This window comes from Bos javanicus, chromosome 16, assembly GCF_032452875.1.
Source record: "Bos javanicus breed banteng chromosome 16, ARS-OSU_banteng_1.0, whole genome shotgun sequence".
Classification (NCBI taxonomy): Eukaryota; Metazoa; Chordata; class Mammalia; order Artiodactyla; family Bovidae; genus Bos; species Bos javanicus.
Window position 1 is genome coordinate 36,902,270 of NC_083883.1, and position 72,089 is coordinate 36,974,358.

Consider the following 72,089-nt stretch of genomic DNA (forward strand, 5'->3'; position numbering starts at 1 on the left):
GGTGAGTTGCTGAATCTCCTGACACCTCAGTTTCTTCATCTGGAAAAAGAGGACAATAGTACCCACCCCAATGGCTTGCTGCAGTGATTAAATATGATCCTATATGCATAGAGTTTAAAAGAGTGGCTAATAAAGAGTAACTGTTTTATAATAATGATGATCACAACAATAATTTTATCACAAGGTTGCTGTGAGGTATAAATTTGACAACATACACAAGAGTACCTAGAAAATAAACCTGAATACATGTAATTGTCTCCTTCCTTTACTTATGATAAGTTAGGAAACAACAGAAGAGCCCTTCTGTACTGACACTCTGAACTGCTGAATTAAGTCTGGTATAGGGAGATAATTTTTTCTTCTTTCACTGCTATTGCTTTCCTTTTAAGAAAATGGAAACTAAAGTTGATAGAGGGAGTGATTATTAATATGATATGATAGCTCTTAACATTAAATACAGGAGTTATGCTAAAGTACAATTTTCAAAAGGTTAAAATCATGATTCATATGCAAATACGTAATGAATAAATTTCAAACATTTTATTTAACCCATCTACTAATTAGGGAATGAGTAAGATGCTAAAATCTATTCAAAGGAGAATTTGAAGAACACACACATGGAATCAGGAATGCTGAAATGAATTTGCTAATAGATATAAAACTGTTTAATAGCCTGTGGTGCCATGAAGTATGGGCTTTCCAGGTTCTAGTGGTAAAGAATCCGCCTGCCAGTGCAGGTGACATAATAGATGTGAGTTTGATCCCTGGGTCTGGGAGATCCCCTGGAGGAGAGCATGGAAATCTACCCCAGTATTCTAGGAGAATCCCATGGGCAGAGGAGCCTGGTGGGCTACAGTCCATGTGGTCACAAAGAGTCAGACATGACTGAGCACACAAGCACAAATTCTGAGCCTGGCCTGAGAGCCCTTAAATTACAATCGCCCAAACTTCTGGGCATTAAGTATTTTAAACAATCAATGGGCCAGACTCTGTCTCATCTCCTTTTTCAGGAAGTGAGTCCAGCCAGTTTCTCAGAGACACAAGTGGGAGGAAGGAAGCTCAGAGAGAAACGGTCTAGAGTAGATGGCTCTCGGTCTGTGCTCCTTGGTGATATGGTACATCTACTCCAGAGGTCCTCTAACTCATGTGATTGGGGAGCCAGGAAGCAGTGAGAGAAAACATAGTGGAATCAACTAAATCATATTTATTCATTGGAAGACAAGGAGATGTTTTTTCTCTTTTCTTTACTCAGGCCACATCATTAATTCTAATTAATGGAAAATGTAGAGGTTGTTCAGAATGAATTTTTAGTTGTCATTAGCCAAAGACAGCAATCAACAGGCAGATGAGAGTTATCTCTATCTTATCATAGGAGAGGAATATGTGTTCTTGTTAATAAAGGAAAAACAGCAAGTGGATATTTACTGTGGCTTCTCCACCCACTGGTAGCCGATAGGGTGAGGGGGACCACGCAGTGTATGCAGAGCCAGGAGAACATTTTGTGTGCTGAACTGATGCCACCCTGTATCGACTGCTGCTTTCTGCCAGGAGGGGCTAAGTGCTGCACTGATGTTCTCTTCTCACTCTACTGGAAGAGAGGTGAGGACCAAGGATCTTACTTCTTTGCCTTCACCCTAGCCTGAACAAAGATGAGCAGCTAAGTGGCTTTTCCCGAAGTACGCCAGGCCACTGGGATTTTTAACCAGAACAGACACTTCAGGGCATTGCAATTTGGCAGCATGAGAGATCCACTCTCATTCTGACCTTCACTCTACATAATTAGTGCCCTTCCATCTAACTAAACAGAGAAGATCTGGGGCAGCAGAGGACAGAATTAGCAATAACCCACCAGGAGATGGGAACTCAGCTTGAGGAGGAGAACACCTGACTGCAACCTACATGGAAGAAAACAAATCAGATGGAGGCAGAGGGAAGCCTCCTTGATCTGCACTTGTCCTTGTGTTCCTAAAAAATCGAAAAATGACCCTTGGCAGACTCCCGTAACAAACAAATAAACCAGGGATGATATTTCCAGAGCTCCTCCTTCCCTGACAGGAATAATAAAGTAATTGTAGGCTGCAGCAGCTGCTGGGGCACTACTCAGAGCTGTTTATAGCCATTCTTGCAGGGGGGTCAGGGGGAAGCCCCCAAAACCCCTCCTCCCCGCTCCAAGCCAGCTCTGCTAAATTTAGCTCTCCCAGCATGTGCAGGGGTCTATATTTAGTACCTGAAAGTCAGAGTTCAGCATTCAATTCATCAAGCCATCAGTCATCCCTTCATCCAAGGAACACACGGAGAAAAATCTTTCCAAAAGAAGCACTTGCTCTCTACTAGGGGTGGAAGCCATTCTCAGACTGAGGGATTCACTGAGCCAAGGGGGTTTCTCCTTACCCAGATGGTGTGAGGTGCCCTTGAGAGTGCTAGGCATGGAGTAAGGATGTGGAGTGTGGCTGCAGAGGGCCAGGAGCAGTGGAAGAAGAGAGAAGGAAGGATGGCGTGGGCAGCAGCCCTCTGCTCTCATTCTGTGCTTGTTGACATTCGCAGGCAGCTGGGTGCAGACATTAAGACCCTACTTAGATGTCACCTCTTAGCAAGAGCTTGCCTTGAGACCCCTCAAAGTGGATTAGGAGCCCCTCCTCTGCACACAGTATTTCATCTGTCACACTTTACAGCAGCCACACCCCTCAAATAAATCATCTGGGATGTTGTTCAAGGACAGGTTTCCAGTATCATGCATCGAATCTGGACTGGCGATTCGTTTCATATGTGATATTATACATGTTTCAATGCCATTCTCCCAAATCATCCCACCCTCTCCCTCTCTCACAGAGTCCAAGAGGGATGGTACGGGAGGGAAGAGTGAGGGGGGTTCAGGATGGGGAACACGTGTATACCTGTGGCGGATTCATGTTGATGTATGGCAAAAGCAATACAATATTGTAAATTAATTAACCTCCAATTAAAATAAATTTATATTAAAAAAAAGACAGGTTTCCATCTGGTGTATCTGGGGCCTGAGATCTTGTGTTTTTAATGAGCTTGCCCCCACTACTCTGGGGGCAAAGGTGATATCAGGCTAACTAGCTGGTAGCAAACCTAGATATTGCCTCGGGGCTGAGCTTGTATTCATGGATGAAGGCATTATAGGCGGGGCATCAGGAAGGAAGGAAAGTGGTAGGTCTTCATTTATCCAATCCCTCTGGACCACCATGCTTACAGGTCAGTGGTATTGCATCAAAGTGAGGGAGGGTTCCTAGTATTAATATGTGGAAGAGAAGGCCTGTGCCCATGGGTCTCAGTTCAGGCTCTGAGTTGCTCCTGTTCTTCTACCTGGAGACCTCTAATCAGAACAAGCAGTGTTGCAGGGGTACCTCAATGGGGGGCATCAAAACACATTTAGGGCTGGTATGCAGGGATCTGAGTCTTCCTGCTCCCGATGGGCCCAAGAGATGGATAGTTAACTGCCCTCACGTGCTGTGCTGTGCTAGTTGTTTCAGTCATGTCCGACTCTTGGTGACCCTGTGGACTGTAGCCCACCAGGCTCCTCTGTCCATGGGATTCTCCAGGTAAGAATACTGCAGTGGGTTGCTCCTTCCTACTGCAGGGGATCTAACCCTTGTCTCCTGCACCACTAGTGCCCCTTAGGATGCCCCACTGCCTCATAGTGTAATCCAACTAGGAATTGGGGTAGGCTTCAGGATACTAATAAACTAACAACAAAGAGTGGTGAAAGACAAAACACACCAGACAATGAAGGAGATGATTTAATTCGGGCTATTGCAACACAACGGACACTCATTAATAAGGAATGTCTCACCAAAGGTTTGATGAAGAGATCTTAAATAATAGCACCAAAAGTGTAGGTTCTGAAAGAAGAAAGGGATAAATTGGACTTCAAAATTAAAAGTCTTTGTTAAGGGACTTCCCTGGTGGTCCAGTGGTTAAGAATCTGCCTTCCAATGGAGGGGACTAGGGTTCAATCCCTCGTCAGGGAACTAAGATTTTACATGCATTAACTAAGCCCATATCCTACAGCTAGAAAGAAGCCCAAAGAAGCCTGAATACCACAAGTGGAGAAGCCTGCATGTGGCAACAAAGAGCTTGAGTGCCACGAGGAAGGTCCCGTGTGCCAACTAAGACTGGAGGCAGCCAAATAAATACATTTTAAAAAGTCTTTGTTAAGACTTTTTCAAAAGACCCTATGAAATGGATGAAAAGATAAGCTACAGACCATGGGAAAATATTTGCCAATCACATAACCAACAAAGGACAATGATCTAAAACATATAAAGAGCTCTCAAAATTCAACGGTGAAAAAATAAGCAATCTGATTAGAGAACAGGTAGACGACATTAAGAAACATTTCACCAAAGATGAGGTACAAATGGCAAATAAGCACTAAAAAAATGTTCAACATCTTTATCCATCAGGCAAATGCTAATGAAGACTATGATGGACTATTACTATATACCAAAAAGAGTGGCTAAAATAAAATAATGACAATACCAAATCCTGACAAGGATGCAGAAAGTCTGGCTCTCTCATATTTTGTTGGTGGGAAGATACACCCACTCTGGAAAACAGCTTGGTAGTTTTTTTTTTTTTTTAAGTGATTATTCTATGACCTGTCAATTGCACTCTGGGGTATAAACACTCTGGGATAAAAAGAATTGTGTTCACACACACACACACCCCCCACACATAATGTCTCAAAGAAAAGGAAGGAAGGAGACTTGGCATTGTAGAGACAGATGAATGAGAATCTCAAGGAAGGGTCTAATTTCAGAATATTAACAATATTGGAGGACCATGTGGTTATCTACTTTAGAACCCAAAAGTTCGGAGGAACAAAAGAATGGAGGAATTTATTAACTTTTAGTGTTTTATAGGAGCACAAAATTCAGGTAAGTTTTAACTGTGTCAGAGTACAAGGTGATCATCGGTAAGTGTGGTGTGGAGATTACTGTGGGATGGCATAGGCTATGAATGCATCAGAGCTCAGACAAGCACTGTGGACCAGTGTTGCCTGGAAACAGCGCTACTGTGGAGCTGACTTGAATTTGCTCTCATGAGTTAACTTAAATATATGTCAATATTGCAAACTGACTGTTAAACCATTGGTAGTTTGAAAGTGGCCATAGTAAGAGTATTTACAGCTTGAAAATTGGCAAATACTATAAATCAGCTTTCTTTCTCTGTCCACTCATCTAGAAAGCTGGTCACTGCACATTTGTCAGCATCTTACTTTCCAGAAAGCCTTGTGGAGGAGACAGAATTTGAAATATACATTAAAAATTGGGAAAAGAAGTATCTTATATTTCTCCTTCGTGATTCAGTGCCAGAAAAGAAAGTTAAGACTTGTACCCCCTAAACTCCTAAACTAAGTACCCAGAGTTGAAATAGAAATAAATTATGCATTAAATAAGGGCATATGATCTGAATAGGAATTTTTATTTTCATTTAAATGGAACAGACTTGTCCCAGGAAATTTGAGACATATAGTACTTAGGTGCCATTCTATTATCTAGAGAATTCTGTCCAATCAGATATTTTTGAGCATCTATAATCTAGTGAATTATATCATGAGATTTCTAGTACCTTCTGAATCGCCAAAGCAAGATTACTTTTGTTTCTTACTGTTTAACTCTTGTATATTTTGTGTTTCTATAACTATCTTTTAAAAAGTATGTACAATTACATCTACCTCTTTTTAAAGAAGAAGGTTGATATGCTGCATTATTAACACATTGCCAACAACATATTTCAGTATAGGCATGAAGAAAAATCCATGTTATGTCACATCAGAATAGAGTATTCAATACTTCTGGTGCATTTCTCTTTTGAAGGTGGATATGCCACTAGTCTTTTCCTTTTCAGTTCAGTTGCTCAGTTGTGTCCAACTCTTTGTGACCCCATGAACTGCAGCACACTTGGCTTCCTTGTCCATCACCAACTCCCAGAGCTTGCTCAAACTCATGTCCATTGAGTCGGTGATGCCATCCAACCATTTCATCCTCTGTTGTCCCCTTCTCCTCCTGCCTTCAATCTTTCCCAGCATCAGGGTCTTTTCAAATGAGTCAATTCTTCACATCAGGTGGCCAAATTATTGGAGCTTCAGCTTCAGCATCAGACCTTCCAAGGAATATTCAGAACTGATTTCCCTTAGGATGGACTGGTTGGATCTCCTTGCAGTCCAAGGGACTCTCAAGAGTCTTCTCCAACACCACGGTTCAAAAGCATCAATTCTTTGGTGCTCAGCTTTCTTTATAGTCCAACTTTGACATCCATACGTGACCACTGGAAAAACCATAGGTTTGACTAGATGGATCTTTGTTGGCAAAGTACTGTCTCTGCTATATGCTGTCTAGTTTGGTCATAGTTTTTCTTCCAAGGAGCAAGTGTCTTTTAATTTCATGGCTGCAGTCACCATCTGCAGTGATTTTTTTTTTTTTTTTGCAGTGATTTTTGAGCCCAAAGAAATAAAGTCTGTCACTCTTTCCACTGTTTCTCTATCTATTTCCCATGAAGTGATGGGACCCAATGCCATGATCTTAGTTTTCTGAATGTTGAGCTTTAAGCCAACTTTTTCACTCTCCACTTTCACTTTCATCAAGAGGCTTTTTAGTTCCTCTTCACTTTCTGCCATAAGGGTGGTGTCATCTGCATATCTGAGGTTATTGATATTTCTCCCGGCAATCTTGATTCCAGCTTGTGCTTCTTCCAGCCCAGCATTTTGCATGATGTACTCTGCATGTAAGTTAAATAAGCAGGGTGACTGTATACAACCTTGACGTACTCCCTTTCCCGACTTGGAAACAGTCTGTTCCATGTCCAGTTCTAACTGTTTCTTCCTGACCTGCATATAGGTTTCTCAAGAGGCAGGTCACGTGGTCTGGTATTCCCATCTTTCTAAGAATTTTCCACAGTTTGCTGTGATCCACACAATGAAAGGCTTTGGCATAGTCAAAAAAGCAGAAGTAGATGTTTTTCTGGAACTCTCTTGCTTTTTCGATGATCCAGCAGATGTCAGCGATTTGATCTCTGGTTCCTCTGCCTTTTCTAACCCAGCTTGAACATTCGGAAGTTCATGTGTTTTTGAAGCCTTGCTTGAAGAATTTTGAGCATTACTTTGCTAGCATGTGAGATGAGTGCAATTGTGTGGTAGTTTGAATATTCTTTGGCATTGCCTTTCTTTGGGTTTGGAATGAAAACTGACCTTTTCCAGTCCTGTGGCCATTGCTGAGTTTTCCAAATTTGCTGGCATATTGAGTGCAGCACCTTAACAGCATCATCTTTTAGAATTTGAAATAGCTCAACTGAAATTCCATCACCTCCACTAGCTTTGTTTGTAGTGATGCTTCCTAAGGCCCACTTGGCATTCTAGGATGTCTGGCTGTAGGTGAGTGATCACACCATTGTGGTTATCTGGGTCATTAATATCTTTTTTTGTATAGTTCTTCTTTGTATTCTTGCCAATTCTTCTTAATATCTTCTGCTTGTTAGGTCCATACCATTTCTGTCCTTTATTATGCCTATCTTTGCATGAAATGTTCCCTAGATATCTCTAATTTTCTTGAAGAGATCTCTAGTCTTTCCCATTCTATTGTTGTCCTCTATTTCTTCACATTGATCACTGAGGAAAGCTTTCTTATTTCTCTTTGCTATTCTTTGGAATATCATCCTTTTATCCTGACCAATTCTTTGCATTATAGTTCTCTCTCATAAGAAGCATTCAGTTGTTTTTCCAATTTCTAGAAATATACACTGTTGAATCAAGGGTGATCAGAAGGAAGGCTAGGGTTATATTAGGACAAACCTATTCCTCCTACAAAAACAAAACCCTTAAAGTATATATCAAATTCAGAACTCTGCTTTGAAGAAAAAATAGGAGTTAGCTAGTCATTGGAGATGGGAGGAATTCCAGTTAAGGGGGTAGCATTTGGTCATGCTGTTGTATTGTAAGGCACTCATTGTTGTCTTTATTGAAACATATATAGGTTTGACATAAGATGAGAGGCAGGATAAAGTCAGGAGGAATAAGATCAGAATCAGGTAGTAGTCACACCATTCAGGGCCTTGTAGTTTAATCTTACTTAGGAGTTTGAGCTTTGCCCTGAAAGCTGTAGGAAACTCTCAAAGGTTTGGAATTGGAGTAGTAGAAGCAGTATGGCTATAGCTTGGAGGGAAATTACACAGGAAGCAGGATATTGGGGAAAATGTTAGTTATCTTGTCAAGTGATGAGAGCTTGCACTGAGGCTTGTAGGAGGGTTAGAGATTTTATTCAAGAGATGTTAAAGAGGAAGCATCTTCAGTCTTGGTGATGTAATTGATTGATTGTGTATAGGGGTTGAGAGAGAAAAAAGAATAGAAAGATTCAATGTTTCAGTGTCCAAAGACTGAACGTATAGTGCAGTGTTTGCCAAGATAGGGAACCAGTGAATCAGTGAAGTTGCTCAATCATGTCTAACTCTGCAATCCCATGAACTGTAGCCTACCAGGCTCCTCCATCCATGGAATTTTCCAGGCAAGAGTACTGGAGTGGGGTGCCATTTCCTTCTCCAGGGGATCATCCTGACCCAGGGATCAAACCCAGGTCTCCCGCATTGCAGGCAGATGCTTTAGTATCTGAGCCACCAGGGAAGCCCAAGATAGGGAAAGCAAGAGGATTTGGAACAAATACATTTAACATGTGTCTGCTGAAGAGCGTCTTGGGGAAAGTTTACAAGCTTCTTATAATTCTTATGCTCTCTAATAACCTAGTATATTTCAACAGTAACATGACTTAAGCTGCCTTCATGTGAACATTGGTTAATCATGGGTATACATTCATTATGTGTATACACCAAATAATACATGATTAGGAAAGAACACATGTGAATCTGCATACTAGTAAAAACATGCACAGTAGTTAACCTTGCTTATCTGAGTGATAAACTGACTTACTGAGTTATCAGCAAGCTCACTGGAGTTCCCTGACTGCCATATAATATGTTTTAGTATGACCTGGGCATTTTTAAGCTTCTATTTTGTGATGAAAAACTTTAAATAACGAGTTTATTGATTGATGCTTTAAAATAACAATGGAAACCTGACATTGTTGTTTTAATAAAATAGATTTATTGGAATCTACTTTTGAATCTTTGGTTTTGGCACACCACCAGTTTGGAAACATTGATATTCTACATTGTGATAGAGACTTGATATCAAATTAGAATATGTGCTCCAGAACTTTAATATTAAAAACTATTTTTTTAAAGAAGGAAAATTCATCCAGAATTGACCTCTGCTTTAATTTACTAGTATATGTTTGCTACAAATTTGGTACTGATTTTTAAAATACTTTAGCTTCTTCCATGAGTGTGATCAGTATTACTGAAACTTTGAAATCACATTGATCACTTTATTACCTTTCATTTCTACCCCTGTCACCAACAAGCTTACCTGTATTGAACCAATCTTTTCCTTGATTTCTGCCTCATTACAGTATATGTTCTGCCTCTTGTCAGAAGCTGCTTCTTTCAACTGAACCTCCAGGTTTTCTTCCCTTTCTGCTTCCTCTGGGGCTATAACACTGTCTCTTTTTAGTAACTACCTCTTCCTTTCCCATAACTACCCTTAACATAAAAATACATCCACATCTATTCTATCTATACCCACTTACGCCTAAGCTACCTGCATCTACTCTCTTGTTTTATTTTCCTTCTATTTACTGGAAATGGGCTTCCCTTGTGGCTCAGATGGTAAAAAATCTGCCTGCAATATGGGAGACCCAAGTTCGATCCCTGGGTCAGGAAGATCCCCTGGAGAAGAGAATGGCTACCCATTCCAGTATTTTTCCCTGGAGGATTCCATGGACATTGGAGTTTGGCAGGCTACAGACCATGGGGTCACAAAGGGTCAGACATGACTGAGTGACTTTCACTGTTTTTGAAACAGTAGCTTATTCTGGCTGCTTCTATTTTATCATCTCTAATTAACTTTTCAGCTCATAAGGTTTCTGTTTCCATTACTCCCTCGAAACTCCTTGCTAGGTTTATTTCTGTATCACTAAGTTTTCAGGCCAGTTTACCTATAGTAAAGAGCTTAGTTTTTCCTATTCCCCCCTCTGAAGCTGGAAGCCACTGGAGAGTTATAAGCAGAAAAATGACACAATATAACTTATAGTGTATCAAGGTCACTCTGAAAGATGCAAGTGTGAAGACAGGGACACCAATTAAGATGCTACTAAAATAGTATTTGGGTGTTTCCCAGGTGGCTCAGTGGTAAAGAATCTGCCTTCCAGTGCAGAAGACGCAGGTTCAATCTCTGGGTCACAAAGATCCCCAGGAGAAGGAAATGGCAACCCACTCCAGGATTCTTGCCTGGGAAATTCCATGGATCAGGAGCCTGGCAGGCTGGGGTTGCAAAAGAGTCAGACACAACTTAGCGACTGAACAGCAACAGCAAATAAAACAGGGAATCCTCACCACAGATATGGCATTTAATTCTGTGAGACTGGAGGAGATCACCAAGGGAGTGAGTACAGGTGCTGAAGCTATCTGAAGGCCAAGCTCTGGTCCTTTGTACACTGGGATGCCATGGATATAAGCAAGAACTAACAGAGGAGATTCAGAAGGAGTCAATGAAGTAGATAGGAAACCAGGAATAATATTCAAGGAAAAAAAAATTCAGAAAGGAAAGCATGATCCTTAGGGTCAAATGCTGCTGTTAGGTCAAGTAGGATGAACTGTGAGAATTAACTCAATCACCTCTGAGGGTGTTTGTGTGTGTGTGAAAGGGATTGAACATATGGACAAGAGCAGTTTTTAAGGCATGCTGAGAAAAGTCTGACTGGAATGAATTCAAGACAGAATGAGAATAGTGGCAAGGAAAACAACATATTTAGACAACTTCTGATGACCATTGCTATAAAGGGGAGCAGGGAACCAGGGCAGTAATTGAAGGCAGAAGTGAGATTGACAGATGGGCTTAAAGTGAGCTAAACAACAATGTGTTTGTATACAGATAGGAAAATGTATTATGTGAGAAAGAGATGAAACACTGGAGGAAGTAAAATCCTTGAGAAGGTGCCAGGGGATGGGACCCACAACACAATACAGGTGTTGACTTCAGCCAGGACCATGGATAGTTCATGCGTTGACACTGGACCTGAGATAGCTCATAGGCAGAGCTTCTGTGAGATTGTTGGGCAGAAGCATGTGGAAGCTCTTTTCTAGTTGTTTCTAATTCTTACAGGAAATAAGAGGCAACGTCATCCGTTGAGAATTAGGGGAGTTGTTGGAAGTTTAAAATAGGAGGAAAAGGTATGAAATTCTTGTCAAGGAGAGAAGGGGACTGAATGAACTAGGGATAAGAGGATGGGAAGGGTCCCAGGGAGCCTCAGGTAGGTCAGTGACCATTCATTGACAGTGACACCAGTTAGCACGGGTGTGTGTTTTCTCTGGTCAGGCTGAAGGCTCAGGGAGGAAAGGGTTCACCCTCAGCTCCCTTCATTTTCTCATCTCTTTATTGCAGCACACACACATACAAAAAACTTTTGAAGCTCTTGGCTGTTTGTTGCAAACTCTGAGGTGAATTCCGGATGAGAACTGCAGGTTAAAGAGAGATGGAGCTTTCTCTGGAATGTCTGTGCTTCCTGCCAGTCAGCATTCATTTGGCAGGCCAGCCTTTGACTGAACTGGTATTTTAAGCATCCAAATGTATTCCAAGCCAAGCTGGCAGCCATTCTATGCAATCCACGTCACTGCCCTTTATACCAGAGGAGACTTGGGGACCTTTGGAATCCTCAGTCAGCAGAGCCTGCTCTGCATTGCAGTGGAATCCATTTGCTCAGGGACACTAATAGACTGGATTCAGAAGTGGGCCCTGAATTTCCGTGAAAGGGATGAGGGGCACTAGGGAAGGAGGCAGCTGGGAAGGACTGAAGTTTAGATAGAATTTAAATAAAATAGACTTCAAAGAAAATGTTCTTCCTCTGACCTCCACCTCTGCTAAAAGCTGCACAAAGTAAATGAGATAAGAGGTGAGCCTGTAACCTAGATTTGTGGATATGTATTGACGCCCTTCTCTGTAGGCTGTGAGTGATGATTTCATTAATATCTGTAAGGTACTCAGAACAGTATCTGGCAGATACTAAAACTCAATACATATGAGAAAACATAATAATAATACTGTTATAATACTATTATTTTTTATTATGCCTTGACTAGGGTTGAGCAATTTATTTCTGCATCTTTTTCTAGACAACAAAGAAAATCTTATTTAAATGAGCAAAAAAACCCTCATAGATTGATTAATGTGGTTCTTATACAAGGATGACATCCCCATCTCTGAAACACAACACAAATATGATGTGAAGGCAATACTGAGAAGAGGGAAGATGTGGGATATTGAGCCAGAGATGCCTTAGCTAGCTTGCACTTAGCCAAGCCACTTAAATTTCCAAGAACATTACTTTTCTGACATGTAAAATGGAGACAGTAATAACTCATCCTTGATATTACTATTGGGATTTAATAATCAATAGATATAATTGTATTATGAATAATGGTGGGTATATAGTTTATATCCAACAATGATATCTGTGATTATTAGTAATTTTGGTGGATTCCTTAAGTGGAAAATATCTTTCCTCTTCTCCATGTACAGAAATCTTTTTTACCTTTCCAGGACCAATTTGATGCCAGCCTCCACAGAAATTCTAGTCCAGATTCTCCTAATCAGACAATCTTGTTTCCTCTGGGTTCCTACTATATTTTATATTAGTTCCCCTCCCTTGCCCCAGTTCATCTTGAAAGTCTTTTTCCTTGCATATTTGTCTCTTAAGCTAGATTAAAATTTTATATATATATATATATATATATATATATATCTGAATCTCCATCCCATTTAGCAGAAAGGCTAGAATGTAGTAGGCATGTAACAAATGTTTGTAGAATTCATTGGGAGTTCTCTCTAATCTTCAAAGCTGAAAAACTGACCTACAATTAGAAGAGGCTTCTTTCTCTCTTTTCCCAAATTTCCCATATGAGAATTTGGGAAACAATATAGAGTAGTGAGGAAATGTGGTGTCTGAAGTCAGTAGACCACTTATGGAATCTCATTTCAGCAATCATATAGTGTATTTCCTGGTATATCATGAGCATCAAATAGTATGTTATCTATGATTATTATTGTCATTGTAGGTATCATCACCATAATCAACATAGAGGCAGTGTCTGTCCTGCTTACAATCTAGGTAGGGAAGGAGGACACAGATGAAATGCCACCAGAGCACAGCACCAGACCGATATTTACCAGCCCTCACTTGATCTTGGAGCATTAGGACAGCACAGCTGACTCCAGTCAAGAAGAGATCACTCTCCAGGCATGACAGAAAGGAAACAAACTGTTCTTAGGTGGCTTACGCTGCTTCCTGCACTAGCTGATCCAAGTAATTAGAGCAGATAAGTGACCAGTAAGGGCAAGCCAGAAATGGATCCTACTTCCATGCCACGGATAACAGAGCAAGTTATAAAAATGTACCCTTAAAACTCTGAGGACAAATTAGCCATCCGATTTCCAGCGACTGAAAGAGTCTGAGATTCATTGTAGGCAAGTAACTGTGAAAGGGAAGGTCAGCCAGAGGTGGACCTCCAAGTCACTTAAGCTGCTCAGGGGCTCTTCTTGGCCATATTTTGAGGTTCATTTTATTAGCATCCTGGAAGAGAGGGACTGAAGCTGTAGCAGATGTGGCAGCATGGTGTCATAGAAAGAAAAGGAGATTCAGTCCTGGATTTATTACTTACTAGCTCAGTGGTTTTTGTAAATTACTTAATCTCAGTGATTTTCAGGTTCCTGAGGATTTAATCCTGGGAAGATTAAAGGTGATGTAACATACCCATGCTCACTAACTGGGAATGTTATCATTGAGGACTTCATCATTGGGAAGCACCCGATCTCTTTCATATTAGAGAATAATAATCAAAACTAACCATAAGCAAAAAAATAAAATAAAATCAGTTAAAATATTTTGACTATTTCTAGTTTGGGACATGGGCCTCCTAAGACTATTCCAGCCCTAGATCAAAACCTTGGGAGACAGTAAATTGGCTTTGTTCTATTCTGGGTCCAGCTTCTATACCCCCAAATTCTTAAAATTATTCTTAGGGGCAGTGAGCTGGGGCGTGGGAAGACATCAATGCCCACTGTTCCTACTATAGAGAAAATTGCTCAAGGGCACATGGCCCACTGATGGTGGGTTAGTGATGTCATCTTCCCACACAAAGGACATTATTAATATCACAGTGACTCATACTGTGTGACTGTTCAGGCACTTGCCGGAGGGGAGGGGTGGAGATAGATCTACCAAAAAAAAAGGAGGAATGAGGAGATGGACTGAGATTTAGTTGAAATATTTTAAGCGGGGAAGTTGCACCCTCTTTAGCTTTGAGATGCAAGAAACATGGAAGTCACATGAATGGGAGGAAAGAGGGAAGCTGGAGAGGGAGTTAGAAAAGGCAAAGGGGAGAGACCAATAAAGAAAGAGGGAAGAGAAAAGAGGAAGGCAAAGGTGGGCTGAGGACGAGGTAGAAAGCAAGTGTTATTATATAACTAGGATTGAAAGGACCAAGCTATGGAGATGATCAATAAAAGAAGATTAAATTTGTAAGATACATCCAGAGGTTTAAAGAGATCCCAAGATGGAGTTAGGAACATCTAAGTCAGTGGTTTTTGAGAATGTGATGAAATCCATGGAAAGAAACAAAGCATATATGTTCCAAGTGTTGTATATAGTTTCATGGAGTTCATAGATTCCCTAAAGCCAATCCATGAATTCTCCTCCTAGGAGAGTGCCTTCAACATTCACATATATTAATTTGAGACAATGATAGGTTTGGAGCTTCCTCAGACAAGTCTGAAAGTCAAACATAGAGTTTATGAATATTACCATTTTAGTTTCTTTTCAACTGCATGAATGTTATTTGTTCAAATCTAGCTATGATCATATTTATTTGTTTATTCAATATACTAATTTTTTTTTTAAACAGGACATTTTGCTAGATCTTTTTAAATGATCACCAGTAAATAATCCAAGGGTTTGGGGGCAAACAAAAGAGAAGAAAATGGCCTTAAATAATAAAGTTTACCGTTTGAACGTTAGGCTCCTTCATGCTGGAAGAATGAAGTCCATTGGTCTTTCTTCAGGTAACAAGATTTAAGTGTACACAGGGAAATAAGGAAAATAGGAGTCACATTGCATGGGCCTCATGAAGGAAAGGAAGCATTAGAATGCCAGACCACACAGAGACTGTTGTTCAGGAGCTGGGTCACTTAAGGTTTGGTGTAACTTGAGCAATCTGGTCTCCTTATCCACTCAGCAGCGCATCTGTTAATTTCTGTCCCAGTGTTTCTCTGTGCTGCTGGCTCTGCTACCCTTTGCCACCTTCTTTCTCCTTAACAGATTCTGCCTGTTCAGTCCTTTGCCTTGCTGTTCCCTTTGCCCATGTTTTCGTTTGTTTGTCTGTTTCCTTCCTCCCATTTTTAAGTGCTAACTTTTTTGAATGTGCCCCGAGTCCCCCAGAAGAGTCACTAGTGGATTCATAGTCACCTTCGCCCCTGAAAGATCTTTCATGGGCACGTTACCTGGCTTCTTCTGAGACATGGGTCCACCCAGTTCAGTCTCTGTGCCGGGATGTCATCATCATGTAGTCAGGAACATTCGGAGTAGAGCACTTTCTTCTTTGGTACAATACCTATTGGACTTTACCTACTGGACTTTGTAGGTTTGCAAAGCTGTACTCTCACATCCATCACATAGTTTGACCCCCGTAATAACCTTGTGAGTAATTATTATTAGTGTGGCCATTTTACACATGAGGAAACAGAGAGTCAAAGAAATTAAGGGGAAAACTCCAGGTCATTCACCCAACAAATGGTAGGCCACACTTAATTCCAGGTTTTCTGACCCCAAAGTCTTTCCAGACACCAGTCAAGAGGAGAGAAACTGGGGGAAAGGCAGGAGGAACAAGGTAAGAACTAATGTGGGAATGAAATAACTGTTTTAGAGGGTGAAAACATTAGTTGGGTGTGGGGGAAGTAATTGCAAAGATTAAAAACTGGTGGTTTAGTCACTAAGTCGTGTCTGACTCTTGTGACCCCACGAACTGTAGCCTGCCAGGCTCCTCTGTCCATGGGATTCTCCAGGCAAGAATGCTGGAGTGGGTTGCCATTTCCTTCCTTCTCAGGGCGTCTTCCCTACCCAGGAACTGAACCCAGGTCTTCTGCACTGCAGGCAGATTCTTTACCAACTGAGCTACGAGGGAAGTTCAAGCTTAAATACCTAAATTAGACCTGGACTATATCTATGAAGTGCCAGGAGATGGTTGGGTCCAGTTTTTGCCTTTTCTCACCCCTTTTCCTGAAAAGGGTTAGTATACTCCACCTTGTATAATTATGACTTGAAGAGGAGTGTGGGGAGGAAGACCTCCTGGAGCCCCAATTTCCCTTTCCAGCCTGTACATTTCAGGGGCCAAAATACCTTAATAAACAGTGCTGTGATGAACATTGGGGTACACGTGTCTCTTTCCCTTCTGGTTTCCTCAGTGTGTATGCCCAGCAGTGGGATTGCTGGATCATAAGGCAGTTCTATTTCCAGTTTTTTAAGGAATCTCCACACTGTTCTCCATAGTGGCTGTACTGTTTGCATTCCCACCAACAGTGTAAGAGGGTTCCCTTTTCTCCACACCCTCTCCAGCATTTATTATTTGTAGACTTTTGGATCGCAGCCATTCTGACTGGTGTGAAATGGTACCTCATAGTGGTTTTGATTTGCATTTCTCTGATAATGAGTGATGTTGAGCATCTTTTCATGTGTTTGTTAGCCATCTGTATGTCTTCTTTGGAGAAATGTCTATTTAGATCTTTGGCCCATTTTTTGATTGGGTCATTTATTTTTCTGGAGTTGAGCTGTAGGAGTTGCTTGTATATTTTTGAGATTAGTTGTTTGTCGGTTGCTTCATTTGCTATTATTTTCTCCCATTCTGAAGGCTGTCTTTTCACCTTGCTAATAGTTTCCTTTGATGTGCAGAAGCTTTTAAGGTTAATTAGGTCCCATTTGTTTATTTTTGCTTTTATTTCCAATATTCTGGGAGGTGGGTCATAGAGGATCCTGCTGTGATGTATGTCAGAGAGTGTTTTGCCTATGTTCTCCTCTAGGAGTTTTATAGTTTCTGGTCTTACGTTGAGATCTTTAATCCATTTTGAGTTTATTTTTGTGTATGGTATTAGAAAGTGTTCTAGTTTCATTCTTTTACCAGTGGTTGACCAGATTTCCCAGCACCACTTGTTAAAGAGATTGTCTTTAATCCATTGTATATTCTTGCCTCCTTTGTCAAAGATAAGGTGTCCATATGTGCGTGGATTTATCTCTGGGCTTTCAATTTTGTTCCATTGATCTATATTTCTGTCTTTGTGCCAGTACCATACTGTCTTGATAACTGTGGCTTTGTAGTAGAGCCTGAAGTCAGGTAGGTTGATTCCTCCAGTTCCATTCTTCTTTCTCAAGATCGCTTTGGCTATTCGAGGTTTTTTGTATTTCCATACAAATTGTGAAATTCATCGCAGCACTGTTTATAATAGCCAGGACATGGAAGCAACCTAGATGTCCATCAGCAGATGAATGGATAAGAAAGCTATGGTACATATACACAATGGAGTATTACTCAGCCATTAAAAAGAATACATTTGAATCAATTCTAATGAGGTGGATGAAACTGGAGCCTATTATACAGAGTGAAGTAAGCCAGAAGGAAAAACACCAATACAGTATACTAACGCATATATATGGAATTTAGAAAGATGGTAACAATAACCCGGTGTACGAGACAACAAAAGAGACACTGATGTATAGAACAGTCTTATGGACTCTGTTGCAGAGGGAGAGGGTGGGAAGATTTGGGAGAATGGCATTGAAACATGTAAAATATCACGTATGAAATGAGATGCCAGTCCAGGTTCGATGCATGATACTGGATGCTTGGGGCTAGTGCACTGGGACGACCCAGAGGGATGGTATGGGGAGGGAGGAGGGAGGAGGGTTCAGGATGGGGAACACATGTATACCTGTGGCGGATTCATTTTGATATTTGGCAAAACTAATACAATCATGTAAAGTTTAAAAATAAAATAAAATTTAAAAAAAAGTAAATAAAAAAAATCTCAAAAAAAACCCCCAAAAAACAAAATACCTTAATAGCTATTTAATCTCTTTGAAATATGATGAGAAGTCAGCACATCAAAAAAATCCCTAATATCTAATGTGAAATAATTTATCAAGTTACCTTTCCTCTTAGAGAAACTATAACAGCTGTAAAGAGAAGCAAAAAATCCTGAAAGATAAGTAGGTTAAAGCAACATTTGCAGAAAGCCTCATTGGGCAATGGCAAGGAGGACAGAGGTGGGAGTGGGCAGGGTAAAGTGAGGGGAAGCAGGGACAAGATCTTCAAGCAGTGTCCACAGGCACTGGGACATGTATTCTTTCATTGATTTAAAAATAAAATTTTATCCACGACAGTGTTCCATCACTTGGCATCACATAAAATGTTATTAATGCAAACCTCTGAGAAGCAATTAAACTGAATTAAAAAGTTAACATTAGAGTCCCTTACATTGGAAAGGGTTTGCTGAACATCTACTGACAGGAAGTTGTGTTGAGATGCATTAGTCTTTTAATTCCCTTCTTATTAAGTGCATTTACAAAGAAGCAGGATGCTTACTGCTCTAAATGTCAGCAGCACCTGCTGCACCTCAATTTTCTCAATTAGAAAATTTAGGATCCGACCCACTGTAACCAGCTGATTCAGTGATGTTTTTGTTGGTTCCAGGGTTATCCTATGAAACAATGCCTGGGAAATGGGAGTTTCTTAAGACTTCTTTAGATTTTAACCTTTCAAATAAAAATAAGTGATTCAGAAGAATCAAATGATCCCTTTTGTCCTAAGCTTCTTGTCTTGATAGCTGACCATGCTTGATGAAATTGTCTATTAAATGAGAATCATTCTAATTAATAGGAGAAGATTTTCTCTTAGACTAGAAAATTAACACCAAAAGGGCAGAACAAATGTTTGTGAACTTCAGTTCTGCACTAAGTAATTTATGTATCATCTGACTTGTCAAGTTTTGGTTAAAGAACAAACTGTTCAAGGATCCAAACTCTTCTTTTCAAAATTGAGACTTCCCCTTTTCTTATCTTTCCCTAAGATGTATCTTATAGCTCATGTTTCCCTGGTGGTTCATTGGTAAAGAATTCCCCTGCCAATGCAGGAGACATGGGTTCAATCCCTGATCCAGGAAGATCCCCTGGAGAATGGAATGGCAACCTACTCCAGTATTCTTGCCTGGGAAATCCCATGGAGAGAGGAGCCTGGTGGGCTACAGTCCATGGGGTCGCAAGAATCAGACATGACTTAGTGACTAAACAACAACAACAATAACAAATCTTATAGCTCATCTTCCCCTTGAAGCTTTTTTGACATCCTCCATACCTTAGGGTTTTGTTCTAGTTCTAACAAATAAAATTTTGAGACCATTCTCTTATTCTTATCCAACCTCTTCTCCCCCCTCCTCCAATTGCTGGCTTTTTTGATGGGGTGTCTATTAGATATCCTTGTGGAGATGCAGAGTGGACAGGTCAATGTTCTGAGTTCAGGTGAGAGGTCTGTGCTGGCAACATCCATTCCAAAGAGAGGAAGTGGATGCCTAAATAGATGGGGCATGATTGCCACTCACTCCTTCAAGTGTTGTTATTTGGCTTTTGTGATGTCATTCTAGCATCCTCTCTTGGCTCGTCCCAGTTTTCCTGGAAGACTTCGCTTCCAGGAAGCACCCAGATGGGTGCATCATCTCCTTTAGTGGTATTCCACAAGGTCTTCTCTTCTGTATTTATCACACTTCTAATGTCCTTAACCACCATTCTGCTCCATCGCATAATACTCTGACACTCTATTTATCTGTCTCTATCAGCTGAGCTCCTTAATGGTGAGAACTGTCTCTATAAGCACCGAGCAGAGCATCTGACTATGGTGGGCATTTAACAAATGCTTGAGGAATGAATGAAAGAATTTATTAATTTAGTCTCTTGTCCTACAAAAACAAGTAAAACCCAATCATGTTTGCCATTTCAGGAAAGGGTCATGGTGAATAAGAACAGGAGGGTATCTTCCCGTGAGATATTATTATAAAAATGATAAGGTACTCAGGCTAGTTCCCAGGATCTTTTTTACTCAAAGTAGGACAATAATTATACCATTTCATCTATATCTCATGCAGTGCATATCATGGTTACTATGAGAAAATGTACTTAGAATTCTAAGCCACCAACTAGGAAACGTTTGCTATATAATTTCCCCCTAATTAGTAGTCTCTCCACTGTTGGTTCTGTTCTTAGTGTTTTATTTTGTTTTAACTACATAGCTATTTCTTTGATTCAGGCCTTTATCCCTAATGCACATAAAGTCATGGATCAAATGTTGAAGACAATCAGATAAAAGACAGTAGCACAAAAGGCACAGGGCTTAATGCTCAAATGCCCTAGAGAAACCTGAACAGACCCACTGAGGAGGAGAAAATACAGGAGATGGAAGGCAGTAGATGAGTAGGTGTTTGCTGAAAATAGACCTTTATCTAGATCCTCTCTAAACCTAGAGAAAGAGCAGAGATGGCCAAAGTGGGTGTTGGAGACCTAGTTGACAAATGATGGATGATAAGTGAGCGTGTGTGGGGGCTTCAGCATGTCTCTCACGGGATAGAATCAGCTATTTTGAGGTGTTTTAGAACTCCTTGCAGAAAGCCGCCTAGAGGTCATTTAACATTATTTAGCTCCTTAGCTAAATTAACTGTACTTTCTTCTCAGCTATACTTGAAAGCTGTGTCAAGGTAGAAGCCTACTCTCTCTGGGGGAAATCCCACTTACTTTGCTGTGAAGCAATGAGAAGTTCTCAGATTAACTGTTCCCTCTCGGTGTCAGGTGTCTTCTAGAAAAACAGGTTGTTTTTCAGAGTGCTTCCTGGCCCAGCTCCTGGGTGACCTCGGATACACAGTAAGCATATTGATTCTTCTACAGAGTATTAGTATAGCACTGTGTTTGTGTGTATGTGTGTGTGTGTGTGTGTGTGTGTCTTTGTGCACACAGTGGGTGGTGGGTGGAGTACTCCCTTGTCCCCATCGTCAAAAATAAGAGGGACAGGAAAAATCTGCTTCTAAATTTGAAAAAGTGAGTATTAACTTTATTCCAGTGCCTGTCTACAATAACCTAAGGCAGCTTCTTCCTGGATTCTATCTGTACAATACAACATGTGCGCATGCGCAGTTGTGTCCAGCTCTTTGTGACCCCATGGACTGTAGCTCACCAGGCTCCTCTGTCCATGGGATTTCCCAGGCAAGAATACTGGAGTGGGTTTCCATTCCTTTCAGGGATCTTCCTGATCCGGGAATTGAACCCACGTCTCCTATGTCTCCTAAATTGGCAGGCAGATTCTCTACCACTGGGCCACCTGGGAAGCCTGTACCATACCACAGAGAAGGTCAAACTACTTCTCTCTGATTTCTCCATCAATAGGCAATCTTATACCGGGCTCAGAAATTACACTGTTTGACACAGGGGTTTCCTTTCCCCCAGTTCTCAGAAGGGAGTTCAGACTTGTTGCCTGTCAGATGCAAGAAGGAGGGTGGTCCCTTCCTACCTCAGGCTGATGCCCAGGAGCTGAAATGACCGGGAAAAAAACAAGCAGTTAAGATGCTGAGAACTGACTGAAGGGAGAAGATACACAGATTGGCTGAGGATGCACTCAGGTTGCCTAGTAGTCATATCCAGATATTTGAAGAGTCATTGGATCATATAGAAGAGCAAGAGTAGAGTTATTATTGCTCCAAAAGCTGAGCAGAGGGACCGTTGCCACAGCTGTGGCAGTTGCAGGGGACAGATGGTGCCGTATGAGAAATCACTCTGTCAGGACTGCTGCTGCCATTCTAGCGGGCTTTCTGTGTTTAACCAGAGATGGGACGAGCACCAGCAGGGTGGTTGGTGGGACCATCCTGGAAAAGGAGGACCTCAGGGCTTCTAGGCTCCTTCCCCTTGTCTTGTTTTCCTTACCTTTTCCTCTGGGTACCTTGGAGATAGTTGCTGTCTTCTACCTTGTGGGAACTAGAGTGGAGCATCCTACATGCTCTGAACTCTGATGGTTTGAGCTTTACAAGCACAGAGTGCTACAGCTAGGCAATGCTTCTGGGGGCTTTATTATCTTTAGTTTTGAACAGTTCGATTTTTGGAGCATTGTGTACAGTCCTCCGAGGACATGGTCCTTCCTAGGTGTCCTGAAGGTGACCTGTGGTGACAGGGTGCTGTCAGTTGCTCCTGCCTCCTCTCACCTGGGTTCCGCCTTCTTGTGTGTCCAGCACCTGGCTGAGGAAATGAGCAGGAGAATGTATTAAACAGGTGTTTGGCAAATGCGAGGCAAGGAAGCAGGGCCAGCCCTTCCCTGTCCAAAAAAAATATGTTTTTCTAGTCTGTCTGGATTTTCATGTGTAATCCACTGTGGAGGAAACTGAGACCATTCTTAGCAGCGTTCTGCATCCCCTGTGTGCTCAATGAGGGTGGTGAACCATGAACTATGCCCCTGCCCTGTGGTGCTCAGGGTTCTTCCTGGAAGCCTGTGCCTGGGGAATTTTGGGCAGCTACTTGTGTGCCAATGACCAGATCCACCTCTCCCGTACACTGATTATACTCCTCTGGTTCAAGTTATCCAGCCCCAGGACATTTATCAGTGTTTAGCAGTGAGAGTCCCGGTTCCTTTGAAAAGTGCCAAAGCTTTGTCATAACAGGGCTTTGTGCCCACTTTCTCCTCTCTCCTTCCCTGGGAAGTATGGAGATCCCATCTCCTATCTGGACCCTTCCAATAGTGAGAGTCAAGTTAGGTCATTCAACCTGGGAGACATAGTCTCTGTTCCCACATTCCTTGAATGCCTTTCAGTAGAGGCCAGCCCAGCTGGGCTGCTTCTACACCTTTTACACCTAACTGAGGCCAGTGCTTCAGCCAAACGATGGGCAGAGTTGGCTAGTCGTCATGTCTACACCAACCTAACTGCAATGCAGAGCGTCTACTACTTCAGGTTCCAACAATATTCTAGAAGACAGAAGAAGATTCAAGTTCCTGGTGTAGCCCTTAAGAAAGAGATGTGCAAGTGCAAATTTGATGCATGAAACGGGGTACTCAAAGCCCTGTGCACTGGGACAACTCAGAGGGATGGGATGGGAAGGGAGGTAGGAGGAGGGTTCAGGATGGGGGGACACGTGCACCCGTGGCTGATTCATGTTCATATATGGCAAAAACCAGCACAATACTGTAAATTAATTAGCCTCCAATTAAAATAAACAAATAATTTTTTTTTTTTTTTAAAGAGATGGTTCAGGTATTCTCTCTCTCACACACACACAGAGACACCTGAACAAATACACTCTCGCATATAGCGGGCTAAACTCTCACTGTCTCCCAGCTTTCTTTCCTTCTTGCCCATTCTTCTCTTGTTTCTAGCAAATAATGACATTAGCAAGTACTAGTAGTAGGTGTTTAGATGCTAAGTCGTGTCTGACTCTTTGAGACCCCATGGTAGCTCACCAGACTCTTCTGTCCATGGGATTTTCCAGGCAAGAATACTGGAATCTGTAGCCATTCCCTTTTCCAGGGGATCTTCTTGATCCAGGGTTTGAACCTGTGTCTCCCACATTACACGTGGATTCTTTACTGCTGAGCCACCAGGGAAGTGACATTAACAAGGAAGGCCACCAACTTCGTGTAGCCTGATTTTAAAGAACTAAGGCTTACATGCCTGAATGGACTGCTGATTTGATATATCTCTTTGACATTTAGGGAACCAAGTCCTGCAGTGAAAAGCAGTTTGGGTAAAATGCAGAAGACATTTGGGAATGAAAGCGTCTGTTGGTGAAGATCTGAATCTTACTTTATGGAAAGGAGGTTTGTGGTTGAGGAATGACTTTTCTAACAAGGGGTGAGAGAGCTAAGTTTCTTCTCATACTGGAAGTGGTACAAGTCATACCAGGGCAGTCAGGCCCAGAGTTACTAATAATTCCCTAACCCTTACTTCTGAAAAGTTTGTTATTTGTTTTGTTTCTCTTTGTTTTTTCCTTAGCTTTCAATGTTTCCTGAAAGTGAAGTGAAAGTGAAAGTCTTTCGGCCATATCCGACTCCTCGCGACCCCATGGACAGTATGGTCTATGAAATTCTCCAGGCCAGAATACTGGAGTGGGTAGCCTTTCCCTTCTCCAAGGGATCTTCCCAACTCAGGGATCAAACCTAGGTTTCCCACATTGTAGGCGGATTCTTTACCAGCTGAGCCACAAGGAAAGCCCAAGAATACTGGAGTGGGTAGCCTATGCCTTCTCCAGTGGATCTTCCCAACCCAGGAATTGAACCAAGGTCTCCGGCATTGCAGGCAGATTCTTTACCAACTGAGCTATGTGGGAAGCCCTAAGGTTTCCTGAAACAACCCTAAAGAAACTTCCAAAAGTTATAATCATTTACACAATGATAACAATAATGATTGTTGATCACTTGCTATATGACAGGCAGTGCATCAAAGACTACATTGTTATCTCATTGAATTTCCACAATGCATGTGGGGTAGATACAACTGATATCCCCAAATTACAGATTGAAAAAAAAAAGGGTCTGAAGAGGTTAAGTGACATTCCTGAGGTCACGCTCCTAGTTAGTGGCAGAGCAGAATCAGACATTTTGATCTTCCAAATTTCAGACCAATGTTCCTTCTATCTATTACATTTTGGCTACTGTCAGTCTAGGTATGGAGGAGATGGTGGTAGCCTTGAAAAATTTTCTAATTCAAGAAGACACTATGGAAAGGTGCTCTAGCTCTGACTTCTTCAATGGCAAGGAACGTATTTCAAAACAATAGGGGTTTTCATAAGATAAATGACTTCTAAGACTAGTGAACTCATTTATTCAACAAATATTATTGAAAACCTATTATGCAAAAGGTATTATTTGAGGAGCTGAAGATAATAGTGGAGAAAAAGTAGATAATTCCCTTACTTTATAAAGTTTGTATTTTACTGGGAAAAAATAGAATGATAAGTATTTTTTTAAAAATTATACAAGAATTAAAATAAGTCAGTGGGTCAGTGGCGTACAAAGGGACTAGGAGACAGCAATTTTTCTTTTTTTTTAGAAATTGATATGTTAATTTATATGGAAAAACAAAGGATTCATAATAGTCAAAGCCATTTTTGAAGAAGGATAAAGTTTAAGGCTTTTAACATTGCTAGATTTTAAGACTTGCCATATGAAGTTGCAGTAATCAAGACAACATGCTGCTACTGCTGCTGCTGCTAAGTCGCTTCAGTCGTGTCCGACTCTGTGCAACCCCAGAGACGGCAGCCCACCAGGCTACCCCATCCCTGGGATTCTCCAGGCAAGAACACTAGAGTGGGTTGCCATTTCCTTCTCCAATGCATGAAAGTGAAAAGTGAAAGTGAAGTCGCTCAGTCCATTCCGACTCTTAGCGACCCCATGGACTGCAGCCTACCAGGCTCCTCCGTCCATGGGATTTTCCACGCGAGAGTATTGGAGTGGGGTGCCATTGCCTTCTCCACAAGACAACATAGATTCTATATATTTCGGAGAGTGCAGTGGCACCCCCCTCCAGTACTCTTGCCTGGAAAATCCCATGGACGGAGGAGCCTGTAGGCTTCAGTCCAGGGGGTCGCTGGTAGCTCAGTGGTAAAGAATCTGCTTGCCACTGCAGGAGATGTGGGTTTGATTCCTGAGTCAGAAAGATCCCCTGGAGAAGGAAATGGAAACTCACTGCAATATTCTTGCCCTGGAAATCCCATGGGCAGAGGAGCCTGGTGGACTACAGTCCACAGGGTCACAAAAGAGTCGGACATGACTTAGCGACTAAACAACAACACCTAAATACATAATGATGTAGATCAATGAGAATAGACTAGTGTCCAGGAATAGAACTCGCATATATATGGTCAATTCATTTTTGATAAAGGAGGCAAAGCAAGTCAGTGGGGAAAGGATAATCTTTATAACAAATGGTATGAGAACAATGAATATTTATATGTCCCCCAAATCCTCAAATCTTACCTCATATTAAATATAAATATAAACTTGATATGGATCATCAGAGGCCTTAAATGTAAGTGCTAAACCTGTATAACTTTTAGGTAAAAAGCTAGCATACCATAGTGACCTTAGGTTAGACCAAAGAGGCTGGATCCCAGTATATGAAGTGCAGTGAAGAATTGGATATGAGTGGAGAAGTGGTCAGGGCTAATAATGTTTAATTTATTTGTCAAGAATATTTCATAAGGTCATTGAATCCTTCCACAGAGAGGTATGAAATGTTTAGTTCTCTCTTGGTTTATTTTTTAAAAAGGTCGTTCTGACTCTTGTTTGGAGAAGGCTTTTTAGTAAGGTCAGTGTGTGAACAGGAGTTCAGAAATGAGGCTCGTATAGTAGCCTTGCATGGAAAGTGGATGTGTTTCTGAACACAGGATGTATTCAGAGAGGAGAGGTGAATGGACTTACTGATGGTTGGAGGTAGTTGGCGATGGGGAGAGAGATAGGAATCAGAGAAGCTGCTGGATTTTGGCTTCAGCCATTGCTGCTTGGGGGTGGATTGATCACTGAGAAGGGCAAAAGACTTTCAGATATGTTGTTCTCTTTCTTTTTTATGACAATTCTTGAGAGGCAGTAAAAATATAATTTCTGTTTTACAAATAAGGTAGTCAAGTCTCCAGGAGTGTAGACGTGTTTCTATCCACACAGCTAATGAAAGGAAAGGCCGTGCGGAAACCTCGGGCTTGCAGATGCAGTGGGTCTGTTGCTTATTTCCCTACCAAATTGTCCCCCTGAAGTCAGAAGGAATCTTGTACACAAGCACTCTCCCCATTGCTGAGTACAGTGACACATCCTAAGTCTTCTCTGCTTCTATTTCAGGTTAATTTTCCTCATACTTACAACTTTGACACTTACACATCTTTCAGCTATTTCAGACATCTATTCCTGTTAAAGGATGCACTGGCCCTATTTTTGGAAGCCGGATGACGCAGACGAAAGGTAATGCAGTAGGGAACCTTTGGCCCCTCTTAAATCACTGACTCAAATCATCACCAGATTACCAGCAATCCAAATAAGTACAGTCTAATGATGCCCACAAACATACCAGTAGGCAATTATACTCTTTTTTGATGTTTCAATAGTGTTTACGTAGTCGTAAACACTGTTTTTCCAGAAACATAGTTTTAGATATTTTTACAGACATTATCTCCACTGCTTTTTGCAATAATGCTGAACAGTTCAGGTAAGTTAATTTCCCAAACATCTAGAAAGTGCCTGTTTAAATATTTGAATCCGAGTCTGTAAGCCAAAAGCTGTAATCTTTCCACCATAACACTGTTTATTGGAGGGAAGATATCCAATTCTGGTGTTCTTGTCCCTTTGACATTTAGTGCCCCCTTTTCCCTCCCCTGCACTAGCCAGGAATAGTGATGGAAAGCAGGCATAACCCTCCACAACTGGTTACTTTAGTAAAGAATTTATTATGTGGAAGCATCATAAAATTTTGTTCTTAGACTTTTTTTCTAGATCATGCCTTCAGCAAGGATCTTTGATCTTCTACAAGCGTGGCACCCATTCATTATTTTATTTATATGACTTCCTTCTCAACATTCCTCTTCACAATACTCTGTGAACAACTCTGTTATTCCATGTAAGTGAATTAAAATACAATTTTACCAAGTGTCCTCATTAGGGATTTTTATAAATGTCCTGGGGATTTGCAAAATCAGTGATCTAGTGACTTTAGATTTAAGTCTGCAACACTGTCTCCTGACAGCCTTTCCAAAGAGGGCAGGAGGTAATCGATGCAAACTCTGTGGAAATTTGGTTAACAAAACTAACCCAGAGCAGCGTTTAACCCATGTTCAACAAGGAAGATCTAAGCCTTTGTATTTTTACTGGAAAACTAGTTTGGAATGTAGCCAACAAAATTTAAATATGGATTATTAAACATAAACCTGCTTTGGGATTTTGCTTGGCTTCATCCTCACTTAATGGCAATCAGCTGAGTTACACTGTATAGTTGCTGTTGTTTAGTGGCTAAGTTGTGTCCAGCTTTTTCAGGATCCCATGGACTGTAGCCCACTAAGCTACTCTATCCATGGGATTTCCCCAGGCAAGACTATTGGAGTAGGTTACTATTTCCTTCTCCAGAGGATCCTCCCAAGCCAGGGAATGAACCCAGGTCTCCTGCATCGGCAGGTAGATTCTTTACCACTGAACAACCAGGGAAGCCCTTGCGTTATTGGGTAATGACTAACCCTAAACACTCAACCAGGCTGGGAGTAGGACATCAGGCTCTGGTAGTGAAAGCTAGATGGCGCTATAGTGTAATTGTCAGTTGCCCAGTTGCTATTTGGTCAAATAGTAGCAGTTCAGTTTAGTTCAGTCAGATCAGTGGTGTCCAGCTCTTTGAGATCCCATGGACTGCAGCACGCCAGGCTTCCCTGTCCATAACCAACTCCTGGAGCTTACTCAAACTCATGTCCATCGAGTCAGTGATGCTATCCAACCATCTCATCCTCTGTTGTCCCCTTCTCTTCTCACCTTCAATCTTTCAATCTTTTCTGGCATCAGGATCTTTTCAAAAGAGTCAGTTCTTCTCATCAGGTGGTCACAATACTGGAGCTTCAGCTTCAGCATCAGTCCTTCCAATGAATATTCAGGACTGATTTCCTTTAGGATAGACTGGTTGGATCTCCTTGCAGTCCAAGGGACTCAAGAATCTTCTCCAATACCACAGTTCAAAAACATCAATTCTTCGGGGATCAGCTTTCTTTATAGCCAACTCTCACATCTATGCATGACTACTGGAAAAACCATATCTTGACTAGATGGACCTTTGGTGGTAAAGTAATGTCTCTGCTTTTTAATATGCTGTCTAGGTTGGTCACAGTTTTCTTCCAAGGAGCAAACGTCTTTGAATTTCATGGTTGCAGTCACCATCTGCAGTGATCTTGGAGCCCAAGAAAATAAAGTCTCTCACTGTTTCCATTGTTTCCCCATCTATTTGTCACAAAGTGATGGGACTGGATGCCATGATCTTAGTTTTCTGAATGTTGAGTTTTAAGCCAACTTTTTCACTCTCCTCTTTCACTTTCATCAAGAGGCTCTAGTTCTTCCCTTCCTGCCATAAGGGTGGTGTCATTTGCATATAAACAAAAGATCATTTGAATGTTGAGCAAATAGTATCAGCTGCCCAAAACAGAGTATGTTGAGCAAATAGAATCAGCTGCCCAAAACAGAGTTTGCCTGATAGAAAGGGTTCTGGAATAGAAGGTTTAACTCTGTGTTGCTTACATTTTCTCTAACTGCAGTATAATACAGCATAAAATGGAGAGCTTTTCTCTCTCACTTTCTTTTTGATACAGCCACGTGTAAGTGGGCACATACACAAATAAAACCTTGTTGAAATTCTTCTTAGAATAAACAGTTGGGAATCACTAGTCCTGGGCTGTCTGAAGGTTTCCAGAATGACATACACATCTATCCCATGTCCAAGATTCAGCTGTTGTTTTCTGTGTAATGACAGAGTGCTGAGGTTTTTATGGGTCAAATGTGAGATAATGTCAGGGCCTGCTATTTGAATGGCTTGTAATCTGGCAGGAAGGACAGTGGTAATTAGAAGGAGACATGGGAAGTTTTTCAGTTCAACATCTTACTTGGGAATGTTCGGAGTCCATTTAAAAAAAAAAAATTTTACTCCCACGTATTTGAGTCTACTTGCAAAAGTTAAGGAAAACCAGGAAAAAGTATCTGGGGTACGAAAGCTGGAGTTGTTGCCCATGATTGCATGTCCTTAAATAACAGTGAAAGATGGATTGAAACTGAAGGACTAGGAGACTGCCAAAATGGCACGTTTGAAGTGTGTACTTTCATATCACATGGTACCCTCTCAGGGGAGCTAAGCCATTTCACAGCCTTAGCTGTAGCCCTGGAGATAATGTGACTTTTTGCTTCCCACAACCCCACTTTCTTTATCCCTTTCTTCACAGCTTTCCAGCTGTCATAAATGTCATAAATACCTCACCTACATGGGCTACAAGAAGAACAGACTATATAAAGCATAGTGAAGTTTCAATTTCAGTGCTTGTGATTGGGCTGTTCATATTTTCTGTTTCTGATTTAGTCTTGGAAGATTGCACCCTTCTAAGAATGTGTCCATTTCTTCCACGTTGTCCATTTTATTGGTATACAGTTGTTCATAGTAGTCTCTCATGAGTCTTTATATTTCTGTGGCGTCAGATGTAACCTCTCCTTTTCCATTTCTAATTATACTGATTTGACTCCTCCCCGCCCCCTTTTTTTTGATTGAGTCTGGCTTAAGGTTTATCAGTTTTGTTTATCTTTTCAAATAACCAGCTTTTAGTTTCATTGATCATTGCACTTGGTTTCTTTGCTTCTACTTCGTTTATTTCTGCCCTGCTCTTTATGATTTGTTTCCTCTGTTAACTTTAGGTTTTAGTTGTTCTTCTTTGTCTAGTTGTTTTAGGTGTAAGATTAGGTTGTTTGAGCTTTTTCTTGTTTCTTGAGGTAAGATTTTATTGCTCTAAACTTCCCCCTTATTAATAGAACTGCTTTTGCTGTATCTCATACATTTTGGACTGTTGCGCTTTCGTTTTCTTTTCTCTCTAGGTATTTTTTATTTCCTCTTTGATCATAAAAATACATTTTAATAGATACTTCTATGATTTTCGACAAATGCATTAGAATTGTTACCTGCTATGCATTGTTAAAGTATCTTTATTCATTAATTAATTCACTTTATTCAGAAAATATTTATTGTGCATTAATCATACCAACCAGGTTCTGAGAAGAATACATGGCATGGCCCTTGGTCTGAAGAAAATTCTCATTTATTTCATATGAAATATTCAAATGAAGGATGATTCTATGGCAGCATTACTTTGAAACACAAACCTGCCAGAAACTTTCGTTTCAGTCATTCATTCAGTTCACTCCTTCAGTAAACATTTGTTGAATGTCTATCACATCTCTGTTCTTATAAATATATAGACAATAAAACATACCCCCCCAAAGGGAATCAGAAATGTAAATTAAAACTTAAAATATGAAATGTCTCCTACTCAGTCTTCTAAAAACTTTTTATGAAAATTATGTATAGCACATATAGATTTCTGCTTTTACCTTTAATCAGTCTGTGCAGACCTTTTCTGTTTTTCTTGTTTATAGATCCTTGATGGAGTTAATAATCCTTGTCTGATGTATCCTATATTTCTAGAATAACTAGAATGTTATCCTGCCTATATTAATTGTTCAAAATAAGCATTTGCTCTCATTCTCATCCCCACTTAGCTAAGAGTTTTTGTTTATATACCCTTTTTCTTTGGAAGGAATGATGCTAAAGCTGAAACTGCAGTACTTTGGCCACCTCATGTGAAGAGTTGACTCACTGGAAAAGACTCTGATGCTGGAAGGGATTGGGGGCAGGAGGAAAAGGGGACGCCAGAGGATGAGATGGCTGGATGGCATCACCAACTCGATGGAAGTGAGTTTAAGTGAACTCCGGGAGATGGTGATGGACAGGGAGGCCTGGCGTGCTGCGATTCATGAGGTCACAAAGAGTAAGACATGACTGAGCAACTGAACTGAACTGAACTGAACCTTAAATTCCATCTTTGACCTATTTAGTCTTTATATTTTTATCAATTTTTTTCCCTACAGATTGAGGGAAAAAAAATAATTTTGTAGTTAGGCCACTGAACCTGCAAGGGAAGAGTCACAGAGATCTGCGGCTGCTGCTAAGTCGCTTCAGTCGTGTCCGACTCTGTGCGACCCCATAGACGGCAGCCACCAGGCTCCCCCGTCCCTGGGATTCTCCAGGCAAGAACACTGGAGTGGGTGGCCATTTCCTTCTCCAATGCAGGAAAGTGAAAAGTGAGAGTGAAGTCTCTCAGTCGTGTCCGACTCTTAGCGAACCCATGGACCGCAGCCTACCAGGCTCTTCCACCCATGGGATTTTCCAGGCAAGAGTACTGGAGTGGGGTGCCATTGCCTTCTCCCACAGGAGAGCAGCAGAACTCAAAGTGAAATGGAAAAGGATTGAGTAGAATTAGAAATGAAGGAAATTAGTGATAAGAATCTGGGATGAAAGAAGAGATAGAGGAAGGTCACTTAAGTAATTTAGTAGGATGTTTTAGATCAAAGTTCAGTGACATAGAGAATTCTTAAACATATCTGCAAGGGTGAGGTAAAGAATCCAGAGAAAGGAGATTGGCCTCCTAACTGAGGAAGTCAGATTGGCAGAAGGGATTAGCTTTGGAAAATGGAACTCCTTTATCTTTGGTTTAGGTGGGAATGAAGGAATGATGGACACAGGAATAGCATAACCACTGATCATCTGGCCCTCTCAAGGTCGCACACCTTGTCTGTTCTTCCTTTATAGTATAGGTGACCAGACACTGAGTGAGCCCTTCTGTAGTCCTAAAGTGGGACTAAAGCCCAGAGATAAAGAAAAAGGCTCTAAAGGCCCAACATTCTAGATTCAAGGATCTGCCAGATCCTTTCCTAGGCACCAGTTCAGATACCAGCTCTCCTATTACTTGTCTCCCCCTTTGCCAGTAGAAGATCAGAGGACTGCAAGCGGAGGAGGGCCACTCAAGATGACAGCGCACAGGGAGAGGTTCTGTCCTTTCCACCCACCCACCACGGAGGTGCTGCCCGCTCTGACGCAGAGGTAAACAAAGGCCAGGTTGTCTGCTAATGGGCTAAACAAGCATCTGACTCCAGCATTCATTGAGGGCCTCTTTCCTAGGAGTTTGAGGGATGTGCCCTGAAGCACATTCTTCCAGAAACTAATGCTAAGATGACCTCTTGATCCTAGTTCCTGAGAGGAATTGAAAACTAAGGAGCTAAGAAGGCATAACTGTGCAGGGAGAGAGAACAGGGATCTAGCTCCTGAATAAAGCAAAGCCAAATTTTCTTCATTAAAGACTCAGTGAGGGGCTTCCCCAGTGGTTCAGTGGTTGTGAATCTGCCTGCAAATGTAGAAGACACAAGTTCAATCCTTGATCTGGGAAGACTCCACAGGCAACGTAGCGACTAAGCCCGTGTGCCGCGACTACTGAGCCTGTGCTCCAGAGCCAGCGAGCTGCAACTCCTGAGCCTGTGTGCCCTAGAGCCTGTGCTCCTTACAAGAGAAGCCGCTGCAATGAGAAGCCTGAGCACCACAGCGGGAGGGTAGCACCTGCTTACTGCAACTGGAGAAAAGCCCACGCAGCACCAAAGACCCAGCACAGCCAAAAGTAGACATAAAAAAAAAAAAAAAAAAAGACTCAATGAGCAGGAGGGAGAACAGGATGAAAGGGAAATCAATATAAAGGTGCTAGAGGCATTGCCTCCCTGTCAGACACTCCAAATTCATCCATCACAGTCATGCCTTGTGGAGTCAGGCTGTTGAGTATGCTGTCTTCAGAACACATGGCTGATTTCTGCGCCAAGCTGAGAATCGAATTTACCCGTTAGAAATACTTTGATTAAGGAAGCATTAAGGAAAATGTGGTCTTACTGTAAAATAAAATAAAAGTTCATTGAAATCTTTAAAAACACCACTTGCAAGACTGAAATTAAAGCTTGTGAGTTCAGCCTGTGTAGGACCCTGCATTGCTCCCATGGCTGCAGTGACTGAGGGTGCTGTGTTTTTAGGCTCTCTTGCCTTTCCTTTGTGTTTATCCCACAGGAAGGCACTGGCTCTGGAGTCAGACAGATCTGCAGGCAAATCTTGGGGAGTCCTTGACCACCCTGCACCTCAGTGTCTTTGTAAGAAGAGATAATGAGGTGAGATAATCTGCTAGCCCAGCTCATAGGGCTGCTGCTGCTGCTAAGTCGCTTCAGTCGTGTCCGACTCTGTGCGACCCCATAGACGGTGGCCCACCAGGCTCCCCCGTCCCTGAGATTCTCCAGGCAAGAACACTGGAGTGGGTTGCCATTTCCTTCTCCAATGCATGAAAGGGAAAAGTGAAAGTGAAGTCACTCAGTCGTGTCTGACTCTTCACGACCCCATGGTCTGCAGCCTACCAGGCTCCTCCGTCCATGGGATTTTCTAGGCAAGAGTACTGAGGTGGGGTGCCATTGCCTTCTCCAGCTCATAGGAAGACTTATCTAGTTAATGCCTGTACTTAGTATCTGGCAATCAAATCTCAAACATGAACTCTATGACTACAGGCATTTTTGTGCATTTTTGTTCCTAGAACAGTGCCAGGTACAAAGTAAGTTTCCAATAAATATCTGCAAGTGGACAAATGTCACATGGTTCTCAATAAGTGTTGTCTATAGCTGTATCTGCTACACATGTTAACATGTATAGTTATATTCACTCTTAAGCATTTGGGGCTTCCCTGGTGGCTCATATGGTAAAACGTCTGCCTGCAATGCGGGAGACCCGGGTTCGATTCCTGGGTCGGGAAGATCCCTGGAGAAGGAAATGGCAATCCACTCCAGCACTCTTGCCTGGAAAATCCTATGGACGGAGGAGCCTGATAGGCTACAGTCCATGGGGTCGCTGAGGGTCGGACACGACTGAGCAACTTCACTTCACTTTAGCATTTAAGTCCTTTGAAAAGAAAAACATCTTTTCTTCTACTTGTGACTTTGTAAAATGTCTCAGGTGGATCTGGGCTCCTTGTATCCACCTTGCCCTCCTCCAAGCATAAATCTGGTCTTTCCTAAACCCTTTTTTGGATGTTTCCCCAGTTCTTACGTGAAGTCCAATATCCTTAAGGTGGCTTACAGGCACATGATTTGGCCCTTGTCTAGCTTTCATTCATCTTCTTTGGCCCTCTGTTATGTAATTATCTCCTTCCTCAAACCTGCCTGTAGTAGAACAGTTCTGTGCTGGAGTTCTGTTGGACTCTATGGTTCCTCCAATGAGCCATATCATTTTGCTTCCAGGCCTTCAAATGTGCTATTACTTCTGCTCCCAATACTCTTTTCTTCTCCTCCATCTGGCTGTCTCCTACTCATTTTTCAAGCTTCAGATTAAATGTTGCTTTCACTGTGCAGTTTCACTGACTCTCTAAACTAGGTTAGATAGCCGTGTTATAAGTCTTCATAACATTCTGTATGCCCCTTTTCTATCATTTAGCATTCAAGAACATTTGTCACAGTGGTATTCCTATCTGATAGAAGAGTCTCCGAGGGCCAGGATTTTGCGTATCTTGTTCAGCACAATGTCCTTGAAGCCTAGACAAATGTGCAACACTCTTCAGGTGCTTACAGATATATTTGTAAAGAAATGTCAAATGAAGGACACATAAAGAATAAAGGCTCTGGAGTCAGGCATACTAGGTTCTGATTCTACCTTCAGCATCTGCCAGTCCTCTGATCTTGGCCAAGATATATGCGTGTGTGTGTGTGTGTGTGTGTGCTAGTCGCCCAGTCACATCTGACTCTTCGTGACCCTGTGGACTCTAGCTCGCCAGGCTCCTCTGTCTATGGAATTTTCTAGGCAAGAAAACTGGAGTGAGTTGCTATTTCCTACTCCAGGTGATCTTCCTAACCCAGGTCTTCCGCATTGCAGGCAGATTCTTTACCATCTGAGCCACCAGGGAAGCCCCTGGGCCAAGATACTTACTTTATAAAGCCTTAAATTTAACCTATATAAAATAGAGATAGTACAGCCAGTCTTACAGGTTGTTATAAAGGTTAAATGAATGCTGTGTATAAAATATCTCAACCAGTAGCTGGCTCATAATAAATGCTTAACAAAATTAATTTAACTGTTATGATTATCATTAATAATGTAAGCTGGCCTTGAAGATAAGCTACTTAATCTACCCATTCAAAACAAATAATAGTCAACAGATAATTAAGAATACCTCCTTCCTTTATTGGACTCCTTAATTATTCTCTGACATCAAGGTAAGCTAAAAAATATTTTTGGCTTAAGGATGGAAAAATCAACTGATAGTAGTTATTCCATTTACCAACACAAGTGATCACTTTGGAGCTTGGTGGTTCTCTTCTTGTATCTGGTTTACCATTTTTTATCATTAATGTAAGATTCAGATGAGTAGAAGAAAATAGAGTATATATGGGCTATGCATTGTATTAGACCCTTCATACATTATCTAATGTACTAATTACTAGCAAATAAATTAAAAAGCCATGTGGTAGTTAAGAACATGGTCTTTACAGTCAAAGAAATCCACATTGAAATCCCACCTCCATCATTAACCAACTGGGCCACCACAGACAAACTTGAAGGATAGGGCGGGCACGTAGTGTCCTATAAATGGTTATTATGATTATATTGTAAATTTATAATTGAAAAAAAAATACTTTGTAAAATTTGGTAGACATTTGCAAGGCTAATATATATATATATATATATATATTTTTTTTTTTTTTCCAGAAGAATTGCCTGAGTCTTCACAGAAAGATCTGGAGTTAAGCAGAGATGGCAAACTGTTCCAGGAAAGTTCTCATCACTTTGTCTCTGGAATATTGATTCCCCCTTGTTACTTGCTAAAGAGCCAGGTTTCTTGAGAGAATCTGAGCAGGCAACTGCAGTTAGAAATTAGTGCAGATATCATTTTAAGGTAATTTGAATATCCTTGTAAAGGAGAAGTTGTCCAGGTAGATCACTGTCTTGGGAGAAGGAAAATAAAATGATAGTCACGTGGGAAAGAGGCAGGAAATAGACAATAATTCAGTAGAATTCTTTAAATGTGATTCTGGTTGTTGTATTGCTGGAAAACGGCAACTCAGCAATGACTTAAAAGAGTCAGTACTTTGGAAACTTGATTGTATTGATTGCACTTTCTTTGATTGTATCCTCTAGTAATTTAACCAAGAGATGCTCCACTGGCTCACTGTGTGAAGACAAAGTACCAGAGATGAAAACCAAATGATATGATTATCACAAGAAGCAAGGGATCAGGGCAGTGGTCCAAGAAGAAGGTATAATCTTGCCAGGTATATAAAGAGGTTTTCTAGGCTCTTGGGTTGAGAGGTCTTCTCAGTTCATTTCTTTTGCTGTATTCTGTTAAAAAAGGAATTGACTGATTTTTTTTTTTCATCTGTATTTAAGAGGAAATGAAAAGAGAAAAGAGAAAAAAATCAGGGGAAAATTATGTAGAGAAATGGTAGTGGGAGGCAGGAAAAATGTTCCATGGTTGTTTGTAGCCACTCTTCAGTGGGTTTGCAGAAAGAAAGCATTAGAAAGACCTATAGCTCTGTCTTCCTTGCTAACCTCCCTTTTCCTTAAGTATAGATAGTTCTGAACTATCCTTGTTATATTCTTTCAGAAAGGGGCCTTGGTCTTTGCCTAGTGCTATTTTCATGCTGGGTGTCTGGTATAAGGTAGATCAATAAATGCAAGAGTGTGTCTGGCACACCTGTGATCAGGGTGCATCTTGACATCGGCTGTGATCACACATCACAACCCCAAATCTATTTTTATAGATCAGCTTTTTAGAAAGCACAAAAGATGAGTAAACACTCTAAATTAGATTATGAGCACTCAATATTTAATCAGCTTTTGTTTAAAATTACCAACATCCTGACATGTATCTGAATAATTCTTCTTTTTTTTTTAGGAAACATAATTCAAAAAATGTTCCCTTTATGAATGAAGATGAGTAAATGAATCTTGCTGAAAATTCTCAACAGTTAGTGAGAGTGAGTTCTCTGCTGTCCTCATATATGCTGGTGGTCACTGTAGTTTTAAATTACTAAGATTTTTAAATCCCATTTTAAATGTGTATTCAGTTCAGTTCAGTCACTCAGTCATATCTGACTCTCTGTGACCCCATGGACTGCGGCACACCAGGCTTCCCTGTCCATCACCAACTTCCAGAGCTTACTCAAACTCATGTCCATTGAGTCGGTGATGCCATCCTACCGTCTCATCCTCTGTCGTCCCCTTCTCCTCCTGCCTTCAATCTTTCCCAGCATCAGGGCATTTTCCAATGAGTCAGTTCTTTGCATCAAGTGGCCAAAGTATTGGAGTTTCAGCTTCAACACCAGTCCTTTCAATGAATATTCAGGACTGATTTCCTTTAGGATGGACTGGTTGGATCTCCTTGCAGTCCAAGGGACTCTCAAGAATCTTCTCCAACACCACAGTTCAAACGCATCAATTCTTTGGCACTCAGCTTTATTTATAGTCCAACTGTCACATCCATACATGACCACTGAAAAAACCATAGCTTTGACTGGATGGACCTTTGTTGGCAAAATAATGTCTCTGCTTTTTAATATGCTGTTTAGTTTGGTAATAACTTTTCTTCCAAGGAGCAAGCATCTTTAAATTTCATGGCTGCAGTCACCATCTGCAGTGATTTTAGAGCCCAAGAAAATAAAGTCTCTCACTATTTCCATTGTTTCCCCATCTATTTGCCATGAAGTGATGGGACCAGATGCCATGATCCTAGTTTTCTGAATGTTGAGTTTTAATGTATGCTATTAAGGTGCTATTGCCACATGCTGTGATGACTAACACCTTACATTGATTGGGTTATTTCTTTACTGCATCTGTTTTTGGACTTTTTTTCTCCATTGAATCCTTTAAGATAGGTAAAATTTAGCCATTTTACAGATAAAGAAATCCAAGTCTCAGCAACATTAAGTGGCTTTAGTTTGTACTACAATATAGAGAATAAAGACTTGACCTCTGTCTCCAGTTGAGGGCAGCTCTGAAAAGGTCATCCAGCTCTAGAACTCTTGTAGGGTTGGCTTTGACCTTTGCTGTTACTACATCATGGTTCTCTGACCATCCCTGTTTTCTACAACCCCAAAAGTGTTGAGAACACTCAGCAGTAAACTTCTTGCATCTGAGACCCCTTTCTAGGAAACCTGACTTGAGATGGAAGGGAAGGGAATAATGCACAGTAACATTTCATGAGCACTTAGTATGTATCAGATTCTTTTCTACAAGTTTTACATTAATCTTCACTAAACCAGGTGAGTAGATACTCTTATGATGCCCATTTAGAACTGAATGGAAATTGGGGGACAGTAAAATTAAGGAGTAAGAAATGGTTCACAGTTGCCATGGGCGAAAGTGTCAGGATTCAAAACTCAGGCAACCTGAGGGGCAGCAGGGAATAAGCATGGTCATCAAAGAGGGAGGTAAAAGGAGAGAGTGGTCAGGGAAGTAAGGGGAGAATAGAAATGGGGCAGCATTAGGGAGGCAGGCAAAGGAGAATTGCAATGGGCAAGGGGTAGTGGGGAGAATTGGGGCTACAAGAATCTAAGAAGGATTGAGGAAATGCCTTATGGTTTCTCCGAGTGTGAAGTCAACAAAGTCAAAATTATTAGACTTTTTAAAAAGGCGTATGTTTCCTTCACCAAATACTCGAGGCAAAAAAATTTCTCTAAGGCTCAAAAAAAAAAAAAAAAAAAAAGCATTAAAATTCTGATCAAAGTCTTATAGGATTGGGTGAGATCTTTGTTGTCATTGCATCATGGTTCTCTGCACATTTCTGCTTTCAGCAACCCCTCAAAAGTGTTGAGAACACTCCCCAATAAACTTCGTAAAATCAAATAAAAACTGATAAAATCAAATCCTGGGGAAGATGGGAAAGAACAAGGACATGAGACTGTCTTCTGGTCCCACTACAGTTGGAAATCACTCAGCCTCTTTTTGTAAAACTAAGTATTCTCACTGTCTGTGACCCAGCAACTCTCCTCTGAGACATACACCTTGAGAAAAGTCTGCATTTATACCCTCGGAGATATGTAAAAGGATGCTCATTGTACCCCTGCTGCAAAAGCAAAGAATTGGGGACAATGACAATATCCATTAATAGAAAATGGCTAAATAAATTTTGGTATAGTTCTGTCCTGAAGTGATATACATCAGTGAGACATGAATGAACTGCAGGGATATACACAGCAGGTATGAATCATGGCACACATAACACTAGGTGAAATCAGTGTATTGCAAAATAAAAATAGTAGTACTTATAAAGCACTTGGGCTTCCCTGGTGGCTCAGAGGTTAAAGCGTCTGCCTGCAATGCGGGAGACCTGGGTTCGATCCCTGGGTTGGGAAGATCCGCTGGAGAAGGAAATGGCAACCCACTCCAGTATTCTTGCCTGGAGAATCCCATGGACGGAGGAGCCTGGTGGGCTACAATCCATGGGGTCGCAAAGAGTCGGACATGACTGAATGACTTCACTTTCACTTTCGTAAAGCACTTACTCTGTATAGTACACTGTTTTAATTACTTTAGATAAGTTATTTCATTAACCTTCACCAAGACCCTAAGAGGTAGATATTATTATCATCACCTCTATTTCCTAGAAATGAAAACCAAATCCCATAGAGGTTAAGTAAATTGCCTAGGTCCCTCATATACTAAGGGGCATAGAGCTAGAATCTGTACACAGGCAGCTTAATACCAGAATCTATATCCTTATCAATCTAATAATCTGCTTTGCCACGTAGTATGATAACATTTTTTAATAAAGTTTTAAAATAAGCAAAACCAAATATATTATGTGTGAATGTATATATTATACACACATATTTATCCACATGTGATACATATGTAATGTACATATAATATATATGTACATATATATTTTATATGGCTATATCCATATGCAAAGGAATGATGAACTCTCAACTCAGGACGTTGCTACCTCTGTCTTGGGGAGACAGTGGAATAGATCAGGGAATGAGAGTATAGATAGATAGCACAGTGTTGGTAATTACTAGTTCTTAAGATAATAGTGATTTTATGGTTATTTATTTTATTATCCTGCTTCATAACCTTTTATACTACATAAACACAGCGTGTGAGTTATGCCTGAACTATTACATTAAAAAAGAACCCTCTGGGGAACCTGTTGAAATGTGAATTCCTAGGTCCATCCGTAAAATTTTCGAGGATGGAAAAACCCTGAGAGAGAGGTTTGGTGAAATCCTTAGCACCTGAGTCGCTTGTCCACTGCTACTTAACAAACAGTCCCAAACTCAGTGGCTTAAGTAGCAACCACATTCTTGCTATGATTCTGTGGGTAGCAGTCTGGGTTAGAATCAGCCGGTACAGCGGCAGTCTCAGCCTGCCTAACTGCCCTTGGAGAGTTGAAGGTGGCCTCGTTCACATCTGGGTTCTGCCATCAGCCCGTCTTCATATGGCCTCTCACCATCAGGCCTCACAGGGCTTCTCTGAGTGATGTCAGGCAGCCTTTTAAGAGGGCAGGGGGAGAAGCTGCAAGGCTTCTGCGGTGTAACTGCTTGACATTAAGCTTTTCGGTTGTAATGTAATTGCCTGACATTAAGCTTTGCGATTGCTGAGGCAACCATTGTAAAGACACTCATCTTGGAAACAAACTGCCAGCCGTGTGGCACAACTATTAGCAAACAACTAGATAAGGAGCCAGGCTGCCCACCCCCGGCATCCCTTACCCAGTGAAGTTTCCCTTTTTGAAGCGCTGAGCAACCTAGATAACAGAATGCTCTGCTCTGATTCCCATGCTGAAGTTTTAAATTCTCCTATAAAGAATAAACCCGTGAAATTCCACCGCACGCTTGGGCCCTAAAATAAAGGCAGAGCCCCAGGTCTACACTCTTACCTTTGTCTCTATCAAGACCTTTCTGTGTAGTCTCTGTAACTGTGTACCCTCCAGGACCTGTGAGAAGTAAATCATGTTCTTCAAAGTCCCCTGATGATTTTGTTGAGGGGAATCCTGCAGTCATAAGAACCACAAAGGTGCACATGTCCCCCCATCCTGAACCCTGTGGCTGATTCATGTTAATGTAGGGCAAAAACCATCAGAGTATTGAAATTATCCTCCAATTAAAATAAATTAATTAAAAAAAAATACAAGGACCAATCCAGCCACAACACTAGCCCCGGTGGTGGTGGGGGAATGTCTGTGGGACTTGCCAGGAGTAAAGATGGCCAAGTGTGTGCTTCAGGCATTCAGTATCAGTACACTGGGGACTTAGCTACAATCTATGGTAGAAAACAATCACAAGGAGAGGTCAGATAGAAGTCACGGACTGTCCCTCAGGAAGGGATGAATGACAAAGTCCATTGCAAAGGAGCATGCATGTAGGAATCAGTGGAATTACTCCCGCCATCTTTGCAAGAAATTTATTACACTAATGAGAGAGTACATGCATTTGGTCAAAGAATCTTTTGTGCTTCCTTTTCTTTAAAAAACAAAGAGTTGAGGTATGATTGACAATGTAAAAAGCTGAACATATTGAAAGATGAATTTGGAGATAAGTGTACTAACCCACTCCAGTGTTCTTGCCTGGAGAATCCCAGGGATGGGGGAGCCTGGTGGGCTGCCGTCTATGGGTTCGCATAGAGTTGGACACAACTGAAGCAACTTAGCAGCAACAGCAGCAGCAGCATACATCCATGAAACTATCACCACTATCAAGGCCATAGACATATGCATTGCCTCCCAAAGTTTCTTCTTAGCCTTTTATTATCATGTATATTTGCGTGTGTGTGTTTATGGGATAAGAACACTTAATTTTTTCATCTTTCTGATGCTCTCTTTGGCAAATATGAAGATAGGCAACTGACCAGTGGTTTGAATCTCGACCAGATTCATCTTTGCTCAAAATTACAGCATTCAAGTGACATAAGACTATATAAACAATTTAAATGTTCATTAATATTGGACTAGTTAAATAAATCATGGTACCTCCCAAAACAGATACACCTGTACAAACAAGCTACCCATTAAAAATAATAAAGTAGATTTCCTACTGATATAATCTCTGAGTTAGACTAGCAAATGAAAAAAAGCAAAATACAGAAGAGTGTGTATATTATATAGTATTGCTTTTACTTTTAAAGGATGCTTTTATATACATAAGCTCTCTCTTGTAGAGTACACACACACACACACACACACACAAAACTGGTAATATTGGTTTTCTTAGAGGGAAAAAGATGGACAACCTAGGGCCTGGGGCATGAGGGAGACTGATTTTTTGCATTGTTTGAATTCTGTTATCATGAATATGAATTAGTACCACATGAATAGAATAAATAAGTTCTTTGTTGCTGCTTGCCTGCCTATTTCTACCTTGGGATTGTATCTGAAACAGTATTTTAAAGATTCAAGAGAAAATTAAGATTTAGATGTCTGTATGGGCTTCCCAGGTGGCTCAGTGGTAAAGAATCCACCTGCCAATGCCGGAGTCATGGGAGACGTGAGTTCAATCCCTTGGTTGGGAAGATCCCCTGGAGAAGAAAATGGCAACCCACTCCAGTATTCTTGCCTGGAAAATTCCATGGATGATTTATAGTCCTTGAGGTTAGAAAAGAGTCAGACACGGCTTAGCAACTGAACAACAACAGACAACAGTGCATGTCAATGCCTTGAAGATAGCAGAACACCTCAGCCAACCCTGATCCCAACAGAGGAAAGGACCAGGTCAGGACGTTGAGGCTGCCAGCCTGGAGCCCAGAGGTCTGCTCAGGACATGAGTTTTACCCATTTCATAGACACCGACCATAAAACAGGTTCATACTCTGATTTTAGGGTTTTATTTCATCGTGAAAACAGGGATTGTATATAATGAAAAGAGCACCACTCCTTCTAAGTAGTTCTTGTCTTAGTTTCTCATCAAAGTACTTAAAAAAGTAGATGCTTCAAAAACCATCATCCAGGGCCCTCCTCACAAGTAGATCTGAGGCAGTCGTTGAGACGATTATTCAACAGTTTTCTTGTTTGCCTGCATTCTCAGTCACTTCAGACTCTTTGTGACCTTATGGACTGTAGCCTGCCAGGCTCCTCTATCTACCACATTCTCTAGGCAAGAATGCTGGAGCATGTTGTCATGCCCTCCTCCAAGAGGATCTTCCTGACCCAGAAATCAAAACTGCATTTCCTGTGTCTCGTGTGTTGAGGGTGGATTCTTTACCCACTGAACCACCAGGAAGCCCCCTTCTTTTATTAGCCTTATTGGTATATAATCACAGAAGCTCACCTGTTGGAGGTATTTTGGGGAGATATTTATTACATGGACTTCACCTGAGAGCACTGGTCTAAGCATACAAATGTCTTTCTAGAAGCAATTTTGCCCATAGCTTGAAGCAATCTGTGATATGTTTCTGAGAACTCAAGGATCAAAACTCTTGAGTAAGCTGTTCACTTAGCTCAGACCAGACACTCCTCATCTCTAACCCAGGACCAAAAATTCTTTAAGGCCTTTGGTTCTTGAAGAGTAGCTATGCTGCTTCACCATGCTTCAGGTTTCCTGGTAAATAAAACTAAGCAAGATCCCACCCTGAGTTATGAGAGGGGGCCATTGACCCATCACGAGGAATGACAATGCTTTATGGACCTTTGAGGCCAATCCAGATTTTATTGTTTTCTTTACCTTATTATGGACTCGGGTGAGGTTTGCTTAGGCAACTATACTTTGTCTTTGAAAAAAGAGTGTATTTTAGGATGTAGCTCATTTGATATCTCCTCACAAGGTGCATCTGCCTGTTTTCAATTCTACTAAGTATGTATAGTTAGAAATTAATCAGAAGGAACAATTAGGCTCTTTTTGGAAGAGCACATAGAAACAAAAAGAAAGATTCCTTTCAGTCAGAAATGAATTCTACCACTCATTAGCAGCCTTCAGCTGAACTAAAGTTGACTCTTTGAACAAATCTGGAATGCCAGGTCTGGTGCAATCTCTAACTTCCCATGCAATGCATATGCCTCACTTGGCACATGTTTAGATAGAAGATCCCCTAAAGAAGGGATAGGCTACCAACTCCAGTATTCTTGGGCTTGGATGGTAAAGAATCTGCCTGCAAAGAGGGACATCTGGGTTGGGAAGGTCCCCTGGAGGAGGGCATGGCAACCCACTCCAGTATTCTTGCCTGGAGAATCCCCATAGACAGAGAATCCTGGCAGGCTACAGTATATGGGGTCACAAAGAGTTAGATACTGCTGAATGACTAAGCACAGCACAGCACAACATGCCTAAGTGGGACCTGGATTTCATAAGCCCTTTCTCTGGCTTCAGAGATATGTGTAAATTAGTAAATGTTGCATTTGGTGATTGGGCTGGAACTCATTGTTCTGGATAAGGTGGAAATCACTTGTAAAAGCCACAACCTTGGGGAGACCTGAGAAATTAGTCCCTTTCCTCTCTAATCTTTTAGACTCCAGTTCCTTACTCAGGATCCCCCTGATTGGAAGTTGGAAGTTCCCACCCCAGGCATCAACCCATGGCTCAGATCTTTCCCCCCAAATATGCCCTTGTCCCATTCGAACTCACATCTTCTTGAAGGGGCCTCTATTTTGGGCCCCCTTTCCTCTAGAATGGAAGAGTCAGTTGCCATGCTGCCTACTATAAAATATGTCAAAGAGAACACACTCTCCCTGTTCTTCCTATGGGGCATGAGACCAGGGATTTTTACATTTATATTTTCATTTTATCTTTTTAATGAATCCCTAGAATAAGAATTATCATTTTTCATGTATAGGTTAGTTATCCAAAACTCAGGGCAAAGTAACTTCTCCAAGGTCATTCAGCTAATAAGTGGCAGAAGCAGGATTTAAAAACCAAGAAAACTCCTTATAAGAGCCTGTGCTTATTATAAAATCTCCCTCTCCTGTGCTCTTTTCATGGTACCTAAAGTTTTCATATTTGCATTGATTCTTTTGTTAGGCTTCCTATTCATCTAAGAGTCCTGTTAAAATTCAAATGCATCCCTGACCAGTAACACGTCAAAATCCATAAAGGCTTATTTTGTTCAGAAAACATAATAACTTACATGGGATCTGCACAACACAGATCATTTAGACAAAGGCAACATGTTTTTAACAGCAGCTAAGATTTGACACGAGATGGTTGGGTGGCATCACTGACTCGATGGACATGAGTTTGAGCAAGCTCTGGGAGTTGGTGATGGATAGGGAAGTTTGAGCAAGCTCTGGGAGTTGGTGATGGACAGGGAAGCCTGGCATGCTGCAGTCCATGGGGTCGCAATGAGTTGGACATGACTGAGGGACTGAACTGAAGATTTGACAGCATTTTTGAACTTACAGAGCCCTTGTAGGTATAGAACTGAACTAGTCCTTACAATACATCTGTGGAGTCATCTCACCTTTAGCTCAGTTTGTAAATAATGAAATGGAATGTGAGAGAGATTTGGTCCTTTGCCTATGGCCTTATATCCAGTGAACAGCAGGACAGAGCTTAACCTCAGGTCTTCTGGCTCTAGGTCCTGCCATTGCGGCACCATAGTCTTTTGATTTTTGAATTTCTTTCAAAGAGCCATGGGATCAACAAAACTATGGTGCTTTTATTCCATTGTCCGCAGTGTTTGACCTTGTCCAAGTCCGCATCACTCCCTGAGTTAAGGTATGATCATCATGATACTGGGGAGAAAAGCATTAATTAGACAGCTAAGCTATCAGCATGGATTATTTTCCTGATTAAAACTTCACAGTGTCCAAAGTAGCTCCATAAACTTTTAAAAAAGTTATCAAATAGTTGTTGAAAATGAGAGAATGGAAGAAGAATAAGACAGAGAGATGCCTTTGGCATTGAATTTCATCTCCAAACCATTTAATATTGATCATTCATGCATTTACTCATTCTTCCATTCATTCAACAAATATTTTTTGAGTACCTGCTGTCTGCCAGGTCTATTATAGGGATTATAGACACACAAAGAAAGGAGACAAAATCCTTTCCTTCGTAAAGTTTATAGGCAAGGAGGAGACTTTAATAAGCAAATAAATAGGTAAATGGAATGATTTCAGATCAGTCTGCAATGAAGAAACTAACCAGGAGAATTGGCCGTAGCATGATTAGAAAGGATGAGATACAAAGGAGTAGTTGTCAGGTAGATCAGAAAAGACATTTTCAGGCTGTGCTGAGTCTTTGTTGCAGTGTGCAATTCATCTCTAGTTTTGGCAAGCAGGGGTGTCCTCTTCACTGAGGTGCTTGGGCTTCTCACTGTGGTGGCTTCTCTTGAGGACAACAGGCTCTAGGCTCATGGGCTTAAGCAGTTGCAACACGCAGGTTTGAAAGTTGTGATTCCCAGGCTCTAGAGCACAGGATCAGTAGTCGTGGCATCCTGGCTTAGCTGCTCTGAAACATGTGGAATCTTCCTGGATAAGGGATCAAACCCATGTCCCCTGCATTGGCAGGTGGATTCCTATCCACTGTACCACCAGGGAAGTCCAGAAGAGACTTTTTTTTTTTTTTAAGTAATTTTATTGAAAGAAAAGATTTTTTTTGAGGATAGTTGGTATAAATGAGAAAAAGAAATCAGTCCAGAGAAGGCCATTTCAAGTAGAGGGAGCTACAAGGACTAGGGTCTGAGTTAAGCCTTTTCAGGCTTGGAGAGTTCAAAGAACAGAAAAATGGACAGTATAAGCAGAGCATGCTTAGCAAAGGGAGAATGGAGCAGAAGGCAGGGGCTGAATCACGGAGTACTTTGGAGGCCAGAGCCTTGCCTTGTTAATTACAACAGGAAGTCATTACAGAATTTTAAGCAAGACAGTTTGATTTTTGTTTCAAAATGATGACTCTAGCTACTGTGAAAATGGGTCAAGGGCCAGTAAAATTAGAATCAAGGAGATGGCTTTAAAAGGGTATACAAATAAGAGGATGAAAATGACAAAGGCAGAATAGAATGGGCTCATCACACTATGGCCCAAGACCTAATCTCGCCCTTACAGGAAAAGTTTGCCACCCTTGGACTAGGAGATTGTGCACTAAGTGGTTGGATTCAGACAATATTTCAGATGTAAAGCCAACAGGACTGCCTGCTGGATTGGATGTGGAGGTGGGAGGGGAGAGTAAAGAAGAATCTTGGGTGAGTATGGGTTGGCCTGAGCACAGAAGTAGATGGTGACACAATTCACAGACATGGGAGAGACTTCAGGAAGAGAGGTTTTGAGGTAGAAAAATTAAAAATTCTATTTTAAACCTGTGTGAACAGCTCTCTAAGACAAACCTCACATGGAAGGTTTTAATCACTTCTGTGCATTAAGTCAATGATAAAGATGAGCAACAACTGTCCTATTACTGACACTGTTGATCTCCTTTTATAAATGCCTAAATTTGCATGATCTAAGCCCCCTTCCAAACCAACCTATCCTGGCATAGTATAAGCATGTTACAATATTTAGTAGCACTATTGTCACTTTGAGCTTCCAAGGAGTCTCAATGGTAAAGAATCTGCCTGCCAAGCAGGAGACATGGATTCAATCCCTGAGTCAGGAAGATCCTCTGGAGGAGGAAATGGCATCCCACTCCTGTATTCTTGCCTGGAGAATTCCATGGACAGAGGAGCCTGATGGGCTGCAGTCCAAGGGCTCACAGTCGGACATGACTTAGTGACTGAACAATATTGTTATTTTACTTCAATCATTCAACAAAACTCCATTCCTAAAGAACCCAGATGCATTCCTAAATTTGGTTGTTAAAACTTTCTTTGCTGGAGAAAAGTTGTTAACATTGCAGATTTATGTCCTGCTAATTCAGTTTCAATCTCTACTGAGTCCTTCCTCTTACATGGCAAGTCTTTTATGTTTCCCAGGGGAACTCCTTTGGGATAAATGACAAACTCACTTTTCGTTGTCATGACGAGTTGTTCTCCTAACAAATTTTGCACTTTTATGATTCTCCTCAAGCATAATCTAGCCACCACTTCCCACAGAGAAGCCCTATCTTCTCCTCCCTCAGTGCACTGTGGCCTCAGACAAGGGCTGTTTCCTCTTCTTCTTCCAGCAAGTCCAACTTCTCTCCATCTCCTTCTGCTTCCTTCCCGTCCATCCAAGTCTGTGGAAGAGGAAACTTTTCTCCTACTAAACACACTGGATTCCATTCCTTCTGACCCCTGGGATCTTATTCCATTGATTACCATCAGAATAAAAAACACAGTAGCCCTCAAACAAGCAGGCAAAAAGAAAAAGTATCCATCACACCATTTACCATACATATTCCTCTATCTCCTTTATCTCTACTTTCCTCTTTCCTTTTTAGCCAAACTATCCAAAATAGTCATTCAAATGGCTTTTCATTTACATTCATTGTCCATCCTGTCCTCAATCTGTAGCAAAATCAGCTACTGATACTAACTTAGATATTCCTGACTCTAGAGAAAGTCTATTATATTGACGATCTCCTTTGAAGCCTGGTAACACTTGAGAAAATCACTATTATCCCCATACTATAGATAAATACATTGAGCCTGAGGAAATTAATCTGTCGATTGTCACACTTAGGACATGGAAGAACTGGGGTACAAATCAAGAATGACCTTCATTTCCTCTTAATAGCTATAATGCCCCCCTTCCACAAAGTAAAGTTCATTTATTAACCTAGTAACGAGAAATTATAGAATTTGAACACAAGTTTTTATTTGTATATTAGCTGCATTGGTTTGTATGCTTTCTTCTTTACTTGTTTTTAGTATACCAAGTTGCATTTTTCCTTAGAATTTCCTTATACTATTTGGGGAGGGGAGTATAGAATTTAGAATTTCATCTTTTTTAGGAAAGCAACATCTTCTTGATGGTAATTCTTTATATCTGTATTGACCTTCAAGTTTTCACTTCATACTGGTGTCTCTTTTTTCTTCCCACAGAGCAGAAAGATACTTCTAAAATCAATAGATTGATGATTCACTCTGCAGCCAAGCTCTGCTGGGAAGTAAGAGATAAATACGCATTTGTGAGAATCAGAATGCAAGTTAAAAATATCTGCAAAGCAGAGAACACTGTCAATATATTCCAGTCACATATTTGAGAATCCCCAGTCCCTGTCTACCTAATGCCCACTGGACCTGAAGGGTGTATTAAAATCACTTGTAAGGGACATGAGTGTATGCAGCAGTCCAGATGTTTTGGTCCTGATTATGTTAATCACCTGAATGTAGTGCTAAGTTGCTTCACTCATGTTGGACTCTTGGTGATTCCATAGACTAGCATACCAAGCTCCTCTGTCCATGGGATTTTCCAGGCAAGAATACTGGAGTGCGTTGCCACTTCCTTCTGCAGGGGATCTTCCTGACCCAGGGATCAAACTGACCGCTCTTATGTCTCCTGCATTGGCAGGTGGGTTCTTTACCCCTAGTGGCACAACTGATTGTAAAGCCAGGAAGAATTTTTTATTATAACGTCTTTAAAAAGAAGTTCAGCTTTATTGATGCATAATTGACAAAATTATAAGATATTTAAAATATACATCATGGTGATTTGACATATGTATACATTGTAAAAGGATTCACTTCATATAGTTTATATATGCATTCATCATGTTACATATGTATCTTTGTTCTCTTTGGTGAGAATATTTAGTTCTAGTCCCTTCACATATTTCAATCATATAATACAGTGTTATTAATACAGTCACCATGTTTTGCTTTAGATCTTCAGATCTTATTCATCATATAGCAAATTCTGTACTCTTTACCAACCTCAACCTCTTTCTCCTTCACCCCTCATATATATATACACACACATGTGTGTGTGTGTGTGTGTGTGTGTGTATCCATTATTCTTTTGTCAGACTCTTAGGTTGCTTCCATATCTTGGCTATTGTGAATAAGGCTTCAATAAACATGAATGTGACTTCAAATATATTTTCATTATCTTCTTTTATTTTCTTTTGGGTATATACCCAGAAGTAGGATTGCTGGATCACATATTAGTTCTGTTTTTAATTTTTTGAGGCACATTCATACGGTTTTTTAATGAGGCTGAGGCAATTTATCTTCTCACCAACAGAGCACAAGGGCTCCCAAGGAAGAACGTTAAGGATCTTCATTTGACAGGTAAAAAAGTTGAGATTCAAAGGTGTCATGTGAATTGCCAAACCAATTTTAGGAGTGCTGGGACTGAAGTGAGTTCCCATGGTTCCTGCTGCAGTGCTTCTCACCTTCAGAGAGTCACTTGATGTAACTGAGTCGTGTGTATAAGGACACATAGCAATTTGGGAGCTCAGGAACACTAACAGTAAGTACATAACTTACTGTTATGCACCAGACGACTCCTGAGTCAGATTGATGATTTTCCATTTCCTCAGACTCCCCTGGGGATGTGAAGCTCAGAATTCCAATCAGTGGCTCTTTTTAGACTCTGAACTTTTTAATGGGATGTATCCTACTAGCCTTGTGACTTGGACGGAGAAAGGGCAACAAGCTTTCCACTGGCTGAGGAGTCAATGACTTGGTGGAGATTACCTTAATGTGGGTATGCTCAGCCAGCCTTAGAGCAGCAAACCACAGCTCTCAGCCCACATTCATCATTTGAGTCAATTAATTAGGTCCCAGCCTAAAATGGCCATTCATCTCTATAGATTTTGCCTGCCAAACTCCAGAATCTTTCTTCTATTGAAAAATATGCTGATCCACCTGCAAACATGGAGAAGCGAGAAAGAGAAGACCAAACAGCTGGCTTATCATGCAGACTTAGCCAAGGATGCTCACCGCCACGGGCTGACTCATGTTCTTGGCTAGAGAAGTGGATGCCAGCTCAGTGTCCTAGAAACCCTGCTCTCGTTCTGTGAAGTTGGAGCCCTGAAATGTTTATGCCAGAGAGCTGGGTAAAGCTGGAAGAATAATTTCTAATATGCTCATCTCTTATTCCCTCTCACCCCTATTTCCACCTCTAGCCCTTGAATTTCTAATAAAAGTCCCTTCAGTCTAAATGCTGTAGTGCAAAGAGACTGCAAAGACACAGGCATTTTAGTTTTCTGTCGGCTGTTCATGAGTTGTGAGTCCTTAGCCAAGTCAATCTGCTTGGGATTTGTATTTGTTTCCCTGGGCTGTTGTAACAAATTACTACAAATTTAGTAGCTTAAAACAACATAAATGTATTATCTCACAGTTCCTGAGGCCAGAAGTCTGAAATCAGTATTGCTTTGCTGGAAGAAAGATGCTGGCCCATGGTCCCTTCAGAAGTACTAGGGAGAATCTTTTCTTATCTCTTCCAGATTCTGGTAGTTGCTGGAAGTTCTTTTGGTGTCTGACTGTGTCACTCAATTATTCATGACTAGTGTCTTCAAATCTCTCTCTTCTGTCTTCACATCTCTTTCTTCACTGTATAATCATGTGTAAAATCTCTCTGCCTCTCTTGTAAGGGCTTCCCCAGTGGCTCAGGGGTAAAGAATCCTCTTGTAAGTCAGGAGCTGCGGATTCAGGAAGCTGGGTCAGGAAGATCCCCTGGAGGAAAGCATGGCAACCCACTCCAGTATATTCCTGCCTGGGAAATCCCATGGAGAGAGGAGTATGGAGGGCTACAATCCATGGTGTTGTAAAAAGTCAGACATGACTGAAGTGACTTAGCATGCACACATGCACTCTCTCCTACAAGGATACACATAACTGCATTCTGGGCCCTCCTGGGTAATCCATGATAATCTCCCCATCTCAAAATTCTTAACTCTTTTTTGCCACCATATAAGGCAACATTCAAGGGCCCCAGGAATTAGGATGTAGGTCCTTTGGGGACCCACTTTTTGGCCTAGTACAGCGCTTAAATGCCTCATCCATGGAATGATGATATTAGCACACTTACCACTTAAACAATGCCACTGAATATTTCTTCTGACTGTGGGGATTAAGATGCTATGATTGAAAAAAGTTCCAAATTTCAGTGTGGTCCCAAGCAAGTTCTAAACCCAGCAGGGCAAATTTCGTTAGGTTTCAAAATCTGAGAGTAATCCTTTACGGTTCCAGGCCCCACCCTCTAGGCCCGTGATGGCTCCACTGGCCCCTGTGCCACCGGCTACTGCTCTGCCCTTGGAGTCATACTTCCTTTTCTGGAAGGGTAGCGTCTACTTGCAGCTGAGTGACTTTAACACTTCATTTCCTGACGGTAGAATTTTAGAAGTTCAACAGTCTTCTTTCATTTTTTCCTGTCTCTGTTTCTTTCTATCTAAGCTGTCAGTGACCCTTAATTACATCTTCAAATACTATTTCTTTTTTCCTAATAAGGTCATGTTCACAGCTCTGACGATTAGAATGTGGACATGTGTTTGGGGGACCACCATTCAAATCCACATCATGCTCCCATCCCCATGTCCAATATGCAGTACTGGAATAGAGACAGGAGATCTGAAATAAAAACTTAATCTGGAAATGTGGAGAATGTGAAAATCCTCAGTCACTGATCTGTCTAGTTCTGAACTCTTACTTGGGGTTGTTATGATGGCACTGTTTTTTGAAAACTTCTTAATTAATCCACATTCTTGATGTAGTTCTTTTGCCTGAAGTTCTCCATGGACCTTCCCCATGTCCATTTCCCAGGGAAATTCTTCCTTCAACATGATCCAACTTAGATATCTAAAAACGTTATTTCAGAATATGCCCTTCTTGAAATTTGAGCAGCTTTTTTAGCCAGCTTCCTCCCTGTAGAGTGATGAAAATTAAAGTGTCATTTTGAATTTTGATTGGATTTAAATGGTTTTTAGCCCACAGTTTCTTTGCCAACATAACTCTTTAAAAGTTCACAAGGATTCTTATGTATTTGATCTTGGTTATCTTGATGTGCCAACAGCCACAGCTATGGTTCTTTCCCAGACATATTTCTTATATTTGCTGTATTTTAGTGCTTTCTTTACCTCATGCCTTTATTTTAAATTATTTTTGTGTTTCTCATTCTTTCAGACTTTGATGGGAGAACCATATATCTAATCTCTTTTCTCTGAATTATTGTGTTCAATTGAAGATATCCACTATATACCATGAACTTATGTGGATCTCTGCTCTGAAACATCTTATTTCATTTAGCGGTTCTAACAAATGGGTGTTATGGCCATGGCTATGTCCTTGATTTGGAGAAGGCGATGGCACCCCACTCCAGTACTCTTGCCTAGAAAACCCCATGGACGGAGAAGCCTGGTGGGCTGCAGTCCATCTGGTCGCGAAAAGGCGGACAAGACTGAGCGACTTCCCTTTCACTTTTCACTTTCATGCATTGGAGAAGAAAATGGCAACCCACTCCAGTGTTCTTGCCTGGAGAATCCCAGGGACGGGGGAGCCTGGTGGGCTGCCGTCTATGGAGTCGCACGGAGTCGGACACGACTGAAGCGACTTAGCAGCATGCCCTTGATTTGATCCTTAACTCAAGGCTGAATTTTAATTGGCTCAAAAGTTCTCTCAATTTTATCCACTGCTTAGCATGATAAAATGCTGTCTTTTTAATCCTACACAAACACTGATTCCTGAATTTTCTCTATTTCTTTTTATGGGCCAGTTTTTTCTTCTCGGAGAAGGCAATGGCACCCCACTCCCGTACTCCTGCCTGGAAAATCCCATGGATGGAGAAGTCTGGTGGGCTGCAGTCCATGGGGTCGCTAAGAGTAGGACACAACTGAGCGACTTCCCTTTCCCTTCCCCTTTTTTTCTTCTTGTGCCTTATCAAATTCAACCACCTTAACAAACATGGTACTAATATCCTTTTTTTTTTTTTTTATCTTTCGGCTGATGTAGTTCAATATTATAACTACTAATTTTTAAATAACTATTTTTTATCACAAAAAATTTTGTTTATTGGATACACATCCAATAGTGAAAGTTTAGAAAACATAGATAAAAAGGAAAAAAGAATCATCTGTAATCCCATCTTTAATTGATAACCACTGTTAACATGATAGTATTATAAAATAGTATATTATAGTATATTTCCTGCCAATGATTCTACTCAAATATATCTTTTTTTAAATTAAATAGTTTACTTAATATTTATTATTTTTTAAAATATAAATTTATTTATTTTCATTGGAGGCTAATTACTTTACAATATTGTATTGGTTTTGCCATACGTCAACATGAATCCACCACGGGTGTACACGTGTTCCCCATCCTGAATCCCCCTCCCACCTCCCTCCCTGTACCATCCCTCTGGGTCATCCCAATGCACCAGCCCCAAGCATCCAGTATCATGCATCGAACCTGGACTGGCAATTCGTTTCACATATGATATTATACATGTTTCAGTGCCATTCTCCCTAATCATCCCACCCTCTCCCTCTCCCAAAGAGTCCAAAAGACTGTTCTATACATCTGTGTCTCTTCTGCTGTCTTGCATACAGGGTTATTGTTACCATCTTTCTAAATTATATATATATGCGTTAGTATACTGTATTGGTGTTTTTCTTTCTGGCTTACTTCACTCTGTATAATAGGCTCCAGTTTCATCCACCTTATTAGAACTGATTCAAATGTATTCTTTTTAATGGCTGAGTAATACTCCATTGTGTATATGCACCACAGCTTTCTTATCCATTCATCTGCTGATGGACATCTAGGTTGCTTCGACGTCCTGGCTATTATAAACAGTGCTGCGATGAACATTGGGGTACACGTGTCTCTTTCCCTTCTGGTTTCCTCAGTGTGTATGCCCAGCAGTGGGATTGCTGGATCATAAGGCAGTTCTATTTCCAGTTTTTTAAGGAATCTCCACACTGTTCTCCATAGTGGCTGTACTAGTTTGCATTCCCACCAACAGTGTAAGAGGGTTCCCTTCTCTCCACACCCTCTCCAGCACTTTCACCACTACTATTCAACATAGTTTTGGAAGTTTGGCCACAGCAATCAGAACTAATATCCCTTTTACAGTATCTTCTCTTATATGTGAGAGTTCATTTGGGACCTCATTTGACTTAAGTTATTACAGGCAGGACTTTTATCAAATGTTTTATCCTTGTCAACATTGTTCCAGCCTCCAGTAACAGTTTCAGTTCAATCAGCTATATAGTATTTTGTTGAAGTATCAAAGAAATTCCAAGTGGCATTTGAATACAAAGTGTGTTTTTTTGTTTTTTTGTTTTTTTACTCTATATGTCTAATATAGATTGACTGGGATAGGGGAGCTTTGCTTTTTGTCTTCTGCAGCTACTCCCTGACCCCCTGTATTAATGCAACAGATAATGGTTACTGTGTATCTTATACAATTCTCAACCTTAGTATCAATTATGTTATCTGTATGTTAGATACTTTGGCCTCAAAACTAAAAATCAATTAAGCAATTTATTTTCACTTTTAACCTTATCTTTATTTTCACTCAAACAAATAGAAAAGAGCTCACAGTTGAAATTATTTCATTTTTTAAATTAGTGAATTCTAGTCCTGAGTATAACAATGCCAATAAATAAGTATTAGTCAGCAAAGTTGACCTAATTGCTAAGGAACTGAATATTTGAGGCCCACAACAAAATTACTAGCACAGCAATTTCTTCTGGCTTCAATACATATTATATTTCATCAATATAATATCAGCTTCAATTCTGTTAACAGTGAAATGTGGGTGTGGTGGTGATTAGAGATATTTCCCTAATATTTCTAGCTTTTCATATTCTAGTTACTCATTGGAACTGTACTTCCAGGCCTCTTTGGGGCTGGGTAGGGCTGTGGCTATTTCTGACCCATAAATTCTGAACAAAGTGAGACCCTCTTTTCTTTTTTTTTCTTTGCCACAGTGAGCAGCAATATTTGAGGAGGTGGCTGCTTAATCAACTTGGTTGGAGTCTACAGTAAAGAGATAAGAATGAAAAACTAAACTTTGTATTTGAAAGTCATTTGGAGTTTCTTTGTTAAATTCAGTGAAATTTATATTCATTAACTGATTTAGAAATTGAAACTGTTATTGGAGGCTAGAAGAACCAAGTTGCATGTATCTTAAGTTAAAAGGAGACTTTATCAAAAGCATGCTGGATTTATCTAATAGTTTAAGGGAAATTTGAACAACCAAAACCATTAAAGGGCTGGGATGCATCACACTGTTAGGGCCAACTGAGTTGAAGATGGAAATGTGCTCACTGATGTTTCTATCTTTCAATTCTTCTTTTCCTCCCCAAATGTCAGCTTTTTTTTTCTCTTCTTCCACCACAGATCAGCTTTTCCACAGATAAGAAAATATGGCTGTGGTCAATTTAAAATGTTTATACATTACAGTTTTGGTCACATGAAAAATATTGTGTTAACTTTGTCCCAAGTATACAAAAAAATCTAAAGAAACGGATTCATTAATGTGGGACAGTTATGTGCCTATCCACTGTGGTTGCAAGTGTGGTTTCAAGTGGTTACATTGTACACATGTGGGGAGTGTGATGATCTTGTGCTCAGGTGAGTAAGGTAATGACCTTGTGCTTGCATGGGAATGTGATTTCTTTGTGCTTAGGTGATGACTTCCTCCATACTCATGTGAGATAGGGAAGAGCTTTGAAGGGGCAATTCCTGCTTAGGTATTTTTACAACTTGTTCAATTTTTTTTCGCCTGTTTTATTTTCTTACTAAGTTTGCTAGTTAGTTGAATAGGTCAAATCAACCATTTATTTTTGGACTCATTTCAGAAGAGCAGACATTTCCTGTAAAACATGAAGATAACAGAACAAGCAATTCATGAGGACAAGGTCAAATGTTTCCTAGCTGAGCTAACATAGTTTTAGAAGGTCTTTTACACGCTTGACCTAACAGTGGAAAGAGAGTTGGAGAGGCAGTTTTTTATCTCCTAGGGCACTAAGGGTCTCAGAAAGCATCAGTTACCATATTGAATTTTGGCATCCCTTAATATTTTATGTCCCAGCCAAGGAATAATTTTCCATTCTTCTCTCCAATATCATGGCAGCCTGCAACATCGAGACTGTTACTTAGAGATGAATTGAGTGACTCACACTTAATTTTGATTCTGGAAGCTTTGGCTGACTTCTCTCTTAAGGGTTTGCATTTATCCAAAACTTCTTTCCAAAAAGTAGATGTAACACCATGAAAAATGCTTGCCATACCTCGTTAATAATGGTAACCATGCTAGCTCACTCTTCATAGAGTATGAATCTTGCATCACAGAGAAGAATTATGCTTACCATCTTTTCTTTCTTAAAACTGAGATAACAATACATACCCTTGCCAAAATGACATATACTTTGAATTTTATTATTTGTTTCTAAATGGTTTCTCTGCTCAGAGCTATATACTATTGCTTATTTTCCTTTGACATATATGTGTGTGTGTGTGTGTGTATTAGAGACATGTACAACAACCCTTGGAGTCTGATTTGTTCAACTATTTAGAATTTGAGGGATAACAGTTGCTTTAGAGGAACAGAGTGAAGTCTTTGGAGGACTCTGGGCTCTTAGAGTGATGTAAGATTGCTCAAGGGTGTGGATGGAAGTTCCATGTCTCCTTTTCTCTATAAATGTTCCTAACTTATTCATTGCCATCAGTAAGAAGGGCTTAAATCTAAATTTTAAAAAATATCTATCTTCAACCTAGCAATTTTGGCATGAGGGGTAAGGGGAGGGTGGGACAAGTTTGAAAATTAGGATTGACATGTGTACACCACCATATGTAAGATGGATAGCTGGTGGGAAACTGCTATGTAGCACAGGGGGCTCAGCTCAGTGCGATAAGATGACCTGATGGGTGGAATGGGGGTGGGGTGGGAGGAGGTCCAAGAGGGAAGTGATATATGTATACATATAGCTGATTCACTGCATTGTACAGCCTAAACTAATACAGCATTATAAAACAATCATCAGTTCAGTTTAGTTGCTCAGTGTGTCCAACTCTTTGAGACCCCATGAATCGCAGCACGCCAGGCCTCCCTGTCCATCACCAACTCCCGGAGTTCACTCAAACGCATCTCCATGAGTCGGTGATGCCATCCAGCCATCTCATCCTCTGTTGTCCCCTTTTCCTCCTGCCCCTAGTCCCTCCCAGCATCAGAGTCTTTTCCAATGAGTCAACTCTTCGCATGAGGTGGCCAAAATACTGGAGTTTCAGCTTTAGCATCATTCCTTCCAAAGAACACCCAGGGATGATCTCCTTTAGAATGGACTGGTTGGATCTCCTTGTAGTCCAAGGGACTCTCAAGAGTCTTCTCCAAAACCACAGTTCAAAAGCCTCAATTCTTCAATGCTCAGCTTTCTTCACAGTCCAACTCTCACATCCATACATGACCACTGGAAAAACCATAGCCTTGACTAGATGGACCTTTGTTGGCAAAGTAATCTCTCTGCTTTTCAATATGCTATCTGCTGCTGCTGCTAAGTCACTTCAGTTGTGTCCAACTCTGTGCGACCCCATAGACAGCAGCCCACCAGGCTCCCCTGTCCCTGGGATTCTCTAGGCAAGAACACTGGAGTGGGTCGCCATTTCCTTCTCCAATGCCTGAAAGTGAAAGTGAAAGGGAAGTCAGTCAGTCGTATCTGACTCTTAGCGACCCCATGATCGTATCTGACTCTTAGCGACCCCATGGACTGCAGACTACCAGGCTCCTCCGTCCATGGGATTTTCCAGGCAAGAGTACTGGGGTGCCATTGCCTTCTCCAAATATGCTATCTAGGTTGGTCGTAACTTTTCTTCCAAGGAGTAAGCGTCTTTTAATTTCATGGTTGCAATCACTATCTGCAGTGATTTTAGAGCCCAAAAAATAAAGTCTGACACTGTTTCCACTGTTTCCCCATCTATTTCCCATGAAGTGATGGGACCAGATGCCATGATCTTCGTTTTCTGAATGTTGAGCTTTAAGCCAACTTTTTCACTCTCCACTTTCACTTTCATCAAGACGCTTTTTAGTTCCTCTTCACTTTCTGCCATAAGGGTGGTGTCATCTGCATATCTGAGGTTATTGATATTTCTCCCGGCAATCTTGATTCCAGCTTGTGCTTCTTCCAGCCTAGCATTTTTCATGATGTACTCTGCACAGAAGTTAAATAAGCAGGGTGACAATATACAGCCTTGATGTACTCCTTTTCCTATTTGGAACCAGTCTGTTGTTCCATGTCCAGTTCTAACTGTTGCTTACTGACCTGCATATAGGTTTCTCAAGAGGCAGGTCAGGTAGTTTGGTATTCCCATCTCTTTCAGAATTTCCCACAGTTTATTGTGATCCACACAGTCAAAGGTTTTGGCATAGTCAATAAAGCAGAAATAGATGTTTTTCTGGAACTCTCTTGCTTTTTCCATGATCCAGCGGATGTTGGCAATTTGATCTCTGGTTCCTCTGCCTTTTATAAAACCAGCTTGAACATCTAAATGTTCACAGTTCACGTATTGCTGAAGCCTGGCTTGGAGAATTTTGAGCATGACTTTACTAGCATGTGAGATGAGTACAATTGTGTGGTAGTTTGAGCATTCTTTGGCATTGCCTTTCTTTGGGATTGGAATGAAAACTGACCTTTTCCAGTCCTGTGGCCACTGCTGAGTTTTCCAAATTTGCTGGCATATTGAGCGCAGCACTTTCACAGCATCACCTTTCAGGATTTGAAAGAGCTTAACTGGAATCCCATCACCTCCATTAGCTTTGTTCGTAGTGATGCTTTCTAAGGCCCACTTGACTTCACATTCCAGGATGTCTGGCTCTAGGTCAGTGATCACACCATCATGATTATCTTCGTCATGAAGATCTTTTTTGTACAGTTCTTCTGTGTATTCTTGCCATCTCTTCTTAATACCTTCTGCTTCTGTTAGGTCCATACCATTTCTGTCCTTTATCGAGCCCATCTTTGCATGAAATGTTCCCTTGGTATCTCTAATTTTCTTGAAGAGATCTCTAGTCTTCCCCATTCTGTTGTTTTCCTCTATTTCTTTGCATTGATCGCTGAGGAAGGCTTTCTTATCTCTTCTTGCTATTCTTTGGAACTCTGCATTCAGATGCTTATATCTTTCCTTTTATCCTTTGCTTTTTTCCTCTCTTCTTTTCACAGCTATTTGTAAGGCCTCCCCAGACAGCCATTTTGCTTTTTTGCATTTCTTTTCCATGGGGATGGTCTTGATCCCTGTCTCTTGTACAATGTCATGAACCTCTGTCCATAGTTCATCAGGCACTCCATCTATCAGATCTAGGCCCTTAAATCTATTTCTCACTTCCACTGTATAATCATAAGGGATTTGATTTAGGTCATACCTGAAAGGTCTAGTGGTTTTCCCTACTTTCTTCAATTTAAGTCTGAGTTTGGCAATAAGGAGCTCATGATCTGAGCCATAGTCAGCTCCCGGTCTTGTTTTTGTTGACTGTATAAAGCTTCTCCATCTTTGGCTGCAAAGAATATAATCAATCTGATTTTGGTGTTGACCATCTGGTGATGTCCATGTGTAGAGTCTTCTCTTGTGCTGTTGGAAGAGGGTGTTTGCTATGACCAGTGCATTCTCTTGGCAAAATTCTATTAGTCTTTGCCCTGCTTCATTCTCTATTCCAAGGCCAAATTTGCCTGTTACTCCAGGTGTTTCTTGACTTCCTACTTTTGCATTCCAGTCCCCTATAATGAAAAGGACATCTTTTTTGGGTGTTAGTTCTTAAAGGTCTTGTAGGTCTTCATAGAACCGTTCAAATTCAGCTTCTTCAGTGTTACTGTTTGGGGTATAGACTTGGATTACTGTGATATCGTATGGTTTGCCTTGGAAACAAACAGAGATCAATCTGTTGTTTTTGAGTTGCATCCCAGTACTGCATTTTGGACTCTTTTGTTGACCATGATGGCTACTCCATTTCTTCTAAGGGATTCCTGCCTGCAGTAGTAGATATAATGGTTATCTGAGTTAAATTCAACCATTCTAGTCCATTTTAGTTTGCTGATTCCTAGAATGTCAACGTTCACTCTTGCCATCTCCTGTTTGACCACTTCCAATTTGCCTTGATTCATGGACCTGACATTCCAGGTTCCTATGCAATATTGCTCTTTACAGCATCGGACCTTGCTTCTGTCACTAGTCACATCCACAACTGGGTATTGTTTTTGCTTTGGCCTCATCCCTTCATTCTTTCTGGAGTTATTTCTCCACTGATCTCCAATAGCATATTGGGCACCTACTGACCTGGGGAGTTCCTCTTTCAGTATCCTATCATTTTGCCTTTTCATACTGTTCATGTGGTTCTCAAGGCAAGAATAATGAAATGATTTGCCATTCCCTTCTCCAGTGGACCACACTCTGTCCACCATGACCCACCCATCTTGGGTGGCCCCACAGGGCATGGCTTAGTTTCACTGAGTTAGACAAGGCTGTGGTCCATGTGATTAGATTGACTATAGTTTTCTGTGATTATGGTTTCAGTGTGTCTGCCCTCTGATGCCCTCTTGCAACACCTACCGTCTTACTTGGGTTTCTCTTACCTTGGACGTGGGGTATCTCTTCACGGCTGCTCCAGCAAAGCGCAGTCGTTGCTCCATACCTTGGATGAGGGGTATCTCCTCACCGCCGCCCCTCCTGACCTTGAACATGGAGTAGCTCCTCTAGGCCCTCCTGCGCCCGCGCAGCCGCTGCTCCTTGGATGTGAGGTTCCTCCTCTCAGCCGCGCTTGTGTGCCATCGCAGCTGCCTGCAAGGGCTCCTTTTGGGCAAAACAATCATACCCTCATAAAAATATAATAATGTAATTTAGAAATGTAAGTGAGAGTAGCATTCACTCAAAGTAAGACTTCAATATTGGGTTGCTTGAAGAAAGTAAAATGATGGTTAAAATAAAATCAAACAGCTAAAGAACAATAGCGAACTAAATGCCACTCTGAATCATTTGTGAACTAAAAACTTTTTACCATTTATCTCACCTGGGTATGTATGCCAGACATGGAATTTACAGGGATGAACAAGAATGATATCAGGTAAGGAAATGAGGTCAATGGGAAGTACACAAGCTTGTGAATTACAAAAATCCATTCTCTCTCTCTTGCTCTCTCTGTGTATGTATGTGTGTATATATATATATATATATATATATACACACACACATATATATATATATAATACATATATATATAATACACACACACATATAAAATACATATATATGTGTACACACATACGTATAGAAAATACATATATTTATATATACATACATTATATATATTATAATATATATACATTATATATATAATATATTATATATATATACATTATATATATATTATATATAATACACACACATACATGGGGCTTCCCTAGTGACTCAGCAGTACCGAATCTGCCTGCAATGCAGGAGACATGGGTTCAATCCCTGAGTTGGGAAGATCCCCTGGAGGAGGGCATGGCAACCCACTACAGTATTCTCGCCTGCGGAATCCCATGGACAGAGGATTCCCTAGAGAAGGAAATGGCAACCCACTCTAGTACTCTTGCCTGGACAAGTACTCTCTCCATGGACAGAGGAGCCTGGCAGGCTACAGTCCATGTGGTCCCAAAGAGTTGGACACAATTGAGTGACTGAGTATTCACACACACACACACACACGTTTCAGTTAGATCTCATTTTACCCATTGTTAAACTCCTTTTGTTAAAATCCCAAGATAAAACTCTCATTGTTAAAACCTCAAGATTTTGTGCAAATTTTATTTTCCAGTTGATTTCTCCTCTAGACATTAATATGGTACATTAGTTTTGTTTCTGCTCCCTTTTTGACATTAGGCCTTTTTTTGGCTTTTTATAAGCTTTCCCAAATCTATGCTATTAAAGTCATTTTTCTTAAAAAAAAAAAAAAAAGCCTTATTATGTCACTCTCAACTTCTAAGTCTTTATTGACTACCTAAGAGAGGCAATGTGAATTAGGTTATAAGCATGAAATTTAGAAACTGCCAGAGTTGGCTTTTTGTAATCTGAGATCTGAGGTAAATTATTTGGCATTCTTCTAAACCTCAAGGTCTTCATTTGTAAAATGAAGGCACTAAAATGACTTGCCTCATAGGATTTTGGTCTAGTTTACAGTAACTCAATACCCAATAGTCATCTTTTTGTTGTTGTTTAGTCTCTAAGTTGTGACCAATTCTTTTGTGACCCCATAGACTATAGCCCACCAGGGTCCTATGTCCATTGGATTCTTCAGGGAAGAATACGGGATTGGATTGCCATTCCCTTCTCCAAGGGATCTTCCTTACCCAGGGGATTGAACTTGTGTCTCCTTCATTGACGGATGGATTCTTTACCAGTGAGCCACCAGAGAAGTCATCATAGTCATTAACTACAGGATGTAAGACTCAATTCCTTTAACATATTACTTATGAGGGATACTGTGGAACAGATTTCTCACTGGCTGAGAGAGTAGTCAAAAATGATTTTTAAGTCACTTGCTATTAAAGATTTTCCTGAACCCTTGACCCATTCTAACTACATTTGTATCATAGTCATGAAAGAATAATGTTTAGTATAGAAATTTCTGGGAATTAGTTAAAACAATCAACTCACCTTTAATAGTCACAAAATGATAATGGATAAGGGATGAGATTTCTGCATGCTGCCAATGTCTTCTGGTTGCTGACCAGAGAGGCTGAGGTGAAGGACTTGGTGACTTGGTGTCAACATTTCCAAGGCTTTAAGCCCAGCATTCCTCTCTTCTGCAGTGATTGTTATTTATAGCCTTAATTTCTGGAGCATCTAAGCAAGTGACCTCAAGGAACTTATCAAAGAAAAGTAAGAAGCTACAAGGATAAGCTAATTTCCCTTATATAATCATGATTTTAAATATAGGCACACTGAAAATTCCAAGGAAGATAATGTACACATTGATTACATTTCTGACTTGTGAATAAGAAATAACATATATAATATTCACAGATCTTATATCCTTTATCCAAAAGGCCTGCATATTCTCCTTTTGTATCTTCACAGAGCCACATTTTTCTTAAAAAAAAAAAAAAAGAAGGGAGAGAAAACCCTGATTCAATCGTAACAAACCAAGGGTCCTTGATATGAGACATTCCTTTTTTTTTTTTTAATTTTTCTTTTTCCTTTTATTGATCATTTTAAACTTTTTGCTATCATTATTTTTTAAAATAGAAAATACATATAAAAAGGAGTTTTCTCCATTCTCTTTTCTTCTACAAAGAGAATAGAAAAACAAGGTGGTGATGCTAAAGCTGTCATGAGGGGAAGGGGAGGCACAAAAAGATTCAAGTACCCTCTCTTAGTTAGCTGCATGTACACAGAGTTCTACTTCACGTGAGGTTGGATCTTGGTATGGTCAGCATTTGGGACAACCATCAGGGCTGATAGTCCAAATCTAGTGGTTGGAGAAGGTTGATTATGTCATTTAAAAGGAAGGAAGAAGTAACCTAACATCCTTATGGGTCTCTCTAACTGAAAAACAGCAAAAATAAAATGCTATTTGGTCATAGTGCAGCCCCTTCTTAGTTCTTTGGTAGAAGGACATGGTAAATGAAGTTCTATTAGAAAATGTCAAATTATTTAGCAATCATAGGAAACATATGAAGTAATAAGGCTTCTGTGACAGTTCAGGGTATATATACAGAGCTAGGGATGGATGGGTAATTATCCTTTAGCCTCATAAACTACATATATAGAATTTATTTATTTATGACTTCATAGATGATATGTGGACATAAGCAATAGTGAGGTGTTTGCCAAAATTTTGAAAAAAGGAAAATAAAGATAAAACATGTAATGCCATTTTTCACTACTTAGGATAAACGAGATTTTATTGTTGTTGTTTAATGGCTAAGTTGTCCCTGACTCTTTGTAATCCCATGGACTATAGCCTGCCAGGCTCCTCTATCTATGGAATTCCAGAGGCAAGAATACTAGAATGGGTTGCCATTTCCTTCTCCAGGGTATCTTCCTGACCCAGGGATTGAACCCATATCTCATGCATTGACAGGCAGATTCTCTACCAGTGAGCCACCTGGGAAGCCCAGACAAGATTTTATTATTGTGAAAAACAACCCTAAGTTCTCCATGGTTAAAACATCAAGGTTTGTATCTTGTTCATAACATAACATAACATCTTGTGTCCTTGACAAGGGCCTGGAGGCCCTTGTTCCAAATTTTCTTGACCCCGAGCAGACCCTATCTGGAGCATTGACTATTATTGGCCATCTTGACAGATAAAGAGAACTCAGGCGAGTTTTGGGCTGATATTTAAATGTTCCAGTCTAGAAGTGACATATATTCTTCTGCTTGAAAAATACTGGTCAAACGTATTAGTCACATGGTCCCACCACATTCAAGGAGGCAGTGAAGTTAAGGTGCTCAGAAGGACTCTTTATAACGACTATCACATCTTAAAGAAAGTGACTAGCTTACAGGTCAACATAACTATTAACTGTAACCAGATTGACAAAATTAGCATATCTGAACAAGTTGTCAATTAGATTGTACATGAAGGTCATCTACCTTAGTAACACAGAAATAGAGTAATAGATTTAGATATCGGCAATGTGCAATTCATGTCTTTTCTATAGAAGAGGAGTTTAGATAGATAGAAACAAGTATTTAGTTATTCTGATAGGTAAATCCTTACTGTAGAAATGGAAGCCTTAGCTGGCAAATCCTGATGTTAACTCAATATTTGATTTTTTTTTTTCATATTCCCTTAAACTCATGCTATGATCACCAAGTAATCCCTTAAGAATGAGGCTTGTCATGAGGTCATGTCAGAAAAAGAAAGGGGTGGTCAGTGAATGAAAGCATCTGGTTCACCTAGTATAATTTTATTTTAAATTAATACATCAATAGTATAGTTTTGTAAGTTGCTTTCTTGTGAAGTTAGCTTGAATGAGTTTCCTAAGTTAAATAAACTCTAGGGCACTGAAGAGATGGAGTGTTTGATTCTGTGTAGCTGAAGCTCAGACACTGAACTGTAGCGAACTCCCCAAAGGAAGTATTTTTTTCAAGAATTGTGAGGGCAGTGCTGTCTTACCCTAACTTTGCCCAAATTTCTTTCTCTGTAGTTTTTGACAATGCTTACTTAAATATACCAGGAACACATATGTAGTCCACATAGTTTATTTTTTGTTAATTTTTGTTTTGTATTGAGGGATAGTTGATTTACAATATTGTGTTAGTTTCAGGTACATAGCAAAATGGATTAGTTACACATGTACACATATCCATTCTTTTCTAGATTGATTGTAGTCCACATATTTTAAATCGACTTGATAACCAAATTAAAATCAAAGAATTTACAGGAAAGCTCTTGGGGAAAAAAATCACTTTAATAAAAATACGTACAAATGCAAGCCCAATTCTTTAAGCTTTGTTCCCTAAACAGCACAGGAAGTGTTTAAAGGCAATGCTTTAGTAACTACAATTATTTTTTTTTAGTACTTGCAACCATAGTTTGAGAAACATAGAAATGCTCCCTCTATGTAGTACATTAAAATTTCAAGAAATGCTTTAGCTGTAGTGTTCTGGACAGTAATGCAAAGTATTGTAACATTTCAACTTGAGTGCCATTTCAAGGAACCAAGGGACAAAATATGAACTTACCCCTCTCCTCAAGATCTTTTAATTTACCTATCAGGGAAAGCAGAGCAAAGTGGTAAAAATAATGTAAGTGACACTTCTTTGTGGTTAACTATATTCTTTTATGAACACAATCATAAAAATGTGCATTCCTATAAATGGCTTTATGCAGACATGTTTTCTATCAAATTTCATTTCATTTTGAAAATGAATATTTTTAATGCTATCATAAAAAGGGCTGTAAATGCCAAGGAGAATTAAATCCTTCATGCGGCTTCATACTTCACTAATGACATAGTCTATTGCATGAGTCAACTTGCATAGGATGTAATAACAAGTTGTTTAATTAAACATCAATCTGGGAGTTTTGTAGAGGTATTATGTAGATGTGGCTCACATCTACAATCAGTTGGCTTTAAAGATTATCCTTGATAATCTGGTGGGCCTCATCTAGTCTGTTGAAAGGCTGAGAAACATAGTTTCTCAAGTGCAAAACAGATTTCCCTGAGGTAGAAGAAATTCTGCCTGTAGATTTCAGTGTCAGTTCCTGCCTTAGAGTTTCCATTCTGCTGGCCTGACCTACAGACTGAACTTGCCTGACCCTACTATCATAGAAACCATTTCTTGAACTAAGTTTCTTTCTCTCCTCTGCTCTGGCTTTGTTTTTATGCTAGAATCCTCACTGATACAGATTGTTTTGGATACTGGGAAGTGGTGTGCTGCTTTAACAAATACCTACAAATGTGAAAGCGGCTTTGAAATTGGGTCATGAGTAGAAACTGGAAGAATTTTGAGAAGCATGATAGAAAATGCTTAGATTGCCTCGGTAGAAAGAGTCACATGTGTTTCTGGTAAAGTCTCGAGGATATGAAGAATATGTTATTTAGAACTGAGGAAAGAAAATCTTTTTTATAAAGTGGCAAAGAATTTAGCTGAATTGTATTCTAGTGCTGAATGAGAATCAGAGTATATAAATGATGAAATTTTATGTTTAGCTGAGGTGATTTCCAAATAAAATATGGAAGGTGTGGTTTGTTTCCTGTTTGTTGCTTATGGTAAAATGAAAGAGGAAATAGATAAATTAAGGTTGAACATATTAACCAATCCATTCCTACCTCAGGATTTGACAATTTGGGAGGTCCTCAACCTACTTGGATTGCAAAGGATGCTAGAATTAGGAAATCCACTATTTGCAAAACAAACTATAGAGAGAAGACCAAGCTATGGCTGGACAACCTTTTGTTAAAGAAATTAGGTGTTCAATCAACCATCTCAGAAGGAATAGAGATGGGATTATCAAGGAAGAATTGGTGAAAATCTCTCTTGTCTAATGCATGGATTCCCTTAACATACATTGGAGATCCCTGAGGTTTGGGAGGATGCTAGCAAAAACTGTCCTTTTTAGTCCAGTAGTCCAGCTTGGACTAAAAACAACAGTGAGTGGACAAAATTAAAAATGGTTGTCAGATTCTCTAAATTTGATATACAAACAATGAGTCAGTAGAGGTACTGGGCTTCAAGAAAAAAGATGACCGCCTCAGTGGACAGAGCTGTGGGCCCAGATACTAGGGTGATGGAGCAGCTGCTGAGGGTACAGCGAGCAATGGGGCTGCTTCCAAGGGTGCAAGGGTGATGAAGCTGTGAATCCAAAGGGTGAAACCTTGAGCCACTGGTCTTGAAACTTAAGGCTATTCCTGAGATAGAAACAAGAAGGATCCCAAGTAAAGGGGGTTGACTTGAGTTTGTAATATACTGAGTTTGAGGACATCCAATGGAAAATGTATAATAAGCCACTAGAGTTAAGTTTATGGAATTCAGGAATGAGATCTAAACTGAAATCTCTCAAATAGGGATGTGATGTTGGTAAGTGGAACTTGAAGAAATGAAGATCATTGTTTTGAGAAGGTCAACACTGAAGGATAAATAGGATAAAGATAAAGATAAATGAGACGGAGAAGTCACTAGCGGGAAAATGTCAGCTGAGAACGGGCTTATTGTGAGAAAGTTTGGAACACTGTAAAGTGTTGTGACAAGAGAAGCAGAGAGAGAGGCTAAAGATTCAGGAAAGAGACAATAACGCATTGGTAGGATGAGATCCTCAAGGAGGCAGAAGAAGATGTGTGCAGAGCATTGGTGGGATGATTTAAATTAGACAAGTGGAGCATCTCTTCTGCTGTGGCATGAGTGAAGAGGGCAGGAATGAACTACAAGTAAGTCAAGTGGCGAAAGACTTAGAGAAGGTCCTGCAGAGTGTTAGCTGTTTGTTGCAATGTAACGAATTACTCCAAACTTAGCAAATTAAAACAAAGAATATTTATGGTTTCACAGTTTCTGTGGGTCAAGAATCTGGCACAATATAGCTGAGCTCCTCTGGCTCAGGCTTTCTCAGAGTTATCAACAAGCTGTCAGTCAGGATCAAGTCTGGAGAAATGCTGACAAAGAGATCCCAGCCTCCGTTCCCCTGTGGAGATCAACAATTAGACATGCCCATGAATAGCAGGAGCTCTGCAGGCCTTCCCTGGTAGTCCAGTGCTGAAGAATCCACCTTGCAATGCAATGGACACTGGTTTGATCCTTGGTCTGGAAAGATCCCACATGCCATGGTACAGCTAAGCCCATGCGCCACAGCTATTGAGCCTGTGCTCTGGAGCCCGTGAATCACGACTACTGAAGCTGGCATGCCCTGGAGTCTGTGCTCTGCAACAAGAGAAGCCACCACAATGAGCAGCTGCATACCACAGCTAGAGGGTACCCTCTGCTTGCAGGAACTAGAGAAAGTCCATGAGCAGCGAAAATGTCTCAGAGTAGCCAAAATAAATAAATGTATATTTAAAAAAAAATAGCTCTGGAGGAGCTCAAGACTCCACTTAAACAACTTTAGCAACATAATGGGGGAAAAGAAAACTGAAAATAACTGCACTAAAAGAGAAGAAACACAGCTTCATTTTGCCTATCACCCCATCCTCCAAGCCAGCATTGCTCCAGCGTCAAGAGCGAACCTCAGCTAGAAAGAGGTCCCCTCACCAGGAAAGGAAGAATGGGCTGAGTGGCCACTTCCCTGACCTTTCTGGATGCTGCACAAGGGTCCTGCTTTGGTTTCACCCCACCCAGACCAGCAGAGCTGTGGTGTACAGGGACAGCTGGGAACAAGGAGAAAAGCAAGTACTTCCAAAAGCAGTTACTGCAGCTCCCAGTGACCTGTTCAGTAGACAAAGCCAGCAGATTTCATGCCAAAGATACCATTGGCCAGCAGAGCCTCTGCAGAACCCCACAGCTTTTCACCAGCTTTGCCCTGCAGGCTTTCATGTTCACTGACAACAGGTGCCTGTGTCCTTTCCTGCTCTTTCCTTCCTGCCCCCAACATAATATGGGGTGAATGCTGGCTGCCAGCCCAGGCTGTATAGCAATACATGAGCTAAGAAGCCTATGGCTGACCTGCACCACTGTGCACACACCTGGGTGAGACCCCTCCAACTGTGTACCTGTGTGTTTCTAACCTGATGCCCTTCACTGGCCTCCATGGCAGTGTGCAGGACTGGGTGGAGACTGTGAAATCATGAGAAAGCATGCCAAAAGCCCAGGCCTCTTCAGGTGTTTATGGGCCTGGATCAAGCCTTGTCTTTGGAGCCTGGCGTGCTCTACTGCACTCATCTCTAGCTAGCCTCTCTAGCTATGCACTTGCATGACCCCCAGCATGGCTCTTATCAATGGCCTCCACTACCATGAACCCTTGACAAGACCCAGCAGCCGCGGTAGTTGGCATCCAAGACCCCTGCAGCTACTAGTGTGTCTGCAAGCGGCTTTGGTCCTTGCTGCCCACTAAGGGCCCCTCCACTAAGTGTATCTGAAACTGGCCTCAGCCACTGCAGGCTCCCACGGCTGAGTGTGGACATGGCTCCACTCTAGCCGCCACCATTGTCTGTCACGGCCTCTAGCCACTGGGCCTGGAGGCACCACCGAGGACCCCGACCGCCCTTGCAGCCGCTGCAGACCCTCTGCTGCACTCTGCAGACCCCAGGAACCTGAGCTGAAATAACATCACATCTCTTTGAACCTGGTGCCCTGAGGGGCTCCCATACCTGGGAGCACCACTAGACCCAGGGTCACAGCATTCCCCAGTGTCCCTTATTTGTAAAAGCTTCCCATAATAAAGTCAGTCCATAGGGTGTAGAAGTAAAAAAAAAAAGGCACAAAAACGGAAAAGCGAGAACAAAGCCTACATAATTAAAATAAGATACCATCAAAAGAACCATTTGCAAATTATCACACTTCCAGAAGGAGAAGACAGAGAGAAAAGGATAGAAATCTTATTTAAAGAAATAATGAAAAAATTAATCTAAAGAAAAAAAAAGAAAGAATGGATGATAACATCCCAAATCTGGGGAGAGATTTGAATATCCAACTTCATGTATCACATAGGTCACAAACAGAATAAACTTTAAAGAGATCCTCTCCAAAGCATATTATATTAAATTTAAAAGAAATTAAAGAAAGTCAAAGAAAGAATCTTAAAGGCAGAAAGACAGAAAAGCGAAGACTTGTAATTCACAAGGCAACTCCCAGAAAACTATCAGTGGACTTCTCAGCAGAAATCTTACAAGCTGTGAGAGAGTGGGATGATGTATTCAAAATGCTAACAGAAAACAAAATTGCCATTAAAAATACTTTAACTTGAAAAATTGTCCTTCAGAAGTGAAGGAGAGATAAGAACTTTTCTAGACAAACAAAAGTTGAGGTTTTTCATCATTAGAACTTCCTTACAAGAAATGTTGAGTGGAGTTCTTCAAGCTGGAATGAAAAGATACTACTTAGTAACATAAATCATACGAAAATATACAACACTCTGGTAAAGGTA

General features: G+C 40.7%; 2 long non-coding RNA genes across 2 annotated transcripts; both read left to right on the plus strand.

The window, feature by feature from the left end:
- The first annotated feature begins 11,390 nt into the window (after window positions 1-11,390).
- On the plus strand, window positions 11,391-25,650 carry LOC133227703 (uncharacterized). The gene is made up of 3 exons (XR_009729915.1): window positions 11,391-12,023; window positions 23,905-24,009; window positions 24,185-25,650. It is a non-coding gene; the product is annotated as an uncharacterized LOC133227703 (long non-coding RNA).
- An 81-nt stretch (window positions 25,651-25,731) lies between these two features.
- On the plus strand, window positions 25,732-40,584 carry LOC133227702 (uncharacterized). The gene is made up of 5 exons (XR_009729914.1): window positions 25,732-27,141; window positions 27,657-27,793; window positions 36,515-36,701; window positions 36,944-37,077; window positions 37,701-40,584. It is a non-coding gene; the product is annotated as an uncharacterized LOC133227702 (long non-coding RNA).
- The last annotated feature ends 31,505 nt before the right edge of the window (window positions 40,585-72,089 follow it).